This window comes from Vicia villosa, linkage group LG4 (genome assembly GCF_029867415.1).
Source record: "Vicia villosa cultivar HV-30 ecotype Madison, WI linkage group LG4, Vvil1.0, whole genome shotgun sequence".
NCBI classification, from domain to species: domain Eukaryota; kingdom Viridiplantae; phylum Streptophyta; class Magnoliopsida; order Fabales; family Fabaceae; genus Vicia; species Vicia villosa.
This window is the reverse complement of record NC_081183.1, coordinates 34619914-34683733: the sequence shown is the minus strand read 5'-3', so window position 1 is coordinate 34683733 and position 63820 is coordinate 34619914. Positions and strand designations below refer to the sequence as shown.

At 37.8% G+C, this 63820-nt stretch overlaps 3 protein-coding genes and 1 pseudogene across 3 annotated transcripts; 2 read left to right on the top strand and 2 right to left on the bottom strand.

Annotated features, from left to right (window-relative positions):
• Positions 1-8081: 8081 nt before the first annotated feature.
• LOC131597026 (uncharacterized) lies at positions 8082-9125 on the top strand. The gene is made up of 3 exons (XM_058869748.1): positions 8082-8180; positions 8292-8424; positions 8518-9125. The coding sequence occupies exons 1-3, from the start codon at positions 8082-8084 to the stop codon at positions 9123-9125; spliced, it is 840 nt and encodes a 279-aa protein (XP_058725731.1).
• Positions 9126-13797: 4672 nt separating this feature from the next.
• LOC131597025 (F-box/kelch-repeat protein At3g23880-like) lies at positions 13798-14934 on the top strand. Its single transcript, XM_058869747.1, has one exon. The coding sequence runs from the start codon at positions 13798-13800 to the stop codon at positions 14932-14934; it is 1137 nt and encodes a 378-aa protein (XP_058725730.1).
• Positions 14935-16540: 1606 nt separating this feature from the next.
• On the bottom strand, positions 16541-16739 carry LOC131600945 (small nucleolar RNA U3; annotated as a pseudogene).
• Positions 16740-57270: 40531 nt separating this feature from the next.
• LOC131597024 (F-box/kelch-repeat protein At3g23880-like) lies at positions 57271-58960 on the bottom strand. The gene is made up of 3 exons (XM_058869746.1): positions 58270-58960; positions 57847-58090; positions 57271-57439 (listed from the first exon to the last, which is right to left on the bottom strand). Exons 1-3 carry the CDS (start codon positions 58958-58960, stop codon positions 57271-57273), a joined length of 1104 nt encoding a protein of 367 aa, XP_058725729.1.
• Positions 58961-63820: the final 4860 nt, after the last annotated feature.

The window sequence follows — 63820 nt, the reverse complement described above, 5'->3', positions numbered from 1 at the left end:
ATTATAATTACATTTAATGTTTTATTTTTTAAAATTATTATTGATGTCGCGGATCTCAAATTCAGGGTGTCTTTGATTCAAAGGATACTGATAATAGTTATACAGATAGCTTTACTTCAAATAGCACTCTTCTACAAATATATGATTCAATCTTTACTTCTTCATCTCCATCAACTTCTGCATCAATTTATACAATAGTTATGACTACAACTTAAATTCATCAAGGATGGTTTTTCATATATGGTCCAAATGTAGGATTAGAGTAACTGACTAAAAGCTTAGCTTTAATTATCACCTTACAGTTTAAATTTAATCTTTCATGAAAATCTCTAAAGTTTTCAGCTTTTTTTTTTGTTGGTATTTGCTAGAAGATCATTAGAGTTTTTGTAAATGGAAGTAGAGTATTTTTTTAAATGATAAATGGTTAATAATTAATATTATATTTCACTTTTGTCATGATTGTATTTTGAATCTCTAATTTCTTTTAAATATTTTCGACATGTTTAATCAATACTTTGGTATTAAGAAAGTATATAAATTATTGATTATTGATGCTTATGCTATTTGTTTCTGTAATGGTTTATTTGTAATGAAAGATGTCATGGGAATAGTGCGGCGACGAGAGGCAGCTTTATGGACTGGTTTACCATGTGCAAAGACAATAAGTTGAAGAAAGGAAAGGAAGGTGTATTATGGGTGGCTATATGTTGGAGCATTTGACTATTATGGGTGGCTATATGTTGGAGATATAGTATGGAGGATTAAGATTTTGGTCATTTCTACGACTTTTGTCCTAATTCAATTGGTTTGTAATCTTATTCTTTTGTAACCTATTCGAGAATTTTTAGTTATCAATTCAATATATCTCTTGCTTATTAAAAAAACAAAAAATGTCATGGGATATGGAAATTATAAACTACTTCTCTGTAATGATAAATGTAAATGCTACGATTAACAGATTATATTTTATTTTAATTGCAGTTTTGGCTCTTTATTTTATCAATTTTTGAATTTTAATCTTTTTTATTTTAAATTTGTTTTTTTGTCTATATTTTTTTTTTTACTAATTTCAAAATTTTGGTTCTCTCTTTTTTTTATAAAAATATATGTAATTTTAGTTTTCAGATTTTATCAATTTATATATTTAAAAGTTATTAGTGTGACAAATTTAAATATAATATGAAAAATCTCTGACTTGCTTTATAAGAAAGCTTTTGGAGGCAACCTTGTCATGAAAGTATACATCACCAAAACTTTTGACTCTCTTAACAGAGTGTTTTTTATGCAAGTTTTTAAGGTTTTTGGCTTCAATAAGAAATTCAACAACTGAATCTGGGTGATTCTTGAATCTACCAAAATGTTCATTTTCTTCAATTTTGTTGTTGATGTGAGAAAGAAGCTCCTACTGGGGACTTCCTCTGCTGATGGTGTCATCATACTCTATAAAACATCTCTTTTGTATTGTAGAGGAATTCTTTAGTATGAGCCTTTCATTGCTTGTGACTCAAAGAAAAATGAAGCTTATATTTGGGCCTCGAGGTTTTTGAAGTACCTTTTCATTGTCTATTTGTTGTTGATGTCATGATAATTTACAAGAGTGAAAAACATATCATTAGGAATGATAGGAGGTGCAATTAGATATTTTAATTAGTAATATAATGTTAGTTGCTATTTTATTTTAAATGTTTGGTTGAATTGGGCTTTAAATAGTGTTTGAGCCCTTAAGTTTATTATCACTAGAAGTACTATATATTGTAGTCTCATTGAGACATTAGGCATCATGAATCAAATGAAAAATCTTTTAGTTTCTTTTATTTTATCTAGTAAATTTTATTGTTCTTCCCCTTTTATTTTAGAAACCCTAGTTCAATAGATCTTGGTAGGAAAATCTTCCTATCAATTGGTGCTTTCATCCATGTACTCAAATCCTCCTATGGATTATGCTTATCATACACCTTCATCTCATCAATGGAGCATTCCTCCAACCTATTCCACACCCACACCAACACCTTCATTTCCATCATTCCCATGGGAACTCTTCACACCTTACTACACTCATGGATCTTCATCACCAAAATTTTATTTCAACCATGGTTTTTCACCACATACTCATTACTCATATCCTTGGAACATTTCCCCTATTTCCCCACAATCATACATTTATCATACACCACATTCAACACTATACCCAACTCATTCACCCATTCCAAATCCAACAGTGAAGAGCAAATCATGTCGGTTATCTGTAAAAAATGGCAAACACAAAATAGGAAAAAGAAGAAAGAGCAGAAAAAGAGTTTCTGAACAACAGACACCGAAGAAATTTCCGGCGACATATCCGACCCTTTCACCAACGTCATCTCCGATGATATTTGTGGCAACAACTGGCGAGATCCAGGTCGGTGAATCCTATCAACTTTCGTCGAAGACAGTTTCAGATTACGAAATGAAAGTGGATCTGATGTCGATTCGGAAACACAAAAAGGATGAAGATGCCTCACTGCTGCCGCCATTGCTGCTGAAAAAGAAAATGAAGTTGATTTTACCACCTTATTCTTTCATAGCACCCAATGAATTTCTCACCACCACAAATCAGATTGTGTTGCAATCACTTTGTCCTATAAAGGAGGTAGACGAACATGGAGGCAAAGAAGGGTTTAGAAATTACAGTGTTGTGAAGTCAACTCTTAGATTTAACCCAGCAGCAAAGGAGACCCACCTCGCTAACGGATCGGTGACAACACCACCACCATCTAATCCATATGATTTGAACACTCGTGATGCTAACACAAAACCATATGAATCAACGGAGGAGAACGAAGAAGAAATTGTTCAACAATCGTCACTTTTGAAAGAGCAAAGTTGCATTGCCGGGGAAAACCTAGAAGAAGAGGAAGAGCCAGATGTGGAGTCAGGTCGGGAACCCATGAAAGAAACTTCTTTTCATGAGGATTTTGTCTTGGAACCGGTGGTTGTTCATGAAATTGTTCCAAATCCTTCTCCAAATTTGAAGCAGCAGTCGGTCTTCCTTTTTCGAAAACAAGTTGTTGGTGAAGAACAAAGAGCAACAACAGCTTCGTCGCTGCCACCTCCAAAGCCACCAGATTCTACTTTCGACATCAATAATTCCATCACTCCTCCACAACTTCCTTCTGAGAATAATTTTCTCTCCGACGAGGTTCTTGAATTCGTGTACGGTTTGCAGAATTTGACACGGTTGATTTTAGCTTATAACAACTTCAGCGGTGAAATTTCTTCTAGTTTCAACAAGCTCTCTCGTTTGGATACACTGTCTTTGGAACAAAACAGGTTATCCGTTTCTGTCCCTGACCTTAATGGTTCTCCTTTACATGTATTTAATGTGTCGTTTAACAATTTAACTGGGCCGATTCCGTCGAGGTTTTCGCATTTGGATATAAGTGTTTTTTGGGGAAATGAGCTTTGTAGGAGTCCCCTTCAAATACCTTGTCCTGGAAACAATGACAGAAATAAGAAATTTGGGTTATCCCAAATCGGCAGCGGCCTCAGAGCCATCGATGAAAACGACGACAAAAACCGGCTCGGTTACTCCAAAGGTGATTACTATTTCGATAACCTGAAAGAATTACTAAGGTTTTTGAGACGTGATGTGTTCAAGAAAGTGTGCAAATTGAATACAGTTTCTAAGGATTTGGTACTGATTTTAGAGCATTACCACGAAGATTGTCGCATGCTTCTGAATGCAGTGAAGGTTTTGGTGTTCCTTACAATGCCAATTGAGCCTTGTTCCACCGCTGTATCTCATCAGTTGGAGTATTTATGGCATTTGCAATCTGCAGGAACTAACAGTGATGTTGCTATAGTGATAGTCCCCATTTTGGATAAACCACTTGAGAATTTGGAACTTAATAAATTCACTGAGGATGATTGGAAATTGGTACAGCTGGTGTTTACATTATTTAAAAATACACTTGTTGTTCAAGAAATCATTTGCAAATTTGTGAAGATAATGGATTATCTTCAATATCCATTGGGATTTTATGACAAGAATTCAATTTCAGTATTCATGATAGTGCGACATGAAGGTGATATCTTGTTGCTTGACAGCTTAAAGACCATGTATACAATCCTCCAAGAGAATGTTGATATTGCTGCCCCAAGTAAATCATCAATGAGTGTTGTTAGCAAGGAACAATCCGCTGAGATTGAAAAGACAATGGACTTTGCAACATGGCACATAAGTTTTATGAAGAAATTGCATTGTCAAAGCTGGTTACAGATTTTGTATCACGTGAAAAGCTATGGTGATATTTTTGTTTTCTACTACCAATTTATTTACATTAGTGGAGTTTTTCTCTTCATTGTGTGGGATCCAGGAAAGAGTAATGTAGCCACAACAATTTAGCATATTAAGTGTTATTTTACAACCTTGAGGACAAGGTTGTTTTGAAGGGGTTGGCAATGATAGGAGGTGCAATTAGATATTTTAATTAGTAATATAATGTTAGTTGCTATTTTATTTTAAATGTTTGGTTGAATTGGGCTTTAAATAGTGTTTGAGCCCTTAAGTTTATTATCACTAGAAGTACTATATATTGTAGTCTCATTGAGACATTAGGCATCATGAATCAAATGAAAAATCTTTTAGTTTCTTTTATTTTATCTAGTAAATTTTATTGTTCTTCCCCTTTTATTTTAGAAACCCTAGTTCAATAGATCTTGGTAGGAAAATCTTCCTATCAAGGAACCTTATCAAATTGTCCTCAAGATATGCTTATGCATCAGGTTAATGGGTGAACCTTGCCAAGTCCCTCATATTTTCTAGTTTCTTGTCTAATTCTAGGCAGCAACATCTCTTAAATCTGTTTGGTTTTAAGATATGGTCTCTTTCCTTCTCATATATGGAATGGGGGTCCCAAATTTTAAAGAAAATCTAAAGGCTACACTCATCCCAGACCTATTGTGGACAAGATTAAATCAAAACTTTCAACTTTGTAGTCATCTCATTTCAGTTTTGCTTGCAGAGATCAAATGGTTAAATCTACAATCCAGGCCATGTTAAGATGGATAAAGCTAGGATCTTAATCAAAACAAGCCATTAGGAATTGATAAACGAGGCCATCATCATAATCGTGGATGGTGTCTCTTTCAAAATGTTCTTGAAAGAAGATTTTTCCACTCAGAAGGAAACTGTTTCGGTGAGGTCTGTTAGGGAGGAGGATGGATTAGAATTTCTTTCATCTCTGCTGGAGGATTTTTCAGATGGGGAGGAAGGTGGAGAGGCTAGTGGTGTACCTAAGGGGTCTTTTTTAGAGAAGTTTGTGCCGATTGTGACTGAAGCTGAAGCTGAAGCCGCTAGGGGTGCTGAGGCAGGGCCAACTGTTGACGATGGTTTGGAGGCTCAGAATATTAGCAGGTTTAAGGAGAATTTCAAATCAAAAGCTAAAAGGTGAATTCTTATCTATCCAACTTAAAAAGTGGGGTAAAGTTACCTTCAATGTAAAATGTCTTAGAAACAGCAAACAATTGTACTATTTTATAATTAATTAAATGGGTTAAAATTAAATGGAATCTTGTTATTGGTTGAAGGTACACTACCCAATATTTTGTGATGGGTAGAGAAGTTGTCCCCAAGCTAAAAAGGTGGCACCAGATTTATCTGAAGAAGTCTCTTTGTCCAACAATGTGCCTTTTCTTTCCCATGCATTAAATGCATGCCATGATGATAGGAGGAGTCACGAGGAAAGCAGTATAGGTGATTGCATAAATAGTGTGAATTTGCTAGATAATAGTTTTGTTCGTGGGATCACACTCAGCAAGAAGTGTTTTTGTGACTCTGGTGGGCCGGTGGAGAACTTGGACCACTCTAGAGGCCCAATTTATTTTGATTTTGCTTGTAAGAACCTTCATCTTTCAAAGCCCAAAAGGAATAAGATAAGGTTTGTCCAAGACTTAGGCATGAAGGTTAATCCTGTCCCGTCGTATTTTGCCTGCATAACACCCAGAAAGAGCAGCAGTTCGAACTAGAACAATTTTTCTACATCAAATCCCGACTCTGAAGGTGACTCTATCTCAAACAGTACGTTTTTTCCCTGTAACTCTCATACCGATTTTGAGGTTATGCGCTGTAACAATAGACTGTTGAATTCTTTAAAATCGGATGTGGGAAGGAAATTTTGGAATTCTATTTCTATATTGGGGGGTGGTAAGTGGAGTGGATGACAGTTTGAGCATCAAATTGATGGAAGATATGGAGTTGAGAGATAATTCGGGTGTGAAGTGTAAGAAGGTGGTTTTACCTAAGTTATCATGAATTTAATCTCATATAACACTAGAGGAGGAGGGATTTTATCCCAAAATAAAGAGAATTAGCTTTCTGTTAAATTCAAGTAAGGTCGATGTGTGTTTTATTCAAGAGACTAAGTTGTCTTATTTTAACGACTCCTTAGCTAGATCTTTCTTAGGTGGTAATGAGGTGGATTGGAAGGCTTGCAATTCGGAGGGTGCGTCGGGAGGTTTGATCATTCTTTGGAAGAAAGGATCTTTGACCCTCAATTTCAGCTTCATCCGTCAAAGTTTCGTAGGTATTAACATCAATTGGAAATGTACATGTTATAATCTTGTAAATATTTATGCCCCTTGTAATGTGATGGAAAGGAGATGGTTATGGAATAAGTTGGTGGAAAGGAGGTTAAAGAGTGGGAATGATGAATGATGTCTTGGAGGAGACTTTATTGAAGTTACTTGTAGAGAAGAAACATTAGGGGAAGGTGATTATCATAATAGAAGAGGTATGGAGGAGTTTCGGTATTTCATTGAACTTATGGGGTTGGTTGATATTCCGTGAGTGGGAGGTAAATTCTCTTTGTTCAAAGACAACGGGAAAGCAATGAGTGGAATTGATAGATTTTTGGTAACTAGAAAATTGATAGATGTGTGGGGAGTAATTGATCAAAGGACTGGTAGTAGAGATATATCGGATCATGCTCCTATTCGGTTAAACTTCAATTTTATTGATTGGGGACCTAAGCCCTTTAGGTTCAATAACGCTTGGTTTAAACATGAAGAGTTCAAGGCTATTATTTGCGATGAATGGGCGAAGTTAAAGATAGAGGGTAGAGGAGATTTCATTTTGTATGAGAAGCTTAAATGCTTGAAGGAGCGACTTAGAACGTGGAACCGTGAAGTTTTTGGATGGATCGACCTAAAGGTGAGCAAAGAGGTGGGAAACATCACTGAAATGGATAAGTTGTTGATGGACAATTTTGGAGGTAATGTTGATTCCTTGGTTTCTACTAGAAGGGAAGCTACAAGTGAGTTATGAAAGTGCTTATTTATGAAAGAACGTATGTTAAGGTTGAAGTCTAGACAACTATGGTTGAAGGATGGTGATAAGAATTCGCAGTTTTTCCATAATTCCCTAAAGGAGAGACATAGAAGGAATGCAATCTCGTTATTGGATGGAGAGGATGATAGGGTGGAAGGTGTAGAAGAGGTGAAAGTGGAGGTAAAAAATTATTTTGAATTTTTTTCAAAGAAGGAGATTCTAATAGAGCTTTCCCGGAAGGCCTTGTTCTTAATAACTTGTGTGAAAATGATAGATCGTGGTTGGAAAAACCTTTTACGGAGAAAGAGGTAAAGAAAGCAGTTTGGGATTGCGATGGAAACAAAATTCCCAGACCGGATGGTTATAACCTTGAGTTTTTTAAACAATTTTGGGAGACGGTTAAGGTTGATGTTGTTAGATTTGTGGAGGATTTTCACGACAAGGCTCAGCTTATGAAAGGTTGTACTTCGTCCTTCATTACTCTAATTCCTAAAGTCAAAAATCATCAATCTTTGTACGAATATAGATCAATTTGTCTTGTGGAAAGTTTGTATAAGATTCTTGCTAAACTCTTGGCGGGAAGGTTGAGAAGTGTTTTAGGGAATTTGGTGTCGAACAATCAAACGGCTTTCGTTCCAGGTAGAAACATTGCCGATGGAGTTCTTGTAGTTAATGAGGTGTTGGATTTAGCGAAAAGAGAAAAATGGAGTTGTGTAGTTTTGAAAAAGCTTATGATTGAGTTAGTTGGAATTTTGTGAAGTATGTGTTAGCTAAGATGAGTTTCGGTGCTAGATGGTTAAGATGGATGGATGGTTGCATTTTTACTAGTAGTATATTAGTCATTATCAATGGTAGTACTACTAAGGATTTCAAGGTTAAGAAAGATCTTCGATAAGGAGATCCTTTGTCCCCTTTTTTGTTTGTTTTGTTTATGGAGGTCCTCACGGCTTTAATGATAAAGGCAATTGTCATCGGTTATTTCCAGGGGTTTAAGATCAACGATGTCGAGGAAATGAATATGCTTCGATTCGTGGATGACACCATTATCTTGGCGGAAGGAGATACCGCGAACTTGTGGATTATGAAATCTATTCTTAGGGGTTTTGAGATGATGTCGGGTTTGAGGGTCAACTTTCATAAAAGCAACATATATTATACTAATGTGGGTGATTGATATCTTGATGCGACATCTTCTTTTCTTTCTCGCAAAGTTGATAGTCTCCCGTTTAAATTTCTTGGTGTTAGAGTGGGCGATAGTGCGAGGAAGCTATCTATGTGGAGGGATTTGATTTTGCTTTTGAAGAGGAGGTTAGTCGCGTGGAAGAGAGTGCATCTTAACATTGCGGGTCGAGTGTGCTTGATTAATTTTGTGCTAAATGCTATTTCCATTTATCTTTTCAATATTCTAAATGAGATTCGATCTATTCAAAGTAATTTCCTTTGGAACGGGAGTGATATCAAAAGGTCGATCCATTGGGTGTGTTGCGATACCGTTTGTAAAACTCGTGAAACGGGAGGTTTAGGAGTTAAGAATGTGGAGGTGATGAACTCCGCTTTACTAAGCAAATGGAAGTGGAGAATTTTAACGGATAAAGAGGGTGAGGTTGTTTGGCGTGGAATTCTTTCATCTAGATACGACAACGTGAAGATGAAGGTTCTCATTGGCGATATCTCTATTGTGGAGAAAAGTAACTCAATTTGGTGGAGAGACATTTTAGTATCTGATAATTATGTGTATTTGCTGGATCAACATTTTGCAGGGGTTGTGTATTACAATGTAGGGAATGGCAACAACGTACCTTTTTGTTACAGTAGCTAGGCCGATAATCAGCCACTTTTACTTGCCTTTCCCGAGCTATTCGCCCTCGCGCACGATGATACAATAACAGTAGCAACAGCATGATCTTCACTCGGTGCTGGATGGGCGTTGAACGTAGCAGCGCTTTTCCAGGACATCAACAACGTTCCTGGATTTATGTGGCAAGAATTGCTTGCGTTTATCCATCACGTGGTTTCGCGGGAGAATGCTATGGACGAGTTTGTGCGGAGCATCAATATGGAGGGGGGTTTTACCGTCAAATCTTGTTACAATAGGTTCAAAGCTAAGCTTTCCGGACCACATCTTAATCCCTTTATTGTTAAAGCTTCTAATCGTCTTTGGAAGGTAAAAGCTCTGTCTAAAACTCTTTTTTAAGAATGAGAGATGTTTAACTTTACTGAATGTATGTCGGAGATCGTTTTTAGTTCTTGGAAGTGGCTATATTCTTATTATAAACTAGTGGATAATTGTAATTTTCATGCTTTAAATATTCTACCTCTCATTTTCTTTGAGTAATAGAAGCTTTCTGCGTTGTAATTCAGATGGAGTATCCCTTATACTCCTTTATTAATCCCATTGCCTATTAAAAAAAACAATTCAAACCATGTTGGTTCATAGCTTCACCATTTACTCTTGGCTTGTTGTTGCGTTAGCAGCAAAAGTAAGTTTTAAAATAATCGTGTCCATTGAGAACAGTGGTTTTAAAGACTGTTTAACCACTTTTAATACTTTAAGTAGAGAAAAAATGTTGTTTATTGGTTGTTAAATGTGAAAGTAAACAACATAAATTAAATGACAGAGAATAAAATGGAAGTTTCGGTGTTAAAGAAAGCTTGCTGGGAGTAGTACACTATTTACAATCCCATGATTTTTTTAGTTTCAAGAAATGTAGTTTTTTTATGAGACCGTCTTCCCCTTTAATATTCCTTCAACTTAAAGAACCAGTTTTCCAAACCTTCCTCTTGAAACCCCTGAACTAGATCTAGAACCTTTGGTTTCTTCCCAACCCATTGCACCTTATATTCTAACAACATTCCAACCTGTGTTAACTACTTCTTCCCCCACCCGATTTCCCTACCCCTAATGATTCCACTCTTAGTACTACTCCCTCTCCTACACCTCCACTCACTTCCTTAAGACATTTGACCAAGATCATTTGTCCCCCAAATTATCTCATTGATTATCATTATGATCTCCTTCAACTGCATCCTGTTTAGAATAATGCAAGTGTGAGTGTGGATAATACTTCCACATTGGAAATACATGTGGTGACTTGAGCATATATAAGTGGGGGGACCCACTCACCTATCACCTTAAGGTTTTAGGTGGAGAAGTAGTGTGTCTCCTACAAAGGTGTGTTTCTCAAGCGGAATGTCCCGAAAATTAACAATGCTCCCGAACTCAATCCTCCCCCGATGTTGCAGTAACAAATGGTATCATGAGACTTTGGTTTGAGAAAGAGGTCGGCTTACTTTTAGTTGAAAGTCAACGGATACATGTAATTGAAAATAATCAACGGATACATGTAGTTGAAGAGAGTCAACAAATACAAGTGTATGTGGAAGTGGAGTTTCCACATGGAGGAGAGCATTGTAGACTCGCACTTGAGGGTGAGTATTGAGAATAATGCAAGTGTGAGTGTGGATAATAGTTCCACATTGGATGTGGTGACTTGAGCATATATAAGTTAGGGAACCCACTCACCTATCACCTTAAGATTTTAGGTGGAGAAGTGGTGTGTCTCCTACAAAGGTGTGTTGCTCAAGCGAAATGTCCCGGAAATTAACAATACTCCCGAACTCGACCCTCCCCCGATATTGCGATAACACATCCCACTGCCAATTCAAACACTCATAGTAACTCTCTTTTTTCTCTTTTGATTTGCAATATAATAATTGTTGCAATATAATAGAGACTAAAAACGTATTTAATCCTATAATAATTGTTCTGCCACCTATAAAAACTCACATCAATAAGTTTCAAATATTTAGTCGTCTCTATACTATATCATAAGTCCTTGGCATGATCTATTGATTGTATGTATTTGATTTCTCATTGATTTGTGATAGAATAAAATAGTGACTGAGACATGGAAATACTTTTTTTTTTAATTATAAACTTAATAAATAAAAATGAAGTAATTTTAACAATTAAACTTTGAGTACATTAGTTTTAATACGAGATATAAAATTTAATTTTCATAAGTAGAAAATCAAGAAATTGTTAGTTAAAAATGAAGAAAATCCATCCTAAGTCCTACTTTTTGTTAATTTACAAATTTTATTTATTTATTTAAACAAACCGAATATCTTTCATATAAATAAATAAAATTTGTAAATTAACAGGATTTGGAATGGATTTTCCTCATTCAAATATCATTCAAATATAATTCTCTTGTATATATTTTACTAGTCAGAGACCCGTGCTTCTGCACGGGTGATTTTTTTCCTGGTGTAGTATTTTTGTAATGATATGAATAATATAAATAAAAGGAATTATAATCAATATGCATAATTAAAAGGAATTGTTTTATTTGAATAGAGTTAGAGTTTTATTGATTGCTCTGTTATACTCCCAATTCTTTGAAAACCTAATATCCATAGGAATCGTTTTGAAATTTGAAAATAAATACTTTAGTTTTCAAATAAAAGTCATTATTGTTTAAAATAAAATAGGCATTGTATTGAAATTGGCCCTTAAGATTAAACATTATTATCTTATTCATGTGCTAATTTTGTGTGTAATAAAGAACCATATAAAAAAGGACATGTGAGTTGGAGAAAAAATAAAATTTTAACAAATGCAAATGTAAAATTTTAAATATAAATGAAAAATATGAAATAATTTACTTAATTGTAAATTTAACAATAATTATATAGAAAACAATGATCCACAAAAAAATGTTTAAGATAGGTTAAGAACACAATAGCAAAATTGGGTCAGGTAATTTAATAATTGACGGTCCAACTAAATGAAAAATGATCATATAAATTCAATTATATTAAATAATCATATAAAAAAAATACTATAAGATGAAGATAATAAAAATGAAATATTAACATTTAAAAATAAAAATTATCTCTCAATTAATAGTAATTGTTGATTAAAATAAAATAGCTACTATGTTGATAATGACCCGTAAAATAAAAAAATAATTTGATGCGATATAAAATATATTTAAAAACAAATGTAAAATAAACAATAATCATGGAAATTTAATTGTATTAAATAATGATAAAAAAATCGCGAGATGGAGAAAAAAATAAAAATAAAGATATTATCTCTCAAATAAAGACAATAATTAATTAAAATAAAATAGACATTATGTTGATAGTGACCCGTGAGATAATAAATAAATAAATAGAGAAAAAAATTAAAATGAAAGTAAGAAAGTGTGAAAAAATGTGAGAGAAATTTGAAATTTTAATTAAGATAGAGAAAATGTGTAATGATCGATTAAAAAAAATTAAATATTGAGTTGATAATGGTCCGTGAAATAATTAAATATTTTTGGAAATAATAATTAAATGATCGATTATTAATATTTTTTGCGATAATAGATAAATGTTGAAAAATTAAAATGAAAGTATGGAAAAATGAAATGCGAAAGAAATTTGAAATTTTTAGTAAGAATAAAATTTAAAAATAGATTATTAATATTTTTTGTGATAATAAATAAATTAAGAAAAATTAAAATGAAAGTAAGAAAGTGTGGGAAAATAAAATGTAAAAGAAATTTAAATATGACTTCCATCATCCATGGCTTACATGTGATGTCATCATTCATGAAATAAAGTTGTAGGAAAAATGTTATTTAATTTGGACCAATGAAAAGCTAACACTTGGGGCATCCATTCAATAAAGTTGAAAGAGTGAATACTTAATTTGTTAGTTACAAAAATGACCTTTTATTAGTGCAAATAAATTTTGGTGAAAAGGTAATTTAGGCAATTTGGTCAATCTACTATTAATGAATAGATAATTAATAATTAAAATTAATAGATAGTAGATAATGTTTTTATGAATGAATATCATCTCTAACTGTTTACAAATTTCCGAATCAAGAGAATTATAATATATACAAAACATTACCTTTTATTTACTTACCAATTTTATTTTATTCAATCAAATCAAATATAATTCAAATCTTTTCTTGAAGTAAAATTTCTTTATGAATAGAATATTATCTCTTGTAACTGTAATGCACAATTTCTTTATGAATAGAATATTATCTCTTGTAACTGTAAGCATTAATTTTCGAATCAACAGAATCATAATATATACAAAATTCTCTTTAAAAAATACTTTGTGTAAAAATAAAAAATTAGAAAGTTTCAGAAAAAATCTATAGTTTATATTTCATATTTCATAATTATCAACTATTTATTCATAATTATTTATATAATTTTAATCATTAAATAAAATCTATAGTTTACTTTTCAGAATAAAAAGTTAGTAAGTTGGTAGTTAAAAAAGAAAAATAGTGCCCTATTTCTGTTTAATTCTTTAATTTAAAACTTACTTTTTTTATTTTAATTATTCAATGAAATCAAATATCATTCAAATCTTTTTTTAAGTATGAGATTTTTTTTCTATGAATAGAATATTCTGCGCAGGTAACTATAAATATTAACCAAAACCCTAGGTCAAGAACCACGAGTTTTCAAATTCAATGGTTAAGATTGAAGACAAAAACCCTCACTGTAGCCGTAAACTAAAGGACTTACTTCACTATCGATCATTGCCGGAGGATCTCATCATGGATATCTTTTTAAGGCTTCCGGTGAGATCTCTCCTGCAATTAAAGTGCGTGTGCAAATCATGGAAAACCCTAATCTCCGATTCCGAATTTGCAAAGCGACACCATCGGAAGTTAACCATGGATCCAAGCATAACCAACATTCGAATTTTCTTTGGCAGTGAATTGGGAAGAATTGTATCTCTCCCTTTGAAGCCATTGTTGGAAAAGCCATCAGAACCTACTAAAGCGGTTGAGTTCAGCATGGAACAGTACAGGTTCAGTATTCTTGGTGCATGCAATGGGTTGGTGTGTCTGCTAGATAGCCATCAAGGTTATGTTACATTGTGGAACCCTTCAACCAGATTCAAATCCAAAGCATCTCCATCCCTTAATTTATTATTTAATAAATTGGGCGTCGCAGGTTATGGCTTTGGCTATGACCATGTTAATGACAAGTACAAGGTGCTGCTAGATGTCCACTATGAAGATGTGAGACTTTATACTTTTGGTGAAAATTCTTGGACAACTATCCAGAATTTTCCATGTGACCCTGCTAATCCCGCAGGAAAATTTGTGAGGGGCACTCTAAATTGGGTAGTAGTTAGATGGGTTGATGGTTACAGCGAAATACAAACTACAATACTTTCATTTGATCTTGTGAAGGAGGAGACTTACAGCGAAATATTACTGCCTCAAAATCAAAAACAGAATACTTGCAGATGCAGAAACCAGATACCTCAGCTTGGTGTTTTGGATAACTGTCTTTGTCTGTCTTTTGACACTGAAACTCATTTGGTTGTGTGGTTGATGAAAGAATATGGAATTGTTGAGTCATGGACTAAACTGATGATGATCCCTGCAGAGCATTTAAGCAAACATGTAGAACCACAACTTTCTGTCATTGAAGCCTTGTTCATATTTGGAAATAATATTGTTCTACTGAGAACAAGCCACAAATTTTTCCTGTATAACTTAAATAATGATATGATAGACATTCCTTTGATTTCCACCTCGATTAGAAGAAGTCCACATCTTTACCTTGAGACTCTTGTATCACCGCGACTGTAAACACAAAGGGTCTTCTCGGTTTTGCTTGCATTACTTTATAGTTACTCCTCTTATATGAATTTTGTGTTGCAACTCTTTTTACATGGAATGCTTTTGCACTTTGATTTTTGCTAATGTTACTCTTTTTAGACCTTTTATTGGCAAAATGGTTGTTTCCAAAATGGTACCAATTGGACGAGTTTTGGTTATTAAAAATCAAAATGGAATGTGAATTCTATGATGCTGTAAGTGTATTGTCAATATGGCATGACACTTTTGGTATAAACTTCAACTCAGACCCTTTTAAGAGTGTTGTTGAGTTCTTCATTTTGTTATATTGTTGCTCATAAGTAATTATCCATGCTTATGCTATTTGTTTGTGTAATGGTTTATTTCTAATACAGGAATCTGCCTAAGGTCACGTCTTTGTTTTGGAAGCAGTTCTGCCTAAGCTGGAATTTCAAGTAAGACTTTCTAGTTTTTTCTCAATTACTAATGTTCCTATATCCTCCTTTATGCTTTATATGATTATATCTTTCATCATTTTTGCAAGAAGTGTAGTTATTGATGAACTTGATCTTAGTGAGTGCGTGTATTACTTAAGGTAAACTAGAATCAGTAAACTCTAAATTCTACTAACAAATTCGATTCTGGATTTATACGTGTGTTAGCCTAGAAAGTCTATAGTTTTGGTTGATGAAGTTACTTTATGTTGGCGTGATTATTTATGTTTTGTTTTGCTGAACAAAACAACTAAACAATGTAACTGCAGGCCAAGTATAATGCAACAAATGCATCAAGTATTAAATTAGAAGATTTCTCATAAGATCCCATAGGTCTCTCACCCACCATCGAATTGACAAAAATGCTCTCTTGCTTTCGTAGATGCATCTTCGAAAACACTCATTTTTTTTATTTAACGTTGTTTTGTTCCGTAGATCTACAGAAGCGTTAAAACATAGTATTTTCCCAATTAATTGGGAAAATATCAAATTAATCGGAAAAATCTCAAATTAATTTCTCAATTAATTGGAAATATCTCAAATTAATTAACTAGATACAGAAGCGTTAAAACATAGTGAAACTTGGGATTTTCCAATGAATAGGGAAAATCCTAAATTAATTTCTCAATTAATTGGAAAATTTTCAAATTAATTAACTAGATGCAACAGAAGCCTTGGGATTTTCCTAATTAATTGTGAAAATCCCAAATATTCCAAATTAATTTCCCAATTAATTGGTAAAATCCATAAAATAACAGAATATTCTGTAAGTACACCTTTGGAATATTCTATTTTCAAACCCTTCATCTACGGAACTTGTGATTTTCTCAATTTATTCGAAAAATCTTAAGTTTCACTATGTTTTTAATGTTTCCGTAGATGTATCTACGGAAGGAGACAATTTTTTTTGCAAAATTAGAGTGCTTCCGGATGTGCATCTACGGAAGCAGGGACAAAATTGAAAATTTGTACGGTGGCTAAGAAATCCATGAGATGCATTGAGAAATTGCCTTTAAATTATGCTTATACTGTAGATAAATCTCATGCCCCAACCTATGAATTTAGACGTTGAATATGAATTATGCTAAAGCATACGTATTTAAATTATGTAATGTCATTTTTTTAGTCTGTCATATTACCGCACGACCACCCCGATCATCTACAACTCAAGATGATGTATCAGCTTGATAATCATCTAAGTCGTTAATCACGCTCAGATCGAGCGGTCTCGTTTCTTCATCCAGACGTTAGTTCCTGTCTCCTTTGAAATCAATGATACAGTAGTACGAGCCTATAGAACAAATCCTGTTCAAGTAAGGTCGTAAGTTACCGATGTCTTGTTTCGAGTACTTGTAATTTGGAGTTTCTTTGGTGTAAGGGTTGCACCCCTAGTGCGATTTCTTAATATCATATATTTGCTTTAAAAAAAAAAATTATGTAATGTCTGGAGAGTTTGTGTATCAAATATATGATTTGTGTTTTACTAAGGCTCCGCAAGTTTACCCAAACTCTCGAGTTTGATAACCTTGGGATAAAAATATGGGGAGTGAGTTTCATAACATTACAATTTAATAACATTAATATAATTTAAAATTGATAGGAAGTGTTAATGTTTTAAAAAACGGATCGAACTGGCCGGTCGGACTGATTGAACCGGGAATCGGCCAGGTAACCGGTTTTGTTCGATTGTTGGATCAGATATGTCATTGAACCGGTGTGAACCGGTCAAAACTGGTGTAAACCGGAAAAACTGGCGGTTTTTCAGAAACGGTGGTTTAAATGCATTTTTAATTTTTTTTTTATTTTAAAAACATAAAACAACATCATTTTAATTATTTTAATTATTTTAATTATTTTAATGAAAAAATAAAATAAAAAATAGAAAATAAAAATAAAAATGAAGATTTTCGGATGCGGTTAATTTTGTTGCAGATGATTTTGATATTGAAGAAGGAGATACCAACATTGAAGTAATTTTTTCTTCTTTGAAATTAAATTTAGCAGATAATGAAGTTACTTTATTTTAATTTATTCAATTAGATTATTTTGCGATTAAATTTTGTTTGCGAATATATACTTGTAATTTTGTACTATTTTATTATGTGTGATACTTATGTTTAAAATTTGAATTTAAATTATGAACTTGTGAATTTATTTAGGATATGATATTTTTAAAAAATTTAAGTGTCGGTTATATTTTGTAGAGACTGAATCATCATGTTCGATATGTTTTATACCTATATAATTTTGTTATAATGACTGGTCTGTTTAACTGAGTTATCTGGTTTAATTCGGTTTAGTCATGCGGTTCGACCAGTGACCCAGTGGTTCGACCAATAAACCAGTGACCCAGTATCCTCACTGGTTTGATGTCCGGTCCGGTTTTTAAAACACTGGTTTAGCAACTATTATTAAATCTAGAGTTTAACCATTGAAATAATCACAAAATAAAAAAACAATAAAAATTCTGAAAATGATTCTCTACCATTTCATTCAGCAACAGTACTATAAATACAAACCTGGTGTACTGGGTCAGAATATGGGCCAGACCCAATTGAAGAAAAACAAACACATACTAAATAACATACTAATAAAATAATAAAACATTTTATTTTGAAACATAAACTTTTATCCATGTGGGCTGAGCTTTTATCCGTATGGGCCTTGTATCACCACTTGCTGGCCCGAAAACATTCTTGTCCTAAAGGTTGTGTTTGAAAACTTTGGCCCAATTGAGAAGCTCGGTTCGGTGGCCCTTTGAAGGAGACCGTTGGTATGTTGGAGACAACACTGGCCCAACTGGCATTGGAGTTGATAGGTGGCGTGGGGAAACGGGGCAGGCATGGGAAACAATTATATTTCCACTGGCTGCATGCGCCGAAAGTGGGTCTTGGAAAGATAATTGAGCACGTGGCTTTGCAGCACCCAAGGGAGGAAGGGAAGTGATAAGGGTAGGTATTGCAAGGGATGGTGGAGATAAATTGGAGTACAGAGTGTTAGGTGAGGAGTTTGGGGAAGTGGGATTTTGTAAAGTACAAGGGAAGTTTGAAGACTTAAACTCTTCAAAACGTGTAACTGATGCATTTCTTGAAGGGTGTGAAAACACTTAGAAGGGGGGTTGAATAAGGGGTTTTCTTATGGCAAGTAAAATTCACACGATATTTTTATCCTTGTTCGTTTAAACTCAAACTACTTCAGTCCACCCGTCACCCGTCAAGGTGATTTCGCCTCTCTCAACGAGGCCTTAATCCAATATAACCAAACTGATTACAACTGCACAACCAACTGGTGTGACTAACAATACAATGCACAAGTCAACTGCAAGTGACTAACACCTCTAAGACTAACTAGTCCTAGACCTCTTGAGAAATCTGACTGAACTGGTCTCTCAAGGAACAATTACATGTAAAAACTCCTAGCAATAGTGTTTCAGATTGCTTCTAATAAGCTTTATCACAACAATGATTTTTCACTAAGTTTAAGTACAATGAATATGAATAGTATGAACAAAATATTTTTCTTCAGCGTAATAGTTCACGTTCATATGTCTAAGTGAATTGTTGTTTGCTTTTTCAAATGATCTTCTATTTATAGCCTTTGGAAGATATTGTCTGTTGCTTCCTCGTAAGTTGTTTTTGAAATAAATTTTGCGTGTCGTGTTGGTGAATTGAGCTTTCCACGCTTCTTGAAATTTGTTCCTTAAAACTGCTTGAGCCGTCTTTTAATCATTATGTCTCTAACGGTATTTTATCTTCTATCAGAACTTGCATTTTGATTTTCTTTTTATTTTTATTTTTCTTCACAAACTTCTGTCTTGCCAGTATGAATATAACTTCTATCAGAATTTTGTCTAAAGCGGTTGGTGCATTCAGAAGTATTAGAACTTCACCATGAGCTTTGCATAATAACTCCATGTTTTGATGGTACTTGAGTTAGGACTATTTCTCAAATAAGAAACATATAATTAGAGTACCACATTTACTTATACAAAATTTATTTAATTTTTATCATCAAAACACTAAGATATGATTAAACCAAACAATGTTTTAACAATCTCCCCCTTTTTGATGATGACAAAACATTTAAGTTATGATCTAAAATTTTGTATATAAGAAAAACAATCTCCCCCTGAGATGTATAATCTCCCCCTGAAATAAATACTTAGAGAAAAATTTAGAGGATAACTTCCTTGAGCATATTTTTCTCTCCAGCGTATTTCTTCAAAAGATTAACTTATTTTCTTCTCAAAGCGCTTCTTTAAAAGATCTAACAGATTTTCTTTCAGAATGTGATTTTCCTGCATACTTTCAGAAAAAAGTACAATTCTTTGTACACTTGTTAGAAATGTATTAGACTTAGTCTCTTAACTGTTAATTTTAATCAAGTCAAAAATTCACTTTCTATTTCTCCCCTTTTTTGTCAGAACTAAAAAAGCGTAAGGAAATAAATTAAAACTTTCATATAAAGCAAAAGGATATCCATAGATAAAAACAAGTGCAACACAACAACAGGAATCAGCAAAACAACAAAAAACAAAGAAAACAGCAAGAACACGCAGTAAAATGTCAGAGGTTCTTAAACAGGAACTAAGGTTTTTGAGGCACAAGGGAAAGCAGAAGGTTCTTGATCTCATTTGTAGATTCCTCTTATTTAGCTATTCAGGACTTGATCTCCTTGTTTGTTTCATCCTGCTTGTCCAGACGTTCCTTAACAACTACATTCTCCTTCTTCAATTTGTTCAATGTTTCAAGCACAAGAGAAGTTGAAGCAGAGCTTGAATCTGTAGCAGAAGTTGCAGCCATAAGAGGAGTAGAAGTTGAAGCAGTAGCAGAAGCTTCAATCATAAAAGGAGCATATACAAACTTAGAAACCAAGGTGCCAACATCTACCATCAAGGTAGGTACTTTTCTAGCAGAAGTAACCTTGGGCACACAGGCAGAGGGTTGTTTTAGTAAGAAAAGAGAACAAGAATTTTCTTCCAGCATCTTCTGTATCCATAGGTTCAGAAGATGGATACCAAGGAACATTATTGATCTGTAGAGGAGGCTTCAAATCTCAGATATCCTTTACTACAGTCATGACTGTATTCAGACACTCAAAAAATTTCTCATTAGCATGAGTACGTCACATTTCTTTGAGTTTGAGGGATTCAGAGTTGAATCTCCGTCTGAATGCATCCAAAAGAGCTCCTGAAGCAACTGGTCTCGCATTGCTTTCATAATCAGCCTTCAGTTTTTCAATCCAATCCTGCATCTCTGTTTCAAAATTCTAAAATAATATTTGAACATCTGATGGGATAGGGTTTGGATTAGGTGTTAGATCATCAGATACATTGATTTCCGGATATTGAATTGGTTGAGGTTCTGATGTGGAGATAGGTGAGTTGTGTGGTGAAGATGAGGGTGAGATGACATGAAATTATGGTGAGGATGGGATGGATATATGTTCTGGGGAGGGAGTTGGAGGTTGTTTTGATGACTCAGGAATTATAAAGATGTTGTGGGCTGGAACATCAGGAATTATTGTAGCCAAAGGGCTTGTATAGCCAGGGGTATCCCATGTTCCTGTATACCACTCATAAGGTCTTGGAATTTGGTTCGATGAGGGTTGAGGTGATGTTTCAGAGATGGGTTGAAGTTCTGTTTGTGAGGGTGGTGGAAGTTATGTTCGTGAGGGAGGTGGAAGTTCTGTTTGTATAGGTGATTCGGTTGTTTGAGACACAAGAGATTCAACTGTTTGATGTGTAGGTGATTCGCTTATTTGAGATAACAGAGGTTCAGATGTTTGAGATGTTGGTTGTTTAGGTGTTTGCATATTATCAGAATTAACAGCAGAGATAGAAGTTGGAGGATTACCTGAAGACTGCTTCTTCTTCGTCTTCTGAACCTTTGGAGCTCTGGTAGAAGTTCCTTCTCCTGCAGCTTTTCTATTCTTGGATTTCTTCTTTTTGTAAGCTTCTGGAAGAGGTTCGTTTCTGCCTTGAAACCAAGCTGGGTCAATTGGTGTGCCATCCCTCTTGCACAACTTAATGTAGTGCATTATGGTTTGAGAAGCTTCTCCAGTGCTGAACAAAGAAAAATCATTGATTTGAACTCTCGTTGTTGTGATGAAGCTTGCAGTATAAAGAGTGGGTTTGCAGACGAAACTTTGCCCAAAACTTCATACTTTTTGTTGTTCCTTTATTCTCTATCTTACTTTGGCATCAGAGTATCTTGCAGGCAAGGTTGTCAAACTCGCGAGTCTACTCAGACTCGTAAAAGGTCCATAGACTCGACTCGCAGACTCGACTCGCAAACTCGTACGAGTCTATGGAAAATTAAAAATTACTTTAAAAAACTTATAAGTGACACATATATGACGCGCTCCTACATTTTTACACTTGTAAATACCTCATATATGACATATATATATATATATATATATATATATATATATATATATATATATATAATAGAACACCAATTAACATTAAAAGTTTAATTTCATACTCTATAACAAATTTCTTAGCAAAAAAACTCGATAATAAAACAAATAAAATAACACAGTATGTAGTTAAAGACTTAAAGTACTAATATCTTCTTAATTGGCTACTATATAAAGCAGAAAAAATCATAAAAAAGATATGCTAATGGCTTCAATCATCGAAAGCTCCAGTGAAATCATCACCATCTTATTCATCGGTATCTTGAGTATCATCATCAAACTCTACCTAGATGAAACAACTTCTTCATCATTAACCTATGTTGGATTGTTTGAAGTTCCACCGCACAACATTAGTAACAACAACATCAGCTTAAATAATATTGCTAACAATAACATCATCTTGCTTAACATTAACTTCTGTTTCCACATTTTCTTCATCAGAATCTTCAGTTATCAATTCATCATCTGAATGAATATCTTAAAATGAAAGAACAAGGCTATTTACTTTTCCTTTTCTACTTTTCAAATTCATATTGCATATGACATAAACAAAATTATTTATCTTTTTTATGCAACATATTTTTCTCTTTGAATGAACTTGCAAAGTAAATATTAATTCAACTCAATGTTTCTAAACAAAATAAAAATCAGGTCTATAAACAAACAAATAACAATTCATTATCATTTCAAAGGAATTTCAATTTCGTTCACAATCAGAACAGCTACAAGTTAAGCTTTGAAGACGAATTGAAAACCTCTTTAATTCTAGAGTCATATCTCCATAGAAATCTCGTATTAGAGACTAGGAGAGAGATATACTTTCCAATTCTCGTACAAGAAAAACAAAATAAGGGTTTTTTTAAAAAATAAAATAAAATCTTTTGGGAAATTTAGGCCTTTATTGGTTTAAAAAATAAATAAATTTTTTTATAGACTCGTAAACTCATGATAGACTCGCGAGTTTATACGAGTTTGTCCGAGTCTACCCGAGTCTACTTGAGTCTATCAAAAAATGATTCTATGTGCGAGTCTACTCGTTTATGCTTCCTAGACTCGTAAACTCGTACGAGTTTACGAGTCTACCCGCGAGTTTGACAACCATGCTTGCAGGTACAACCCTTTTTTTCTCAACCATCAGCGAAGACCACCTGTTCAGATCCTTCCCAAACATAAGCGCTTACTTATTTTTTCCAACAAATTTGTTTTCTTTTCTCTTTCCAACAAATTTTATTTAATATATTAATTGATATTCAATATTAATTACTCCAACTCATTACTCCACCACTAATTTCAATGTACTCCAACCATTCAATCAACAAAAGTTACAAAAAATATCTCTCACGCTTAAACCTTCTCCAACGCTTTAATTCCTTCTCTATTTTCTTCTGTTTTCAAGCCTACATTTTTCAGTTACCAATTCCAATAACTCCAACTCCACTAATTAACTATATTATTGCGTCCATTCACATTACCACATCATGATTTTAGTACAAATACATCTATACCCCATCTTTTTTTATATTCTCCAAAAAATTTAGAGAGGTATGTAACCTTTTCCTATTTTTCCTCTTCTTCTTCTTCTTCATCTTCTGCCTTTTCTTTTGATTTTTAGTTGTTTTACCATTTGTTTTTATTTTTGAATTCTATAGTGAAAGATTACATTGCGATTCGACAGACTTCAGGTATAAAAGTTTTTAAATTTCTATTATGCTGGATGAAAAGATGAATATTTCATTTATTGTTTATAACCTATCATGTGTTAATAAGTTATTATATTTTCATTTAATCGACATTGTTTGGTGATTTTAAGTGAGTTTTGAACAAAGTTCTTGCAATATTATTTGTAATATATTGTGTTACTAGAGAACTCACTTTGTCTGGCAAAAAACTTCCTCAGTGAAAATTAATAACAACTAAATGCAATGACTTTTCACTAATATCTCTGATATACTATTAATTATGCAGTATATTCGAGTGCAGTGGCCAAATTTGAATTCGCTACACTCTATTTAATTAATTTTTAAAAAATGAATTTTTACTCATTGAACTCTTAACAAAGAAAAACTTTGTAATTGTTTGGAATGAGAATTTGATTTTCGTTTTTATAAAATTTTGAAATCTAAAGCTAAAATTAAATATGAATTATGTGACTTCACGATCATTATTTATGTGATTATGTGAGAAAGGTCAATATTTTGAATTTGATTCATATCAATACTTTTTTGTTTTTTGTTTTTGGCTTTATAGGTCTTTGGTTCTTAGGGAAAATGGGCCCTATTAATCCAGAGTTGTGAACTGAGGTATGAACATTGGCCAAACATTGTTTCCACCAGAAATCGGACTCGATATTCCCCGAATGTCGTCCTTTTTTTTTGTATTTGACAATGATAGCTATATATTTATCACTTATTAATCCATATTAATCTATCATATAAGAAAAGTCTGACAAATTCTCAATCCATGGGCTGGCACATCAGCATCTCTCTTCTCAAAATTTCACATTAGCTTCCTCAAATTTATGCTCTTCCTCCATTATAATACGGCAGTTACATTCCTCATCTTGCAGTTACACTGATAAATGTTATAGCCATCCACGTTCCAACTTCTGATGCTCTCTCTATCTCAAAAAGCAAAGGCCGGACCTCCTTCTTCTACGACCCAAATCCTTCTACTCCGGTAGGAGCTTAATCGCATCAACCAACTCTGATCGAACAATTTCCTTTCAATTTCGGTAAAAAAAAATTCCCTAATTTCTCTCCTCTTTTCAATTTCTTCTCCGTTCTTCTTCACCTTAATCAGTGGGAGTTCTTTAACCATCAAAGTTTGAATGATGTCAGTGTTGGATATATATATGGACGGTTCGTCGAATGCTGATGATTGTGAAGATGGTGATGATGTGGTGAATCCTTTGAAGGAGTGTTTGGATTCTGATTCTGGTCTATTTTTCAAGTGTCAGATTCCTGGATCGGTGTTTGTCTCTCTTTTCTCATGCTTTTTATTTTCAATAGGATCCTTACAAAGGCATATTAAGGGGTGAGAACTCTAATGCCAATAATTTCTTCTGATTTTCAAGAAATTCTAAGTTGAATGAAATTTGTTTATGGATATTGTTTTATGATTTCACCATTTTTGTTGATTTGATGTTTTGAAAATATTGATGTTGGTTTTGAATGGTTTGCCATTGCAGCGTGTGTGGAGCAACCGTAAGATCATAAACACGGGAAATCATAAAACAAACATGGTAGAACATGAATTGGTAGTGTTTCTTTTTACTACATACTTGAGTATACTAACTATTGTCTATCCCTTTCAGTTCATTCAATCGTCGACCATTAGAGAGACCAAAAGTGGAGAAAATATTGATGTTTATTTTGAATGGTTTACCATGTTTGTGTTAATTAGTTGTTGTATCGATTTTGATTTTATTGCTTTTCTTATTTTTTAGGAGTCTGACGAGTAGAGTTGCTTCTCTTCAAAGAAGAAGAAGCGTGGTAGTAATTGCAATAGAATAATGGTTTGTTCCTTAGATTTGTAAGGTTGAGTGAGTCATTTTTCTTACACTTTATATTTTCCACTTCATATTATATGAACCTGTTTATTAGTAACTATTATCTTCTTTAAAAGTGTGTGTTAGTAACTTTCACCTAATTTAAATATCAAGCCCGTAAATGGTTCGGTGAGTCATTTGTCTTACACTTTAGGATTTTCATGTGACAACAAGTGTGTGTTAGTCGGTGTTTCACCAGGTAAGCATCCTTTTGGTGGTTAAGATGTAGATGTTTCATTTCTGACTGAACACCGACGGAAAATGTATCTGACATGTGATAAGAAAATTAATGTGGTTTGCGCATGACTTGACAACGGGAAGTTTTTTCTATTGAAATTTTATAATCTTAATATAATTGTATATTTGGTTTTTACTCTTCCCTACAGGCGGAACGATCAGAGTTGATTTCTCAGATTAAGATTCTAAGAGGTGACAACAAGCAATTTCAGACTATCTTTGATGAGAAAATGAAGGAGCTTGAGCCTCTGCAGCAGGCACTAGGAAAGATGCGTAATAATCACAGTGGTATATGCTCATCTGAGGAGGAACTCAACGATGTCGTATGTCATCAGTAGGTTAGTAACTTTTTAGTTTACGTATGACTTGGCTTGGGTTGCATCCTTTCATGTATTTTATCCAACTCAAGTGCATTATACATTGTTTCGCATTTTCTTTCTTGCACTTTGTAGGCTTGCATGGTGAAGGTGGAATTCTTAGGAACAATGAAGGTGAGAGGTTTATGGAAAGACATGCTCCTACTACAAAGGATATCACATCAATAGATGTAGTTTCAAGTTCAATTCCTATGGAGAATATGGCCAGACCCAATTAAAGAAAAACAAACACATACTAAATAACATACTAATAAAATAATAAAACATTTTATTTTGAAACATAAACTTTCACCCATGTGGGCTGAGCTTTAATCCCTATGGGCCTTGTATCACCACTTGCTGGCCTGAAAACATTGTTGTCCTCAAGGTTGTGTTTGAAAACTTTGGCCCAACTGAGAGGCTCGATTCGGTGGCCCTTTAAAGGAGACCGTTGGTATGTTGGAGACAACACTGGCTCAACTGACATTGGAGTTGATAGGTGGCGTGGGGAAACATGGCAGACATGGGAAACAATTATATTTCCACTGGCTGCATGCGCCGAAAGTGGGTCTTGGGAAGATAATTGAGCACGTGGCTTTGCAGCACCCAAGGGAGGAAGGGAAGTGATAAGGGTAGGTGATCGTACCTGATCAGAAGAGTCGTCAAGGCCTGCTCGGATGCTGGGTCTCCGTGAAGTGAGAGGGGGGTGTACCTGCAAGGTACTCCGATGCCAAAGTGAGTAGAGGAGCAAAGGAGAGCAAGTACTAGCTAAGGTTAGAAGAGAATTGAATACTTGACCCTCTAATGAAAGAGGGTATTTATAGCCCCCAGCGCTGGGCCATGATCTCGCTACTGGGTTGGATTTCCAAGCCCAATTAGGAGACTGCCAGGTTTCCTGAGCGGAAATATCGGAGGTGCGTGAATGCCCTCTGTCCTGGTTAACCGCTCCGAAGTTTAGGGGAGACGCGGTCTTTTAGGGGCCACGTTGGCTCCGTAATATTCGGAGGGTCGGATGTGAAGGAGCCTTACGAGGGGCAAGGTCCTCGGCGGGGAGGGTGCTCGTAGGAGTCCCTTATGTCGAGCATCAGTCAACTCGAGGAGAGCGTGAGGCTGAGCATGAAGGGGACGAGCATGAAGCGTCGTTGATCAGCAGCTTAGGGTGGATTGGGCCTCCAAGGCTGGATGGGCCGAAAGTGGATTGGGCCAAGCCTTGGCTCAGTCCAGAACAGGAGCCCTCCAAGTCGGAGTTCCGAGGAAGGAGCTTCGAGTTCTATCGTGGGTATTCGGCGCGGTGGCAGTCCTCGTCCGCCGTTGATTGTTCGAGCGTTATCATCCCGAGGAGGGGGTCGATAGGTCGCGCGTGGGTGACAATCGCTGACGTGACAGGGTAATGATTGCCTAGGGGTAGGAGGCGGCGCCTAGGGAATCTGTGTCAGCCGACGTGACGTTTCGTATTCCGGGCAAAACCCCTTATAAAAGGGGGCAAAATCTCCCATTTAGGAACTTTTCGGCTCCCCGTCGTGTGCTCGGCATCTAGGTCAATCTTCAAATCCAGCTTTTGCCAGCGTTTCTCCAGCAATCGAGCTTCCTCGAGATCATGTCTCAATCAGGTGCGTTTGACGTTTCTTTATGATTTTGAATGTCTTTCTTTTTACCTTACTGGGGGGTCTGCGCATCGACTCTACTGTTTTTGCCGTCTAAATCGGCAAACAGATGCAAGAACTGTTAGAACAAGATTTGTTCTGATCAATTATCTTAGTTTTGATGATAACAATAATATGAATTTTGCTTAAGATAATATGGTACTCTAATCCAATGCAATTTCCCTTTCAGGAAATATATAAAGAGTAAGCATAATTCAGCGCTCAGAAGCTTTGTCTCAAGGGTTCAGCATGCAACATCAGAACATGGTCTGGCAAGACATCAGAAGATGGTCGAAGCAGAATCAGAACATGGGTCTATGGAAGCATCAGAAGAACATGAGATCAGAAGCACTGAAGCTCAGAAGATGGTATCACGCTCAGAAGCACTTCAAGGTCAGAAGATCAGAAGATGCTATGCACCAAGCTGTTTGACTCTGATGATATTCAAACGTTGTATTCACAAACATCAGATCAGAAGAAAGTACAAGTGGCAAGCTACGCTGACTGACAAAAGGAACGTTAAAAGCTATTAAAGGCTACGTCAGTAGACACAGCGTGAACAAGGCTCGAGGTAGTTGACAAAAGCGTATAACATTAAATGCGATGCTGTACGGAACACGCAAAGCATTAAATGCATTCAACGGTCATCTTCTCAACGCCTATAAAAATGAAGTTCTGATGAGAAGCAAGGTTGACGATTTTAACAATTCTGAACAAAACAACGCTTATCAAACTTGCTGAAACTGTTCAAATCAAAACTCAGAATCTTCATCTTCATCAAAGCTCACTACATTGCTGTTGTAATATATTAGTGAGATTAAGCTTAAACGTTAAGAGAAATATCACAGTTGTGATTATCGCTTTTAAGAAGCATTTGTAATACTCTTAGAATTACATTAAGTTGTAAGTAACTAGAGTGATCGTGTTGATCAGAATACTCTAGGAAGTCTTAGGAGTGAACTAAGCAGATTGTAACTAGAGTGATCGTGTTGATCAGTAGACTCTAGAAAAAGTCTTAGAGGGTATCTAAGCAGTTGTTCCTGGAGTGATCAGTGTGTGATCAGAAGACTCTGGAAGACTTAGTTGCGGACTAAGTGGAAAACCATTGTAATCCGTGCGATTAGTGGATTAAATCCTCAGTTGAGGTAAATCATCTCTGCGGGGGTGGACTGGAGTAGTTTGGTTAACAACGAACCAGGATAAAAATAACTGTGCAATTTATTTTTATCTGTCAAGTTTTTAAAGCTACACTTATTCAAACCCCCCTTTCTAAGTGTTTTTCTATCCTTCAATTGGCATCAGAGCGCCGGTTCTAAGGTGCAAGCACTTAACCGTGTTTAGAAAAGATTCAGGAAGAGAAAAACGCTTCTGTAAAAGATGGTTGATGAAAGTGAAAGGACTACACCTACACCTGCATCTACATCTGGCTCTGCTGAGCAATACAACGGTAACAATGGTTATACTAGACCGCCGGTATTTGATGGTGAAAACTTTGAATACTGGAAAGATAAACTGGAAAGTTACTTTCTGGGTCTAGATGGTGATCTATGGGATCTTCTGATGGATGGTTACAAACATCCTGTAAATGCCAGAGGCGTAAAGCTGACAAGGCAAGAAATGGATGATGATCAGAAAAAGCTTTTCAGGAATCATCATAAATGCAGAACTGTTTTGCTGAATGCTATCTCTCATGCTGAGTATGAGAAGATATCTAACAGGGAAACGGCCTATGACATATATGAGTCCTTGAAAATGACTCATGAAGGAAATGCTCAAGTCAAGGAAACTAAAGCTCTAGCTTTAATCCAGAAGTATGAAGCCTTCAAGATGGAGGATGATGAAGACATTGAAAAGATGTTTTCAAGATTTCAAACTCTTACTGCTGGATTGAGAGTTCTTGACAAGGGATACACCAAGGCTGATCACGTAAAGAAGATCATCAGAAGCTTACCCAGAAGATGGGGTCCTATGGTGACTGCATTCAAGATTGCAAAGAATCTGAATGAAGTTTCTCTGGAAGAGCTTATCAGTGCCTTGAGGAGTCATGAAATAGAGCTGGACGCAAATGAGCCTCAAAAGAAAGGTAAGTCTATTGCATTAAAATTCAATATCAAGAAATGCACTAACGCTTTTCAGGCTAGAGAAGAAGATCCTGAAGAATCAGAATCTGAAGAAGAAGATGAACTGTCCTTAATCTCCAGAAGGCTAAATCAACTCTGGAAGACCAAGCAAAGGAAGTTCAGAGGCTTCAGAAGTTCAAAGAAATTTGAACGTGGAGAATCTTCTGATGACAGAAGATTTGACAAGAAGAAGGTCATGTGCTATGAATGCAATGAGCCTGGACACTACAAGAATGAATGTCCAAATCTTCAGAAGGAAAGTCCCAAGAAAAAGTTTCATAAGAAGAAAGGTCTTATGGCAACCTGGGATGAGTCAGAAGATGACTCAGAAGATGAGCAGGCTAACTGTGCGCTGATGGCGACAGAAGATGACGGATCAGAATCTACATCAGAATCAGATTCTGAAGAGGTATTTTCTGAACTTACTAGAGATGAGTTAGTTTCCGGTCTAACTGAACTACTGGAACTCAAGTCTCAGATTAGTCTCAAATACAAAAAGCTGAAAAAAGCAATTTGAATTTGAAACAAAGAAGCTTGAGTTGGAAAATTCTGAATTAAAAGAAAAACTTTTAAAATTATCCAATAATGTTGGATCTCCTTCTGATTCAGAAAAATCCACTCCTAGTCTAAACCATATTCTGAAAGAATATGATTTAAGTTTCAGGAAGTTCTTATCTAGAAGTATTGGCAGAAGTCAGCTAGCTTCTATGATATATGCTGTGTCTGGAAACAAAAGAGTAGGCATTGGTTTTGAGGGTGAAACCCCATACAAACTTGAACCTGTTGATGAAATGAAAATCACATACAAGCCATTGTATGATCAGTTCAAGTATGGCCACTCCCATGATATTAGGCACACTTCACATGCTCAAAGCTTTCACTTAACACACACCAAAAAGCATGTTACACAACCTAGGAAATATCATGAAACTCACATTAAAAATTATCATGTTGTTCCTCCTTCTGCGTACAATGTTAAACCTAAGTTCAATCAGAACTTGAGGAGAACTAACAAGAAAGGACCCAAGAAAATGTGGGTACCAAAGAAAAAGACTATTTCTTTTGCAGATTCTCTTGGTGACAAAGAAGATAAAAGTCAACATGACATGTCTCCTAGACTCAAGTTGATCTCAACACTTGAAGGGAAGAAAGATTATCTTCCAAGTTCTGGTTCCTAAATCTGTTGAAGAAACTATGTTCGTAGGAAATCAGAAAAGAAGTTTATTAGTCCTGGAACCATCTGTATTGTTTGTCTCTAAAGCATTGATGCTTCTTTCTTGATTATTCTGAATGCTCTAAATGCTACAGAATATACAACATTGAAACATTGATTATGGACAAATCAATAAACATCTGTTTTGATGATAAACTTGTTTCTGATAAAACAAAGAGCTTAAGAATTTCTGCAGATAAAGTTTTGTCTTATCAGAAGCTGCAGAACAAAGAAGTGAACCTCCAGAAGCTGTGTATATCAGAAGTAATGGATCAGAAGATCATTCAAATTTATATCAGCACACTTCAGAAGAAGTGTTTCCAGAAGAGAAAGTTGATCAGATCAGAAGCAGTGATCTAAATCTGAAGGCGTAAAATCTCTCTGATATTTACAGCTGTCATTTATTATCTGATGGTGAACACGTGTCTGTACGGTTAGTACAAAGCGTGCAGTTGAAAAGACGCCGACATAGGTAACTGTTTCAAATCATTTCATTTACCACGTTCTCTCTCCTCACGTCACTCATCATTTAATAAAATTGATTTTCTTTGATTCTGGAACTGTTCAATTTATATTTCTTATTATTTTTTTTTCTTTTCAAATCCGTCTCTATATATTCTTTTCAAATCATATCGTACATCTTTTTCGCTCCTTTGTCTCTCTCTCTCTCTCCTTGCATTCTCTCGTTTGAAAAGTTCTTAGCCGTTTTCTAAAAACCCTAATCGAAAACCCAGTTCGCTTCTCTTGCTCGTTTTTTTTTGGTCATTCTGCATCAATGGCTGCATCCTCATCCTAAAATGCTGAGTCATCTGCTCCTCATCATCTCCAAGAAGAAACGTTGCAACTTACTCCTGTTGTTGCATGCTCTATTCCCAAGAACAAATTAGAAGTTCTATGTGAACTTATTGTTGACTTTGACAACCTTGAAGAACATGGATTTAATCTTAAAGAAGACATCATCTTTCAAGGATGGACCTCGTTGTTTGCTGAGTTCGTTGGCCCAGTTTATCCAGATCTTGTCAAGGAGTTCTGGGCACATGCTGTGGTTGCTCCAAAATCAATACTTTCTTTCGTCCATGGAAAGTTTATTGTTATTACTGAAAACATCCTTAGAGTGATGTTTGATTTGAAGAACGCGGAAGGAGCTTTTGAAATCGATAAAAGGGAAGATTGGGAAGAGGTTCTATCCACTCTCTATTCAAATGTCAAGAAAACAAAACACGTCAAGGAGTTGAGAGATATCTACAAAATCTGGACAAAGATCATTCTTGGGTGCTTCTACCATAGGAAAGCGACACATGCCGCTGACTTCATAAACAATGAGCAAAAGTATATTCTTTATTGCATTGCCACTCAGAAGAAGGTTGATGTGGTTTATATTATCTTCAACCATATGTGGAAAGCAGTAAAGGATTCCAGAAACGCTTTCAGAAAAGAAAATGGTGGAACAATCATTCCTTTTGGTAGAATCATTACAAACCTTCTGGTGCATTCCAAGATTGTTGAGAGTCTGGAATCTGAAGGTATTGTGAAAGACCTTGCTGTCACATCTGGGGCTTGTCTGAACGCATTCACTTTAAAGAGGATGAACGTGATTAGGGCTATCATTAAAACTCCTCAACCTCTTGCTGGAACAACAATCAGAAGAGAGCCAGTTCTAGCTGAATTCAAAACCTTCTTCAATAGTGAAGTACCACAAGTCAGAACTAAGTATCTGAAATCACAAAAAGAGGATAAGAGTCTTAAAGATCAAGACAAAGGTGCTCCTATTAAAGTGAATCGTAAGAAGGAGGAAAGGACCAAAAGAAAGTTTGATCATCCTGCTGCTACCACCAATAAAGAAGTGATCCCAGAAGAAGTCATTGCAAAGGTTGCTAAGGCTGTCTCTGCTGATTTTGAGAAGAAAAAGAAGGAAGCTGAGAAAAAGAAGAAGAAGTCAAATAACGATGCTGATATTGTTGAAGTTGTTGAGAAAAAGAAAATCAGAAAAAGGAAGATGATTATTCAAAGCTCAGATGAAGAAAATGCTGCTCAAGAGGCTGAGAATCAACCAGAAGTTCTGGCTTATGTCAGAAGGAAAGAAATCGCTAGCGGCAAAGCAAAGGTTATTGAAGAGCCGAAGAGTAAGAAGCAGAAAAAGACTGAGGATGTGGCCAAAGCTTTTCTGAGAGGTTCCAAAGGTATATGCATTTCTGAACCTAATTCTGTTCTTGCTGTTTGTTCAGAAGCTGCACCAATAGAGATTGTCCCTACACCTGAACCAGAAAAAGCCACATCAGAATCACCTGTTTTTGCCCATGTTCTTACACCTCCATCTTCTCCTTTAACTATTCCTTCCTCTCCACCTACCATAAATCCTGTTCTGGATATACCACCCCTTCAAACTCTCCTTCCATCTCAACCTTCTCTCAACGCTACTCTTGAACATACTCCCTCCACCTCTCAAAACAATCCTTGTGATTCTCCTTTTCCAACCTCTGCATCACATGAGCAGCTGCTCCGTGATTGCAACTACACTCCCAAGCCTCGTCCTGAAGCTGAAGTGGTAGTGTTAGATTCTGATACTGAAGCAGAATCTTCTTATAGGTTGGATAGAGAACATCATCCGTACTTCACTTCCAAACCTGCCTTCTCAAAAACCCAAATAAAATCCCGCCCCGTATATCCTATTGGTGTAGTTTTTGAAAACATAAAGAGGAATCTCAGAAGTACCTTTGATACTCTCAGACTCGCTGAAAGTTCTGGATTGAATGATGTTGCTATGCGGAACTTCTGGAGGATCTTTCGCAGAGAATCAGATGCTCTGTTTTTAGAACTTCAGGAAGCCTGTGTAGCTGCTGCCCCACGGCCTCGTGGAATTCTGAGGAATTATGAAGACTTCTGGTTTGCGCGTCTCAAAGGAAGATATCTTTTGGAAGAGAAGCCCTTCTTGGATGAGATGGAACAATTAAGACTCGCTGCTGCATTGGAAGCAAATCCTTGCAGGGAGATTGTGGTTTGGATACCTCAATATCCTGTTCTGCTCGGAGATTTCAAGACTCTCTTTGACTATCTGAGGGAAAACCCGTCTGAGAAAGATCCAAACTTGGTCATTCCAGAAGTTGTTGACCCACCAGTAGTTGAAGGTCCTTCTGCTCCAAGGAATCTAGCTGCCATTCTTCAGGCACTTGAGAATGGAGACTTGGAAATTCCTGCTGCAGAATATGGAGATGCTTCTATGCAAGAAGCAGATGCTGAAGATCATGTTGCCAAAACTGTTCCTGTTGAGGAAATCCCTGCAAATGATCTATCTATGGAAGCTGCAGATCAACATGCCATTCCTGTGGTTGAAAGCGGTGAAGCTTCTTCTGGTGAATCTTCTCGTCTTGCAAGGACTCTAGAAGAAATTCAGAAGAGACAGGATGAGCAAAGCTCACTCAATGATCAGTATAGTGCTTTCATGGTGAGGCAAGAAGGACACAACAATATGGTTCAAGAGATGCTGACCAAGATCTTGTCAAGACTAGGGCCATCTTAGATTGAGTCTGTGTTGTTTCTTTCTTCTCGTTGCATCTGTCTTTGTGCATCTGATCTTTCCTTTCTTCATGTACTTCTGTACCTGCTGTTTGAAACTTCAATGAAATCAACTTCTTTCTCCGTGTGTTTCATTTTATTTGTTGTTTTATGCATCTGAATCTTTTGAAATATTCTTTTTGATGTTATGACAAAAAGGGGGAGAAGATAAATGATAAATGATTTGATTAAATCTATCAGTTGCTGGGTAAAGCTCCCACACATTCACTAACAAGAACTGCAAGTTCTATATGGTTTAAGTGTTTTGCAGGTATAAAGAAGTGAAGAGAATCTTCAAAGCAAAAAGCAAACACAGAAGCAAAACCATGGAAACTGAAGCAAGCCGAGTGCTGTCAAGCTTCAGAAATCAGAAGCACTATCAGAAGCACTGATAATAGAATTTGATCTATATTTGTCTATTTATTCTGACAAAACTCTATTTGCTCTGATACATATAATGTTATGGCTCTGATACATTATTTGCTCTGATACATTATTTCAGCCTATATGGCTCTGATTCATATAATGTGTTCAAACATACATCTTATGTTCTAACTCGTTCATGCTGACTTTTGTCGTTTAGTTTTTGTTCTGTAACATTTCAGGATGTAGAGATGCTCAGATGATGCTCTGGTACATTCAACAATGTTCTGATACAAATCTAGCATGAAGTGATGTTGGTAGAAATTCAAAGCTCTGAAGCTATCCGAGGGAAGCAGAAATCAGAAGCTGCGAATGTTCTAAAGATCCAGAAAACTCAAGTTCTGAAGCTGTCCTGAATGGAAGCAGAAATCAGAAGCTGTGAATGTTCAGAAGATCAAAGAAATTCAAGTTCTGAAGCTGTCCTGAATGGAAGCAGAAATCAGAAGCTGTGAATGTTCAGAAGATCAAAGAAATTCAAGTTCTGAAGCTGTCCTAGATGGAAGCAGGAATCAGAAGCTGTGAGTGTTCTAAGGATCTAAGGAAATTCTAGTTCTGAAGTTGTCCTATGGAAGCAGAAGTCAGAAGCTATGAATTCTCTGAAGACAAGAAGCTTATATGATCGTCTCTACCGAAATAATCAGGGAAGTCTTTTATTAAAGTTCTTCGAGTATTTATTTCAGGGGGAGATTATTTATCTCAGGGGGAGATTGTTAATCTCAGGGGGAGACATATTCATATGCTTATGCTATAGCTGTGTAATTTGTCTTTTGCCGTCTATTCTTTCTGATCGCAAATTCATATCATTTATATATGTTTTTGTCATCATCAAAAAGGGGGAGATTGTTAGAACAAGATTTGTTCTGATCAATTATCTTAGTTTTGATGATAACAATAATATGAATTTTGCTTAAGATAATATGGTACTCTAATCCAATGCAATTTCCCTTTCAGGAAATATATAAAGAGTACGCATAATTCAGCGCTCAGAAGCTTTGTCTCAAGGGTTCAGCATGCAACATCAGAACATGGTCTGGCAAGACATCAGAAGATGGTCGAAGCAGAATCAGAACATGGGTCTATGGAAGCATCAGAAGAACATGAGATCAGAAGCACTGAAGCTCAGAAGATGGTATCACGCTCAGAAGCACTTCAAGGTCAGAAGATCAGAAGATGCTATGCACCAAGCTGTTTGACTCTGTGATATTCAAACGTTGTATTCACAAACATCAGATCAGAAGAAAGTACAAGTGGCAAGCTACGCTGACTGATAAAAGGAACGTTAAAAGCTATTAAAGGCTACGTCAGTAGACACAGCGTGAACAAGGCTCGAGGTAGTTGACAAAAGCGTATAACATTAAATGCGATGCTGTACGGAACACGCAAAGCATTAAATGCATTCAACGGTCATCTTCTCAACGCCTATAAAAATGAAGTTCTGATGAGAAGCAAGGTTGACGATTTTAACAATTCTGAACAAAACAACGCTTATCAAACTTGCTGAAACTCTGTTCAAATCAAAACTCAGAATCTTCATCTTCATCAAAGCTCACTACATTGCTGTTGTAATATATTAGTGAGATTAAGCTTAAACGTTAAGAGAAATATCACAGTTGTGATTATCGCTTTTAAGAAGCATTTGTAATACTCTTAGAATTACATTAAGTTGTAAGTAACTAGAGTGATCGTGTTGATCAGAATACTCTAGGAAGTCTTAGGAGTGAACTAAGCAGATTGTAACTAGAGTGATCGTGTTGATCAGTAGACTCTAGAAAAAGTCTTAGAGGGTATCTAAGCAGTTGTTCCTAGAGTGATCAGTGTGTGATCAGAAGACTCTGGAAGACTTAGTTGCGGACTAAGTGGAAAACCATTGTAATCCGTGCGATTAGTGGATTAAATCCTCAGTTGAGGTAAATCATCTCTGCGGGGGTGGACTGGAGTAGTTTGGTTAACAACGAACCAGGATAAAAATAACTGTGCAATTTATTTTTATCTGTCAAGTTTTTAAAGCTACACTTATTCAAACCCCCCTTTCTAAGTGTTTTTCTATCCTTCAAGAACCAGACCATCTCTTCGGGTTATTCATGCGATGCCCGGGGAAGGTCAACGTAGACGCTATATTTTTACTGATTCTATTTGGCCTCCTTACGCCCTAGCTCGTCAAATTCATAGAATGGCCGGCAACGTCGAGTTGTCGGCCGACTTATTCATAACTGTGCTCGATGTATTCTAGGATTCTTCATGTCTTGCCGGGCTAGATCCGAGCATTCGTGTTTCATTCGTTAAGTTAGTCTTTTCTCGGGCGAAGACCTTGGCTGAGGATCAACGAATTCTTCGAGGGGGTTTGGTCGGTGGCTTTATTGCTCGCCGTTTCACCCTTTCACTTGCATCGCGGTGGAAGGGTGGATTTGATGATCATCGAATTCACTATTTCCTTCTGTGTGCAGGTGAATCAGGCTCGGGGTCCAGCTCGGGTCCAGTTCTAGTTCTAGCTCGTGGGGTGGTTCGCATACCACGACCGCGAGCAGCTCTGAAGTTGAGGTAGTGGAGGTTGAGAGCTCGCACCTTACCGGGATAGAAGAAGGCGACGAGGAAGGGGTGCTCTCGGGATCTGATGAGGAGAGTCATTTAACTCCGCTTTTTGAATATGACTTCGAGGTGGACCTAGATTGGGTGGCCGGGGAGCCTCAGCTCGAGGTGTCCCGATATACTGAATCACTGGTCGGTGCTTTTCGTGAGGTCGAAGATCGAGGGCCCAGTGACGAGTTGAATTTCCAGGGGATCTGCCCGAGGGCCGAGGAGCGTATTTGTTCCCACTTCCCTGGGGATAGCTTTGCTATGTACGAGTATGTTTTCAGGGAGCTAGGGTTTCGCTTGCCTTTCACCAGTTTCCAAATTTCGCTATTGGCCCGTCTTGCGTTGGCTCCGTCCCAATTGCATCCGAACGCCTTTGCTTTTATGCGGGCTTTCGAGATTGTCTGCGACTACCTGGGCATCAGAGCTACGACCGACTTGTTCTGGCGTTGCTTCCGGGTCCAACGGAAGATGGCGGACGGGCGCTTTAGCTGGGTTTCCTTTAGGAACGCCGATCGGAAGCTTTTCAAAATGTATGTCGACTCAGTCAAGGACTTCAAAGACTGTTATTACATTATCCGCTTGCATAGTCGGGCAGCGTATACTTCGCTGTCGAAGATGATGACAGTGTGCGGCGAGAATGGTATCCCGGAAAGGGACGAGGAAGGGAGAGTCAGGACTAGGCTTTGCAGTGTGTTCCCTTTTGTCTGGTGGAGAGGCCACTTCAACTTCCCCCCTAAGTACTATGCTCGGGATGACGGGGATCTAGATGAGCAAGACACGGCGTCGTATCTCCGTCTCTGTCAGTGGGTAGACAGCTTTAGTCTTAGCCAGTGGGTGACGAGGACGGGGGAGCCCATTTATGACGAGGAGGGCGTGCCGAAGACTGAGGTTCGGGCCATTAACACTAAGGCTCTCCTGACGTGTAGGACGCCGGCGGAAACCAAGGCGTTGTTAGGTGGATGTTCCATCCTTTATTTTGATTTTTCAGTTAATGCTCTTCGCTAACTGTTTGTTTTGTATTTCAGATGCTATGCTAGTGAAGGAGGACAAGGTCCTGAAGGCGGCCTAGGATGGAAGGAGGATCCGGGCGTTAAAAAACAAGAATCGGGGGGTGGCTTCAGGTGAACATTCCGGCTCTGCCGGTTCTCCTTTGGAGATCCCGGAAGGGGGGACGCCGAAGAGGCAGCGTCGGACGGAGATGTCCCGAGAAGATCCACCAGTCACGGGAGCTGAGCGCGGATTTGTACTCCCTCCCTGCTTCAAAGAGGGTCAGTTTTTCGAGAAGTTTCCTCTATCCATCTCTCCGGATGAGACTCGCCGAGTTGAGGAGATGTCTTCTCCGGCCCGGCTAAAGCAGTTGGCCAGCGACAGCGCTGCTGTAATGAGGGTTGTCGGAATGGCTCAAATGTTTGCCCAAGGGGGTGCTGCTTCTGCTGAGGTCCTGCAGAAGGCGGAGGACGACAAGAAGGCCGCTGAGGAGGAAGCTGCCCGGCAAAAATCTCTTCGGGAGAAGATAAAGAAAAAGATGGAGGATCTTTTGAAGCAGAAAAATGAGGAGGTAGAGGAAGAGAAGAAGAAGGTTGCTGAACTCGAACAGGCTTGGGAGCCGACTGCCGAAGAATCTTCGGATGTGGCGGCGTTGAGGTCGAGGGCCGAGTTTGTCGAGAAGATTGACGACTTGAAGATCGAGCTTGCCGACATGGCCGAGGAGGGATTCAAGTGTGCCGTCCAGCAGTTGAAACTTCTGAATCCGGGTCTGAAGACGGACAACATTGGAATTTCGACCAGGATCGTGGACGGCCATCTGGTGCCCGGGACACCCGATGACGAGTGAGCTTGTTTGGGGCCTCCGTGCCTTTGTCTTCGTCTGCGCGCCGTTTTTGATCTTTAGGGTTTTTGGGGCTTATGCCCGGTATATTTGGGGCCTGCGTGCCCGACATTTTGCTGTAACATTTGGACATCACCGGCCAGTCTGGTCGGCTTTTATTAATATGCCTTTTATGTTTGATTATCGTCTTGTTCATTTAGAGTGTTTTACTTTGTTGCTTGTTCGTGGACCCGGGTTATGTTTGTTCCTGGGAGATATTTCAGTACTTAGGAATTTTCTTAATTATTTATTGCTTCTGCTCGGACCAAGGTTGATTGCCCGGGCGTGTGGTGTACGGACCGGGGTGCGCAGAGCGGGTGTGCGCTATTAGCGGGCACGAGACCACGGTCGGGGCCAAGTGCTCGCGGCGTGAACGATCCCATCGCGAGCTGGGGTTCTGCCGTGCAGGTACTGCCGCGGAGGACCTAGGTGTAGAATCCGCCGTGTAGTCGGTTTTTCCATTTGACTGAGAAATCCGACCGTTGCTGTCGTGGAGCCTCGCGTTCGTACCAATGACGCGGGTCCGTGCCCGGCTACCGCCTGTGTTCGGTGTGGCTATCCGGGAAGTGTTAGGTCGTGTTCTAACTATAGTAGCGTCTGAGTTTTTCAGCGTTCCAAGGTTGAGCAAGTTTTTCTCCGAGGAGATTCTCGAGGTAATATGCGCCATTCTCGGTTTTATCATAAACTCGGTATGGGCCTTCCCAATTGGGGGCTAGATTGCCCTCGCGCGAGTCTTTCATGTTTCTGCGGAGCACTAGGGCGCCGACTTCGAATTCGCGCTTGACAACTTAGGCGTTGTGGCGGAGAGCTATCTGTTGTTTTAGTTTGGCTTCTCGGAGGGAAGACGCTGCTCGGATCTCTTCGACCAGGTCGAGTTCTTCCCTCATGGCTTCGTCGTTGAGCTCTTCCTCGAGGGGGAATTCTGTCGGCCGAGAGGGTTCGCGGATTTCTACGGGGATCACGGCCTCGGTGCCGTAAGTTAGCCTGAATGGAGTCTCGCCCGTGCTCGAGTGGGGCGTCGTCCTATATGCCCATAGTACACTGTGTAGTTCTTCGACCCAGGCTTTTTTAGCTTCGCCGAGTCTCCTCTTCAGTCCTTGGAGGATGACTCGGTTGGCTGCCTCGGCTTGCCCGTTCGTCTGTGGATGCTCGACTGAAGTGAAATGTTGTTTTGTGCCGAGCTTGGCCACAAACTCTTGGAATTTTTTGTCAGTGAATTGGGTGCCGTTGTCGGTGATTATGGCCTGGGGTACCCCGAACCGGGCGAGTATGTTTCGTTTGTAGAAACGGAGTACGTTTTGAGACGTGATCTTGGCGAGCGCTTCGGCTTCTATCCATTTCGTGAAGTAATCCACGGCAACCACTAGGTATTTGTTTTGGTATGACCCGACCGGGAAAGGCCCGAGGAGGTCCATTCCCCAGGTGGAGAAGGGCCAGGGCGAGGAGAGGGTTTTATGCTCGTTCGGGGGAGCCAGGTGCATGTCGGCGTGGCGTTGACACTTGTCGCATTTCTGGACATGTTTCCTGGCGTCTAACTGCATGGTCGGCCAGTAGTAACCGGCCCTGAGGGCCTTTCGTGCTAGTGATCGGCCGCCGAGGTGCTGACCGTTGATCCCTTCGTGAAGCTCTTGGAGTATTTCGAGCGCTTGGGAGGCGTCGACACATTTAAGGAGAGGAATGGAGAAGCCTCGTCGGTATAATTTGTTTTCGATGATAGTGTACGAGCAGGCTCGCCTTTTAATAGCTGAAGCTTCCTTTGGGTCGGCGGGAAGTTTGTCTTTCGTGAGGAAGTTGTACACCGGGGTCATCCAGCAATGGTCGTCCCCGATAGCGAATACTTGTGGAGTTTGGGCGCTTTTGTCTATGCTCGGCTTGGACAGGATTTCCTGGATTACCGACTTGTTTCCACCCTTTTTTCTTGTGCTCGCGAGTTTGGATAATATGTCGGCGCGTGAGTTATGTTCCCGTGGAATATGCTCGACCTCCGCTTTGGCGAATCTTTTCATTTTTTCTTTGACGAGCATGAGATACTCGGCTAGTGTGTCGTTTTTGGCTTGGTAATCGCCGCTGACTTGGGATGCGACGAGTTGGGAGTCGGCATAGATCATGACTTCGCGAGCACCCACGTCCTCGGCGAGGCGTAGGCCTGCCAGGAGAGCCTCGTATTCGGCCTGGTTGTTTGATGTGGTGAAAGATAAGACCAAGGATACTTCGATGACGAGCCCCTCGTCGTTTTCTAGGATTATTCCGGCTCCGCTTCCCGAGTTGCTCGAGGCTCCATCTACGTAGATGGTCCATTTGTTTTCGGTGGGAGCCGGGGAGCTAGAAATTGTGGTCATCTCGGCAATGAAATCGGCGAGCGCCTGAGCTTTAAGCGCCTTTCTTCCCTCGTATTGGATATCGAATTCGGATAGCTTGAGGGACCATCTTAGCATCCTCCCGGCCATGTCTGGTCGGCTGAGGAGTTGCTTGATGGGTTGGTCTGTCCGGACGACAATGGTGTGGGCGAGGAAATAGTATCTCAGCCTCCTGGCGGCCGTTATTAGGGCCAACGCGACTTTCTCTATCTGCTGATATCGCACCTCGGGCCCTAGTAGGGCTTTGCTCGTGAAGTATACGGGCTTCTGTCCGTCTTCCGTTTCTCGGATTAAGGCCGCGCTGGCCGCCTCGTTTGAGACAGCCAGGTAGAGATATAGGATCTCGTTGCCATCTGGTCGGGATAGGACGGGCGGTTTGGAAAGTACCTGTTTGAGATGAGATAATGCCCGTTCGCACTCCTCGGACCATTCGAAGGTCGCTTCTTTCCGAAGCAACTTAAAAAATGGGAGGGCATGCTGAGCGGATTTTACGACGAAGCGGGATAATGCTGTGAGCATTCCGTTTAGTACTTGGATAGATTTTTTATTGTTAGGGGTAGGAAGTTCCGAGAACGTTTGGCATTTATCCGGGTTGGCTTCTATTCCTCGCTCGGTTAGGTAGAATCCGAGGAACTTGCCCGCCCGTACTCCGAAGGTGCACTTCTCTGGGTTAAAACGCATCTTGCAGGATCCGGCCTGCTCGAACACCCGTTCAAGATGTGCCGTGTGGTCGGCGTCTTCTCGAGATTTGACGATCATGTCGTCCATATATACCTCGAGGGTGTCGCCGATCTCTCCTCGGAAAACCTTGTTCATCATCCGCTGGTATGTGGCTCCGGCGTTCTTGAGTCCGAAGGGCATTATGTTGTAGTAATAATTGCCCGACTCGGTCATGAACGCCGTGCACTGCTTGTCGCATCTCGCCATGGGGATTTGATTGTATCCTGAATAAGCATCCATAAACGACAATAATTTATAGCCGGCCGAGTTGTCGACCAGCCTATCAATATTAGGCAATGGGTATGCATCTTTGGGGCATGCCCGGTTAACATCAGTATAATCAACACACATTCTCCATTTTCCATTAGATTTTTTGACTAGTACAACGTTTGAGAGCCAAGTTGAATACTTGGCATCGGAAATAAAATTTGCCTCTAGGAGGTCTTTTACAGCTTTCTCGGCAGCCTCCGCTTTCTCGGGAGACTGCCGACGCCTACGTTGAACTACTGCTTTTGCGGTCGGATTGATGGAGAGTGTGTGGCAGGCGACCTCAGGGTCGAGTCCGGGCATCTCTGCTGCGCTCCAGGCGAACAAGTCGGCGTTGTTCCTCAGGCAAGCTATGAGCTGCTTCCTCGGTGTATCCGGGATGTTCTTGCCGATCTTCACAGCCTTGTCGGGGTTGTCACCCAGAGGAATGAGCTCGAAATCCCCGTCTGGAATGGGCCGGATAGGGTGAGCTATCTTCGGCTGTGGCTCTTCGCCGTTCTTCAGCTCCTCTTCTGTGAACCGAGCGTCGAGGTCGACTGAGCTGACGTCTGTTGTCGTCTGCCGATCTTCAGGAGGGGATTTATCTTCAGCCCTTGGTTTTTTGTTGGAGCTGGAGGGTGGGGCGATCAGCTCCAGTCCCTTTACTGATGCGTCGAATATCCTCCTAGCAGCTTCGATGTCGGCATCGACAGTGACTACTCGTCCCCTCTTCATATAGAACTTCATCTTCAGGTGAACGGTTGAGGGGACGGCAGTGAGTTCGGCCAGAGTGGGGCGCCCGATGGTGCAGTTGTAGAGGGTCTTGCAGATTATCACCAAGAACCGTGTCTTGACTTGCCTGGAAGCTTCCCCCTCCCCGAAGGAGACGAGCAGTTCGACGTAACCCCACGGCTTTGTGGTTGTTCCGTTGAATCCTTGGAGGTCGGAGCCCACGTAAGGAGTGAGATGTGAGTCGTCCAGCTGTAAGGTTTGGAAGAGGTGGGAGTACATGATGTCGACCGAGCTTCCCTCGTCGACCAGGACCCGACGGACGTCGAAGTTCGCCATCCTTGCTCGCACGAGCAGTGGGATTGTGGCGTTCGGGGCGCCGCCGGGCAGCTCCTCCAGGTAGAAAGTGATCGGTTCTGACCTCCCTTTAAACCTCCTCAGGGTTGGGGTCAGGTCCGTGGTGGCGCTGATCAACTCGTCGAACTTCCTTTTCACTGAGCCGATTGTGAGGGAGCCAGGGTCCCCGCCGTTGGATATCAGCATTGCTGTCGGGAACCCTTCCCAGACGCTGAGGGCAGATGTCACTCCGACCGAGGGTATGAAGTCTTCTGGTCGGGTGACGGATAACGCCACCTGCAGCGGCCTGGCGTTCGGCGAGTTGCCCTCGTCGGAGCTCCGACGGTCATTCCTTCTGGGAGGGTCTCCTTTCCTTGTGTACTTAGAAAGGTGACCCTCTTTAATCAGTGTCTCGATGGCGTCCTTCAGGTGTATGCACTCGTCCGTCAGGTGCCCGTGGCTCTTGTGATACTTGCAGTATTTGGACTTGTCGGTCCCCGGCCGGGAGGGATTCGGCTTCGGGGGCCTGATGTTGGAGTTTGTGAACTCGGTGTTTATGCACTCGGCCAGGATCTTCTCCCGTGAAACTTTCAGGGGGTATAGTCGTTGAAGCGTCCTGCTGGCCCTCTGCGTTCCTTCGCGTCGCGGGACCTGTCGTCCCTCTTTCTCTCATTTGCTCGGGGTGCGACAGACGGGTCTTGGCTCGAGCTCCGAGCAACACCATTTCCCCTTGATGCTTTGACTGCGGCCGCTTCGCCTTCCTCGAAGGAGATGAAAGCCTGCGCCCTTTTCAAGATGGCGTTCATAGATCGCATTTTTTCGATCTTTATCGCTTTCCTGAATTCACTGCCGGGGAGGAGCCCTCGCTCGAGGAGATACCTTTTCATGTAATCGGTCGTCTCTACTTGAACGGCCTCCTTGTTGAATCTGTCGAGGTAGTCTCGGAGAGGCTCGTTGGTCCCTTGGACCACAGCTTCGAGGTTTGCCTCTGATTTCGGTTGACGGCGGGAAGCAGTGAAGTGGCTCAGGAAGAGTTCCTTGAGCTCGGCCCAAGACTTGATGGAGTTAGGAGGGAGATTCCTGTACCAGGTCATTGCTCCCTTCCGGAGCGTGGTCGGGAAGATCCGACATTTGATGGAGCCGTGGACGACGTGATACTCCATGACGGCCTACAGGTTCCTGATGTGATCGTCGGGATCTGTGGTCCCGTCGTACGCATCCAAAGTCGGGGGTTTTTCCATTCCTCGGGGGAGGCGAGCCCTTCGGATGCTTTCGGACAAAGGGCTGCGGAATTCTTCCTCGTCGCTGGCGGTCGGAAAGATCGAGCGCGTGCTACGCCGGGCGGGTTCCTCCTTGCGAGGTTCCCTTCTTTTCCTGGCGAGCCTTCTTTCCTCTCTGTCAGGAGAAGGGCTCTCCTCCTCTGTGGGCTCAGGCCTCCGATTTTTCTTGCTCTTTCACGGAGGGGAGCACGAGTAGGACCTCTGGCGGCGGGATCTTTTCGGTGGAGATCGCGAGGAGGATGGCAAGCGTCGGCGAGTCCTCCTAGGCGGGGAGCGCGAAGAGGAGGAACGCGATCGACGGTGCCTCCGCGGGGGAGAACGATGACGATGCCTCTTTTCCAGTTTCTCAATCCGTTCGCCCTGGAGTCGGATGAGGCGGTTGGTCCGCTGCAGCTCTTTGAGGATGACGACGGTTGCGGAGTCGGTTCCCCCACGGGCATCTGTAGCATCCTGAGCCTGCCCATGGTGAGTTCTTGGTCTTTCAAGGGAACGGGTGGAGGAGGAGGCAGTCTGCCCGTCCCTGGGGTCAGTCTCGTGTTGGACACGAGCCAGCGGTTGTTCGGGCTGGGTTTGGACCAACTCGGTGTTCCGATCGTTCCGAGCTGTTTCCTCTCCGTTGTTCTGAGGTTGAAGCTGCTCGGTCTTGCATTCTGAGCTTGCTTGACGTGCTGAGGCGGTGGCCTTCTGGCGGATTGGGGGGTCTCATGACCTGACCTCCCATTCCCTTCAGCAGAGCGCCGTCGTCCCCCCCGTCGGTGCAGAGCCGGGGTGAATTCCTCGATCATCTCCGTGAGACGGAAAGGATCGGGGGTCGGGACGAGGACGGTGTTGTTGTTGTTGCCGTCCATGACGATCGAAGGATGGATTAGCTTTGATCTTTGTTTCTTTAAAGAAGGGGGAGCTTGTTTCCCACAGACGGCGCCATTGATCGTACCTGATCAGAAGAGTCGTCAAGGCCTGCTCGGATGCTGGGTCTCCGTGAAGTGAGAGGGGGGGGTGTACCTGCAAGGTACTCCGATGCCAAAGTGAGTAGAGGAGCAAAGGAGAACAAGTACTAGATAAGGTTTGAAGAGAATTGAATACCTGACCCTCTAGTGAAAGAGGGTATTTATAGCCCCCAGCGCTGGGCCATGATCTCGCTACTGGGTTGGATTTCCAAGCCCAATTAGGAGACTGCCAGGTTTCCTGAGCGGAAATATCGGAGGTGCGTGAATGCTCTCTGTCCTGGTTAACCGCTCCGAAGTTTAGGGGAGACGCGGTCTTTTAGGGGCCACGTTGGCTCCGTAATATTCGGAGGGTCGGATGTGAAGGAGCCTTACGAGGGGCAAGGTCCTCGGCGGGGAGGGTGCTCGTAGGAGTCCCTTATGTCGAGCATCAGTCAACTCGAGGAGAGCGTGAGGCCGAGCATGAAGCGTCGTTGATCAGCAGCTTAGGGTGGATTGGGCCTCCAAGGCTGGATGGGCCGAAAGTGGATTGGGCCAAGCCTTGGCTCAGTCCAGAACAGTAGGTATTGCAACGGATGGTGGAGATAAATTGGAGTACAGAGTGTTAGGTGAGGAGTTTGGGGAAGTGGGATTTTGTAAAGTACAAGGGAAGTTTGAAGACTTAAACTCTTCAGAATGTGTAACTGATGCATTTCTTGAAGGGTATGAAAACACTTAGAAGGGGGGGTTGAATAAGGGGTTTTCTTATGGCAAATAAATATCACACAATATTTTTATCCTGGTTCGTTTAAACTCAAACTACTCTAGTTCACCCGTCAAGGTGATTTCGCCTCTCTCAACGAGGCCTTAATCCAATATAACCAAACTGATTACAACTGCACAACCAACTGGTGTGACTAACAATAAAATGCACAAATCAACTGTAAGTGACTAACACCTCTAAGACTAACTAGTTCTAGACCTCGTGAGAATTCTGACTGAACTGGTCTCTCAAGGAACAATTACACGTAAAAACTTCTAGCAATAGGGTTTCAGGTTGCTTCTATTAAGCTTTATCACAACAATGCTTTTTCACTAAGTTTAAGTACAATGAATATGAATAGTATAAACAAATTATTTTTCTTCAGCGTAATAGTTCACGTTCATATCTCTAAGTGAATTGTTGTTTGCTTTTTCAAATGATCTTGTATTTATAGTCTTTGGAAGATATTGTCTGTTGCTTCCTCGTAAGTTGTTTTTGAAATAAATGTTGCGTGTCGTGTTGGTGAATTGAGCTTTCCACGCTTCTTGAAATATGTTCCTTAAAACTGCTTCACCCGTCTTTTAATCATTATGTCTCTAACAGTATTTTATCTTCTATCAGAACTTGCATTTTGATTTTCTTTTTCTTCACAAACTTCTGTCTTGCCATTGTGAATATAACTTCTATCAGAATTTTGTCTACAGCGGTTGGTGCATTCAGAAGTATTAGAACTTCAGCGTGAGCTTTGCATAATAACTCCATGTTTTGATGGTACTTGAGTTAGGACTATTTCTGAAATAAGAAACATATAATTAGAGTACCACATTTACTCATACAAAATTTATTTAATTGTTATCATCAAAACACTAAGATATGATTAAACCAAACTATGTTCTAACAATCTCCCCCTTTTTGATGATGACAAAACATTTAAGTTCTGATCAGAAATTTTGTATTTAAGAAAAACAATCTCCCCCTGAAATAAATACTTAGAGAAAAATTTAGAGGATAACTTCCCTGAGCATATTTTTTTCTCCAGCGTATTTCTTCAAAAGATTAACTTATTTTCTTCTCAAAGCGCTTCTTTAGAAGATCTAATAGATTTTCTTTTAGAATGTGATTTTCCTGCATACTTTCAGAAAAAAGTAAAATTCTTTGTACACTTGTTAGAAATGTATTAGACTTAGTCTCTTAACTGTTAATTTTAATCAAGTCAAAATTTCACTTTCTATTTCTCCCCCTTTTTGTCAGAGCTAAAAAAGCGTAAGGAAATAAATTAAAACTTGCAGATGAAACAAAAGGATATCCATATATGAAAACAAGTGCAACACAACAACATGAATCAACAAAACAACAAAAAACAAAGAAAACAACAAGAACACGCAATAAAATGTCAGAGGTTCTTAAACAGGAACTAAGGTTTTTGAGGCACAAGGGATAGCAGAAGGTTATTGATCTCATTTGTAGATTCCTCTTGTTTAGCCATCCAGGACTTGATCTCCTTGTTTGTTTCATCCTGCTTGTCCAGACGTTCCTTAACAACTGCATTCTCGTTCTTCAATTCGTTCAAAGTTTCAAGCATTTTACAACCAACAATCTTGTGTTGAATGTCCTCAACAAAATGATTTGGTTGAAATGAAACATCAGTATATTCTAAATGTTGTTAGAGTTCTTTCCTTTTAAACTCGCCTTCAGCAAAACATTTGGTATTTTTCTTTTCAACATGTTATGTGTCTCATAAATCGAATTCTGTAACGCCCCGAATTTAATTATTTATTTAATTAAATTATTAAGGATTTATTTATCGGAATTTAGTCGAAGTTGGATTTACCGGTATTTTTCTAAGAAAAGAAATTGGAGGGATATGTTGTTTGGATACAGTGGAAGTGATAGTCGAGTATGTAGTCGGTTTAATCAGAGAAATAATATTAGAAGTAATATTATTATCATTGGACATTATTTAATTAATGTAGTTGGGTTTGTCGGTGGTGGGTGAAATAGAAATAAGAAGGTATGAGTATTAGGCCCAATGGATTAATAATAATAATATTATTATTATTAGTTAAGTGGAATAAAAGAAAAAGAAATAGGTTTTGTTGTTGTACGTAGAGAAACAAAACAAGGGTTTAGAAGCTCGATGGTTGGAAAAGGGATACGAGAGCTGTGCCGGGAAGGAGAAACTAGAAGGATTACGCGAAACCGAAAATTAGAATTCGACCGGAAGTTGTAGAGCGGACTCCGAATACAAGGTAAGGGTGGAGTTCTTGCTCTATAAACGGGGATATGATGGACCGTATGTGGGGTTTAGGAAATTTTAGTGTCTCTTTGTGTGCGATTAATTGTTCCGTGAATTTGCTAAATTGATGTCTGGAATTTGTGTGAAAATTATGTTGGTATCTGATTATTATTTGATTCTGTGATGTCCTTGATTTTGGAGTAAATTTAATTTTTGATTGATGAAGATGAATATGTTTTTCTGTGTTGTGAATGAAATTGTGACGTTGTGCTATTGAACCTGAAATTGAAATCGGCTCTTGAGTTGAAAACTGATACCAAAATGATAAATTAAGTCTGGAAGAGAAAAGAAAATTTTTAGGGACGAGGGCCATATACCTGAGACGGACGTCTCTTAAAATAGAAGATGGGGGACCCCACACTGTTTTTTGGAGACGGGCGGCCCACATGAAGAGGGCGGGCGCCCCTAATGAAATTGAAAGGTCCCTCTTGGGACGTGTGTTATATACAGGGGACGGGGGGTCACAACATAAACCTTATTATTCCATTGACTTAAGTGTCAAGTGCTCTTTTACACAATGTAGCATTCAGTCACTATGGTTACTACTTGTTATGGTTCATGTGCTTATTTTGTTTCTAAATTCTATGCATTTAAGTCACTGTAACGTCACTTAAAAGAAATTATTCATAGTGGAGTGGCCAATTTTTTGGTAAATATACACCATTAACCATTAGGTAGATCACAAATGATAGATATGGTAAAATGGAAGATACTGTAGCGGTGTAGCGGTACCCTGAGTTAAATTGATATATAAAAATAGATCGCATCATATGGCGTAGCGGTACCAGGTTTCAAGTTTACTAGTATATAGTATTTCATTAGTATAAATAACTATATAGTGTATCAGTTTTAATTTAACTAACATGATTATAACAAATGAGAGACATGTTCCTGTTATGAACTTTCAAGTTTATAAAAGACAATATTATAGTAGCGTGACCAATACTAATAATAATAAATATTATTAGTATAATAATATTAGGGGTGTTCGAGAATAATCCGATAACCGTTGTGCTTGCTATATTTTTGATGATGTTGCGACGTGACGTATTTTTGTGAATTTTGTAAAGTATGGCGATGTTTGCGTGAATTATCTGTGGTGAATTATCGCTTTTGATTTGTCGTATGATATATTGCAATGTTGCGATGAGTTTTGTGAATTATTGCGAAGTGCAGGATTTGAGGTGATGGTTGTTTATCAATAATTATTGATATATTTTGGCGATGTAGGCGAATTCCTTTGTGACGATGTTTGGCGACGTGTTTGTGATATAGGCGTATACCTCGCGACGTTGTTTTGTGATGTTTTTGATTTGTTGCATTTCATCAGTGTCTCATGATTTACATGTTTTAGCGACGGCATGGATTGGCAAACAGCGACGAAGGCTTATTCCTGTTTCGATGCCTCTATTTATTGACAATTGGGGATGGGGGCTGAAGCCCTGTGTACCACATGCATGTGCATTTGTTAGAGTCGCATTTCATTTGTGTGATTATGAAGTTATGTGTTTTGATGTGAGAATTTATGTGATTCGTTGTAAACTTTGAATATGATCTTATGTGAGATATTGTGACTTGTGTTGTTGATTGAAACTGTGAAGTAAATTAGACGGGAATGATTGTACCGCAAAGTGATGATTATTATAACTTGAACCTAAATATATTTTTTATCATCACCCTGTTTATATTGTTTGATATCTCACCCTTTTATTTTGTTTCGCCGTTACCTTTATACTAGTAACGTGCATGTGATAGCTTGATGAAGATTTAGAGGTTGTGAGTTGAGTCGGTGATCGCTCTGATACGTAGCACTCGGGGAAATAAACGATTGTTTTAATTATTGTTTCATTTGCTGAATTTTATATGGTCTTGGTTTAAATTGTAACTTAAAGTTACCGTACAAGGATGCTACGACATTATTTGAATATTCATGAAGTTTGTTGATTCCGCTGCGAGATAATTAATTAATTTGAACAAAACAATTTTGAGTAATGATTTAATTGTCGTTTTACATTCCTGTGCTATGTATCTATGTGAAGAAAAATAAGTCGTATTTGTTTGGAATGACGAAATGTGACATCTCAATTGTAGTTTATGGTTTGGAGAATAAGTCTTATTTGTTTGGAGTATTTATTTAGTTTTTGATGAGACTGTCTTTTCTTTTAATATTCCATCAACTCAAACAACAAATTTTCCAAACCCTCCTCCAACCCTGAACTATCTAGAACCATTGCTTTCTTCTCAGACCATTGCACCTCATATTCTAACAACATTCCAACTTGTGTTAACTACTTCTTCTCCACCCAATTCCCCTACCCCCAATGATTTCACTCTTAATACTACTCCCTCTCATATACCTCCACTCATTCTCTTAAGACATTCCACCAAGATCAGTCGTCTCCTAAATTATCTCAATGATTATCATTGTGATCTCCTTCATGAGCATCCTACTACCAATAAAGATTATCATCGTGATCTTCTTCAACAACATCCCACTGCCAATACTACCAACTCTCTTCTCTCTTTTTCTTCTTATTTGCAAAATGTAACAATTGTTCTTCCACCTATAAAAATATTTAATGTAAAGATTTTTCATTATATAGAAAGTAAATTGAGTGTTTGGGTTCTAAAATTTTGAATTTTGAGGAAAATACTTGAAGAAACATAGAAGAAATGGTTTAAGTGATTTCTAATAGTAGTCGAACGCAAGATTTTAACCCACACTGTGATTGTGATTTGATGTGATTGTGTGGTGGCTACTATATTAATAATATTGTAGCTGTAATTGCGCATGCAGACTAATTGCGCATGCGGACTGCAATTTAAAATCATAAATTTGAGAGATTTTAAGTGTAAGAATGAGAGCACCAATGGTTAAGAAGCAAAACTGATAAATTATTAAAAACTATTATAGTGTTAAGAAGAAGAAGATAAAATTAACTAAGAAAATTAAAAGATTTTGTTAAATACGTTTTAGTTCTTATAAATATCTCAAATTTAATTTTTAGTCCTTATTAAGAAAATGACATATTTTGGTTCGTACAAATTTTTATGCATGCAGTATGTCATTTTCTAAAATTTCGAAAACTTGTAATTACTTTTTAACTTTTAAATTTTTGAATAACTTTTTTTTATAGAAATTTTTGAATAACTTTTTTTCAAAGAATTTTTTATAATGTTCTAAACATGTTTGTCAAATAATCATTCAAAAATATACATTGGTTTAACAGTAGAGACTAAAACTACATGCATAATAATTTTGTAGGTAACAAAATATGTTACTATTTTACAAGGATCAAAACAAAATTTTGTAATTTATAGGGAACAAAAACATTTTTAACAAGAACAGGTGGCCGACAACAATGAAGCTTGAAATCCGGAGCGGTTGGAGGAGAAAAAGGTGGTTGAACCTGCAAGACACTCGGATGCCAAAGTAAGCGTTTGGACAACAAGGTACAACAACAAAGTGAGAGATTTTGGGTGAAAAGGAGATTACTTTACCCTCTAGGGTTAGAGGGATATTTGTAGGATTGTTCTAAGCGGAAAGGGCTACACCTTTCAGGCGCTATGCCTGGAAACACGCGAGTTGGCTGTTGCCGAGTGCGACGCTTTAGCGTGCTCGGTTATGTCTTGTGTTTGCTCGGAGTGGGCTGGGAAAGATTGTCGCGCGTGTGAATCAGAATGACTTGGGCCAAAGAGTGGATTGACGCAATTGAAATAATTGGACTGTCCAGAACAATATATATATATATATATATATATATATATATATATATATATATATATATATATATATATATATATATATATGGGGGTGCCCGGAGCACCCCATCCTGTCATTTCGTTGTTGCTCATTCCCGTTAGGGTTAGGCCGAAGTCTTTGGTGTATCCTTCTCTGCGCCCGCTCATGCTTTGCTGACCTATCGCGTGGTAAAGAGAAGAGAATACGAAAGAATAGTAAACAGAGCACACTGCAGAAAGATTCTAAATGTGAGTGTTATATGAAGGGAACACGCTCTTTCGACCGCGGTGGTATGATTTGATTGTCGGGCCCTCTCCTCGTTCCGCCCGCACACACGTGTGTATATATATATATATATATATATATATATATATATATATATATATATATGGGGGTGCCCGGAGCACCCCATCCTGTCATTTCGTTGTTGCTCATTCCCGTTAGGGTTAGGCCGAAGTCTTTGGTGTATCCTTCTCCGCGCCCGCTCATGCTTTGCTGACCTATCGCGTGGTAAAAAGAAGAGAATACGAAAGAATAGTAAACAGAGCACACCGCAGAAAGATTCTAAACGTGAGTGTTATATGAAGGGAACACGCTCTTTCGACCGCAGTGGTATGATTTGATTGTCGGGCCCTCTCCTCGTTCCGCCCGCAGGCCTATTGGGATAACAGCCTTCGTTGCCTGCACTTTATATCTCGGCCCGGGAAAGCGCTGGCAACAACAGAAAGGAAGGGGTCCATGTAGTGCGTCTGCCCCCTTCTTAGTCAATGGGGCAGCAGGTTCGGCATCTACTAAAAAAGATATATATATATATATATATATATATATATATATATATATATATATATATATATATATATATATATATATATATATATATATATATATATAGAGAGAGAGAGAGAGAGAAAATGGGTCATGCACTGATAGTGTAAAATATTTTTACACTGTCATCCAATCACCACTGTCAACCAATCACCACCATGCATCCAATTAAAACATTCTTTTATTTTAAAAAAAAACTTTAATGACATGGCACATTTATGACTTCCTATTGGATGACAGTGTAAAATTATTTTACAATGTCAGTGCACTACCTTTTAACTCATATATATATATATATATATATATATATATATATATATATATATATATATATATATATATATATATATATAATAAGCAAAAATTAAAGGCATGAATTAAAAGTCCTACGCTATTACAATAAACACCTGCGGGGAAGGGGGAATGAAGACAAAAATAAGAGGGAACAATAATTAGCATAAACATCTTTGAATGCCTTGATCTTCCTCGAACCCTCGATTGACTCTGAAAATTAAAAGGAAAATAATAAGGGTGAGTGTAGGAGATTCTTTCTACGAGTTTAGCAAGGATCCTTTGCTCTTTTTGTCGTAGTTGTAATTGGTGTGTAATCTTCGCTTTTTGTCGGTTTTTACCGTTCTTGTGTAAACAGGTTGGAGAACCCTTAGTTCTCCGTTATTAATATATCTTGCTTACACAAAAAAAAAAAAAATATATATATATATATATATATATATATATATATATATATATATATATATATATATATATATATATATATATATATATATATACAAAAGCCCCACAACGGCGTGTGAGTTCCATTTCCTATTTCCATATGGATGATTGTCTTGTAGAGAATGCGCCATTTATTCTCTAAAATACTGTAATTGTTTTGCGGATAGCAAAATAGGTTCAATTGTAAAGACTATCAAGTATCAATAAATATGTAAAATAAATATAAATACTCAAAAATAAAAGAAAAATCACAAAATTAAAGGTCTAATCTAAATATAAACACACACAACTAAAAACATAATAACTTCCCAATTATACTACCTAATAAAAGGTCTAATCTAACAACAGTATGTATAAAAGTACCAAACCAGTATGTAGTCAGTAAGATTATTGATCTATACAACTAAAATACCAAACCAGTTATCACAAAACCATTCCGTGGAAAGAGAGTTGCAACAAAATTAACTGAAAAATAATGTAAGCATAACCGGGAAGACCCTACTCCACACAAATGTGTGTTTACCTGCGTTGCATAGGTACTGGTACGTACCCAGTATCTGGTACGGGTACTGGTACGTGGTACGGTATTTTTAGAAAAACTAAGGTACGGGTACGTTAGTATAATGCTTTAAAAATATAATTATAAAAATAACAAAACAATTATATTATTTAAATAATGATAAAATTAAAAAATTAAAAAATATTTTGCTTAAATAAATCACACTTAAAAGTATTAAATTATTAACTAGCCGTCTACCCGTGCGATGCACGGTAAGTCTTATTAAATTTTGTATTAAGAAATATATATATTTTAAAAAATATTTTAAGTATTTCTTAATGAGTATACACTTTAAAAAAAATATCATTGATGTAATAGTTAGAATCAAATGAAAAAAATAAAATATATATTTATAAAATAATTGAAAAATGCAAATTATATATAAACCAAAATTCATATACAAATCAATTTTTAAAAATCAACTAATTATCTTATATACATAAATAATAAAATTTAAAATTAAGCTACGATAATTAGAAAAACCATGATAAGCAAAATAAGAAAAGAATATTAAAAAAATGAAAATAAAACATAAGTATTAGCCAGAAATTAAAAACAAAATGAATGATAAAATAAATGAAAAATAATAAACATCAATAATATTAAAAGAACTTCAATATTAATACCTACCAAAAAAATCAAATTTAAAAAAAAAGTCAATAAAATTAGAATAACATAACATATTATAATATTGACTTATAAAAAAATTAAAAAATAATTTGCTAACATTCATCTTCTAATTCTCAATCTTACATAATTCAACATATTCAACAAAATGTTTACAAAAAGAACATATTTTCTTATACTTCAAAGATATATGTATCTACAAACAAAATAAAAAATTAGAAATAACATCCATACAAATGAAAGAGAGAAGTAAACATTTTTAAACAACTTGAGAATACAGGGAAAATTAGCGGTATAGCAAAATGTGCATCAATATAAAATATTTATGAGTGGTTTTGTGAAATGTAGTGGGATCACTAAAGACATTACATTGTGATAGAAGGTGGTTGCAATATATATTTTCTTGATCAAAGATTATTCTAGAGAGTTAAAAGATAAAAACAAAAACATCTTAAAACACATAAGTAACATGAAAAAATTGTAGGATAGCAATTATAACTTAAAATCCATGTACGATAAATAATACCATATTGATCTTTATTAATAACCAATTGATTACAATCCAAAACTTGAAATCATTATTGAGCTCCAAAATGAAAAAAATATATATATTGAATTATAAACCTGAAATCATTGACATTTAAAATGAAAGAAGAAAGTATTAAATAAATTACATTGTTATGTTTCCTCTAATGATCCAAATAACATAAAAGGAAAAGAAAAAAACTCATTCAATGAGAAAGAAAAAGAATAGACAGGTGCAATGAAATCACTAAATATAATAATAAACACAACCCAATGTTGATCCAATGAAGCTATGAAAACAAATTTATTGTCATTACTAAAATGTAGGTGATGTGAATTTGAATTTTGAGCAATAAAGATATATATAGTTGCTAAATATTGTGGGTTAATGGAATGAAGAGAAACGTGAGATAATGGTGTTAGTTATACTATTCACATCAACTAAGTAATATTATAACTTCCCACAATTCCCACCAAGTATTATGTGTTGCTCATAGAAATATTTTTGATTATTTTATTTCAATTAATTAATTAAATTGATTTAATGAAATCAAATATTATCATATTAATCATGTATGGTGAAATATTGTTTTTATTTAAACAAATATTAATTAATATGTTGAATAAAATAGCATTTGGAGAAAAAGTTTATTGGAGAGGTGGGTGGATCATGACAAAGGAAAGAATGAATTAATTATATTATTATTATTATTATTATTATTATTTAGATATTATTTTTTTATTTTATTACTTGATAAAATGAAGAGAAACGTGAGATAATGGTGTTAGTTATACTATTCACATCAACTAAGTAGTATTATAACTTCCCACAATTTCTACAATAATGGTATTATTTTAATTAATTAGTTAAATTAATTTAATGAAATCAAATATTATCATATTAATTATGTATGATGAAATATTGTTTTTATTTAAAAAAAATATAATTAACATGATGAATAAAATAGCATTTGGTGAAAAAAATTATCGGAGAGGTGGGTGAGGCATGACAAACTATGTGGGAAAAATTAATTGTATTATGGAAAAATGAATTAATTATATTATTATTTTTTTTTAAATAGATAATGGAATTAACAGGAGCAAAATATTATTATTATTATTTAGATATTATTAATTTTTTTATTTATTAATTGATAAAAAATAGTGAAAAGTTTTGGCGGGAAATTTTATTGGAAGAAGTTGTAGGATTATAATTTAGTATGATAAATCATAAAATTATGGTTGAATATCAATATTTTCTTCTCCATTGAATGCAGCTTCTAGTTCACGTTCATTGAGAGAAAGAGTAGCAACTTCAAGAATAGCAGCTCCATCAAATAGATCCAATTCATCCCCACCAATATCCCATATTTTTGTTACTCCTTCATTATAAATCTTACTCTTTCTTAAAAGAAGACGAAGATTTGTATGAACAAAAACTAAATACTTAGCTCTTTTTGGATTGAGCCTATTCCTTTTCAACGAGTGAATAAATCCATATGTGCTCCAATTTATTTTCAATGAGCCTATTTCTTAACTTTTCTCTCAGTTTTTTTAAATCCATATGTCCTAATTTTTAGTTAAGACCAAATTATGTTATCCAAAAAAATTTAAAACCAAAAAAAATAAAATTAATTGGGCACGTGTACCAAATGTGTACCGGTTGGCGTACTAAAGTAAAAATAAAAAATAAAAAAATTGGTACGGCTTCGGTGTGTACCGTACGAGTACCGTACGCGTATTGGTACCCGGTACGTACCCGGTACCGGTACTTTACCTAAAACGGAGTACCCGTGCTTCATAGGTGTTTACAATTGCGGTGATACAAGAGTCTCAAGGTAAAGATGTTGTTTCAACCCAATCAAGTTCGAGGTGGAAATCAAAGGAATATCTGTCCTACCATTATTTAAGTTATACAGTAAAATTCCGTGCATCGTTTTCAGCAGAACAAGACTATTTCCAAAAATGAACAAGGGTTCAATGGCACAATATGGCCCTTGTAAATGCTCTGCAGGGATCATCTTCAGTCTAGTCCATGACTCGGCAACTCCATATTCTTTCATCAACCATAAAACCAAATGAGTATCAATGTCAAAACATAGACAAAGACAGTTATCCAAAACACCAAGCTTAGGTTCGGAATTTCTCCAACCATCATGTTTTTTATTTTGAGGTAGTAATATTTCGCTATAAGTCTCCTCCACAAGGAAAGAATCCTAGCTTGTATATAATCACCAACCTGTCTAATTATTACCCAATTTATAGTGCCACTCACAAATTTTCCTGGGAAAGTAGTAGGGTTACATGGGAAATTCTGGATAGTTGTCCAAGAATTTTCTCCAAAAGTATAAAGTCTCACATTTTGATTATTACTATTACCGCGAGGACATACATCTAGTAGCACCTTGTACTTGTCATTAACATGGTCATAGCCAAAGCCATAATTTGTGACTAAGCTTTTATCAAGGGATGGAGAATTTTTAGATTTGAATCTTGTTGAAGGGTTCCACAGTCTAACATAGCCTTCATCGATATCCAACAGACACACCAACCCATTGCATGAACCAAGAACACGAAACCTATGTTCCATGCTGAACTCAACCGCTTCAGTAGTTTCTGAGTGGTTTTCCAACAATGGCTTTACAGGGAGAGATACAATTTTGCGGTCTCCTCGGCCAAAGAAAAACTGTGGGTTGGTTATGCTTTGATCCATGGTTAACATCTGAAGGTGTTGCTTTGCAAATCGGGAATTGGATATTAGGGTTTTCCATGATTTGCACACGCACTTCAATTGCAGGAGAAATCTCACCGGAAGCCTTAAAAGGATGTCTATGATGAGATCATCCGGCAATGATTGGCGGTTAAGTAAGCCGTCGCCGTTTAGTTTACGGCTACGGCGAGTGTTTTCTTCTTCCATCTTAACCATTGAAATTGATAACTTGTGATTCTTGACCTAGGGTTTACTTTGTGGTTTGTTTTCAGAGAATTCTCTCAATATATAATTATATTCTAATCATTTAGGAATTAATATTTACATTAATTACATGAGGAGAATATTCTACTTAAAAAAAACCTTGTATTTAAAGAAAATATTTGAATGATATTTATTTTTTTTAATTAATTAAAATAAATATCGTAAGTTTTAAAAAATATAAAAAAGGATTAGGACTAGATTTAATTGCAATCCAAAAATGGAATGTGTGAGATAAAGGGTGATGCAAAACTTAACATCCAGAAGGTGCAAAGTGTTAAAGCCAAAAAAAAAAAAGAAGGTGCAAAGTGTATAAAAGTCGTTATTTTTTACCTATAATTTGAACATTCTTTTGAATAGTGAGAGAAATGCCCTATAATATTATGAGGTCAGCAATAAAAGTAACATGAGTTGGTCAATCTACTTGAAGCTTATAGATAAAATGACAAGTGTGTGTGCTAGATATGCACTCTTTCACACTAACTTCTCTCTTCAGCATCTCTCCCCTCTCTTATTCTATTGTTCCAATCACAGCCATAGTGGTGCATTGCAACACCAAGTAACCAGAGGGTGCAGAGTGCAGTAGGTTCGGATTAAACAAGTTTATGATGAACTCATTGACGTTAAGTTCCCTCTTGAAATGGTAATCATTTTTATTGGTCCCGTCTACCATGATTTCAATTGCGATTGCAATTGTAGTTGTAACTCTTGCGATTATGGTTGATGCGATATGTGTTATGTAATCGTTGTAATATGAATTTTGATTGAAAAATACTTAAAGAAATCTGAGTGAAGTCTTATGTGATTCTTAATGTGAAACGACACGTGGTTTCAAATAATATTGTAATTGCAATGTTATGCAGTTGCGGACACTATCATTTCAGCAATATTTTGGTCGCAACTGTAGTTATGGACCGCTTAAATTATGTTGTTTATAACAACTTTATGGGTGTCTCTTGGGTTTTTATTTTTTGGCAATGGGTGAGGATTAGTCCTTATATTGTATTGAAGTTATTTCCAAACAATCAAAATGAATAAAGAATTTAGGTGTGGAGTTTTCTTGATTCATAGACTTGGAAGATAAATTGTTCTATCAAACTAAAAATAGTCGGTGGAATGATGAGGTAATTGAAGGTAACAGATCAAACTACTCTCTTCCGATATATATTGACTTGCAAAGGATTTGTTGCAAAAGTGAAAATTAGGTTACAAAGAGAGGGTCTTTATATAGAGACCAGGGAAACATAAATAGACATAACATTTAATGATTAACTATTTCCTATGAGAGTTTGTCTGCCCTAGAGAATCTGTCTTTTGGCTTTCCAAGACTGCATTTAAATTTATCCAACAAAACTCCCCCATAAATTAAATGCTCCTTCGATCAATTAATCCCAGCATTATCTTGCCTCTGTCGAATATCTCCTTCGACAATGGTTTTGTGAAAATATCTGCAGCTTGATCCTTGCTTGCCACATGCTTCAGTTCGACGCTTCCATTTTTCACATGTTCTCGAATGAAATGAAAACGTACGTCGATGTGTTTACTTCTTTCATGATTCACTGGATTCTTCGCCAGTTCGATCGCTGATTTGTTGTCGACTTGTACTATGGTTGCATTTTCCTGCTTCTGCTCTAACTCACATAACAATCTTCTAAGCCATATAGCATGGCATACACACCATGATGCAGCCACGTATTCTGCTTCGCATGTTGACAGTGTTACAATTGGTTGCTTCCTTGAGAGCCATGTGAAAGCAGTGTTTCCCATAAGGAATACATATCCTGATGTGCTTTTTCGATCGTCTATATCTCCACACCAATCGCTGTCGGAGTAACCTGTTAGCTTGTAATCTTCTGCTTTTGAGTAAAACATTCCAAGTGACACAGTTCCTTGGATATAACGAAGAATTCTCTTCAAAGCTTTCTAGTGTGAGTGAACTGGTTCTTCCATAAATCGACTCAAGATTCCGACACTTAGAGAAAGATCTGGTCTAGTACATGTGAGATATCGAAGACTTCCGACCAAGCTTCGAAATTTGTTTGCTTCGACACGTTCCCCCCATCAAATTTTGAAAGCTTGGCTCCTGGCTCCATTGGTGTCGAGATTGGATTGCAACCTTCCATTTTGAACCTCTTCAGAATGTCCTTTGCATATTTTTCTTGTGAGACAAAAATTCCAGTTTCTTCTTGTCGAACTTCCAGACCAAGAAAGAAGCTCATTCGACCTAAGTCCGTCATTTCAAATTCTCGTGTCATTCGACCTTTGAATTCTTCGATCATTTGATCACTGTTGCCCAGGAAAATCAAGTCGTCGACATAGAGTGCAACGAGCAGTATATCTCCTTTATACTTCTTTACATATAGGGCATGTTCATAAGGGCATTGTTGGAAACCATTCTTTTTGAAGTAAGTATCAATACGTGTATTCCATGCACGAGGTGCCTGCTTTAATCCATAAAGTGCTTTCTTGAGTCTTAGCACTTTTCCTTCGCTTCCGTCTTTCATGTATCCTGGTGGTTGTTCGACATAGACTTCTTCTTCGAGCACACCATTCAAAAATGCTGATTTGACATCCATTTGAAATATTGGCCATTTGAGCTGAGCAGCTTGAGAAATCAGCAGTCGAATTGTCTCCATTCTTGCAACTGGTGCGAATACTTCGTCATAATCTATTCCTTCCTTATGCCTGTATCCTTTTGCCACAAGTCGCGCCTTGTACCTTTCGACTTTTCCTTGAGCATTCATCTTTTTCTTAAACACCCACTTCACACTAATGGTTCGACTTCCTTTTGGTAACTCTGCTAGTTCCCAAGTTTTGTTGTGTTCGATAGCTTTAATTTCTTCGTCCATGGCATTCTTCCACTTCGCATCTCTCCATGCTTCTTCGAAACTAATGTTTTCAGAATCTACCAGTAGACACACAAGATGTACTTCTTCTGTATTATCATACAACTCTTGCAAGCTTCTCATTCTGGGCTGTGAGGATTCGTCTTCACTGTCAGAGTATTCAAACCTTGGTAATTGATTTTGGGTTGTTGGTATACCGACTGAGGGTTCTTCAGTTTCGACTATGTCTTCTATCGAATTGTTCCAGTCCCACCTACTTGCTTCATTCACTCGAACATCTCTACTTACTACCACTTTTTTGTTTATGGGGTCGAATAACCTGTATCCTTTTGTTTTCTCATCATACCCAATTAATATATATTTCTGACTCTTGTCTTCAAGCTTCGTTCTTCGTTGATCTGGTACATGTGCATAAGCAACACTACCAAATACTTTAAAATGAGATACAGTCGGTTTCTGTCCACTCCACGCTTCTTGCGGTGTTCGATCTCCCAACTTTGAATGCGGACATCTATTTTGAACATAGATTGAACATTGCACAGCTTCTGCCCAAAATTCCTTCGACATGTTCTTACTTTTGAGCATTGAACGAACCATGTCAAGGATTGTTTGATTTTTCCTTTCAGCAACCCCATTTTGTTGAGGTGAGTATGCTGCAGTTAGAAATCTCCTTATACCCTGCTCCTCGCAATACTTCATGAAAGCTGTCGAAGTATATTCTCCTCCTCTGTCCGAACGGAGTGCTTTGATGTGTCGATCAGTCGATTTTTCAACCATTACCTTGAACCTTTTGAATGCTTCGAATGCTTCAGATTTTTCTCTCAGGAAGTAGACCCAAGTCTTTCTTGAGAAATCATCGATGAAGGAAATGAAATACTTCTTGCCACTAAAGGATTCTGGAGTGATTGGTCCACAGATATCAGTCTGAATTAATTCAAGGATGTGCTTAGTATGATATTCTGCCTTCTTTTGAAAAGAAGTTCTCGTCTGCTTGCCAAAAACACAATTTTCACAAAATTTTCTTTCAAACTCCATGTTAGGCAATCCATGTACCATGTTTCTTCCCGCTAATCTCTTTAACCCAGCATGATGTAAGTGACCAAAACATAGATGCCACAGAGTTGCTTGGTCTTCAGTGTCGATTTTCAAACATTTTCCTCGAACGCTTCTCAGATTCAGCTTGTACATTCGATTCCTTCCCATCTCAACTTGAGCAATTTGGTGCCCTGACTTATCCTCCAAATGCAGTATTCGATCCTTCATAAATATCGAATATCCCTTCTCTGTAAGTTGCCCCAGACTTAGAATATTTGCTTTTAAATCTGGTACATAATAAACATCTTGTATTTTTCCAGGTACGTTGTCTTTCTGCAAATAACAAATTGTTCCTTTGCCTTCGACCTTTACCTTCGACGCATCTCCAAAAGATACATGACCATCTTCAATTTTCTTTATTTCTTTGAATAGATGTTTGTGACCACACATATGATTACTTGCTCCTGAGTCAAGGTACCATATAGTGTCATCTTCTGTGTTTGTCTCCTTTTGGGTCATTAATAGGAATCCTTCGTTTGATTCTGTTTCTAGTGCGAAATTTGTTGTCTCTTCGACTTTCCTCCTGAATCGACAGTCTTTTGCAAGGTGTCCCCCTTTTCCACAATTGTAGCAACTGTATGAGTTGCAATCCTTCGCAAAATGTCCATGTTTATTGCATTTGTAGCATTCGATGTTGGAGTTCGACCTGCTGTCATACCCCAATTTTTGACCCTAAGATCACACATCATTTGCATACCAATCATCAATCAAGAAGTTTTAACTTAGAACTCTACTTGTGGTGTTATGCTCAATTCATCTGCAAGGGAATCATCAAGCACCCATGTTTAGTCTTGTATATATTGTTTTACTAACCAAAATACCAAAAATATTGCCTTGTGCTTTGGTGTGTTTGTGTTTTGTAGGTACCAAGTCA

Coding starts and splice junctions, on each gene's coding strand:
- LOC131597026 (XM_058869748.1), top strand. CDS start 8,082: ATGAGTTTCGGTGCTAGATGGTTAAGATGGATGGATGGTTGCATTTTT. Junction 8,181..8,291: donor GTACTACTAAGGATTTCAAG/GTTAAGAAAGAT, acceptor GGTTATTTCCAG/GGGTTTAAGATCAACGATGT. Junction 8,425..8,517: donor GGGTTTTGAGATGATGTCGG/GTTTGAGGGTCA, acceptor TTTCTCGCAAAG/TTGATAGTCTCCCGTTTAAA.
- LOC131597025 (XM_058869747.1), top strand. CDS start 13,798: ATGGTTAAGATTGAAGACAAAAACCCTCACTGTAGCCGTAAACTAAAG.
- LOC131597024 (XM_058869746.1), bottom strand. CDS start 58,960: ATGGTTAAGATGGAAGAAGAAAACACTCGCCGTAGCCGTAAACTAAAC. Junction 58,091..58,269: donor GGTAATAATTAGACAGGTTG/GTGATTATATAC, acceptor GGTTGATGAAAG/AATATGGAGTTGCCGAGTCA. Junction 57,440..57,846: donor ACTCTTGTATCACCGCAATT/GTAAACACCTAT, acceptor TCTTCTTTTAAG/AAAGAGTAAGATTTATAATG.